The sequence below is a fragment of the Aquarana catesbeiana genome, linkage group LG13, assembly GCF_042186555.1.
Source record: "Aquarana catesbeiana isolate 2022-GZ linkage group LG13, ASM4218655v1, whole genome shotgun sequence".
Lineage (NCBI taxonomy): Eukaryota > Metazoa > Chordata > Amphibia > Anura > Ranidae > Aquarana > Aquarana catesbeiana.
Window position 1 is genome coordinate 192,065,376 of NC_133336.1, and position 72,089 is coordinate 192,137,464.

The 72,089-nt window shown below is 42.8% G+C and overlaps 1 protein-coding gene across 1 annotated transcript; it reads right to left on the minus strand.

Moving 5' to 3' along the window:
• Positions 1 to 7,707: 7,707 nt before the first annotated feature.
• Positions 7,708 to 37,848, minus strand: LOC141116637 (Fc receptor-like protein 3). The gene is made up of 7 exons (XM_073609029.1): positions 37,842 to 37,848; positions 35,250 to 35,525; positions 25,277 to 25,534; positions 20,744 to 21,004; positions 16,570 to 16,860; positions 9,066 to 9,347; positions 7,708 to 8,021 (listed from the first exon to the last, which is right to left on the minus strand). The coding sequence occupies exons 1-7, from the start codon at positions 37,846 to 37,848 to the stop codon at positions 7,708 to 7,710; spliced, it is 1,689 nt and encodes a 562-aa protein (XP_073465130.1).
• Positions 37,849 to 72,089: the final 34,241 nt, after the last annotated feature.

Sequence of the window (72,089 nt, forward strand, 5' to 3'; positions counted from 1 at the left end):
GGTGAAATGTACAGTGGGGCAAAAAAGTATTTAGTCAGCCAGCAATTGTGCAAGTTCTCCCACTTAAAAAGATGAGAGAGGCCTGTAATTGTCATCATAGGTATACCTCAACTATGAGAGACAAAATGTGGAAACAAATCCAGACAATCACATTGTCTGATTTTTGAAAGAATTTATTGGCAAATTATGGTGGAAAATAAGTATTTGGTCCCCTACAAACAAGCAAGATTTCTGGCTCTCACAGACCTGTATCTTCTTCTTTAAGAGGCTCCTCTGTCCTCCACTCATTACCTGTATTAATGGCACCTGTTTGAACTTGTTATCAGTATAAAAGACACCTGTCCACAACCTAAAACAGTCACACTCCAAACTCCACTATGGGGAAGACCAAAGAGCTGTCGAAGGACACCAGAAACAAAATTGTAGACCTGCACCAGGCTGGGAAGACTGAATCTGCAATAGGCAAGCAGCTTGGTGTGAAGAAATCAACTGTGGGAGCAATAATTAGAAAATGGAAGACCACTGATAATCTCCCTCGATCTGGGGCTCCACGCAAGATCTCACCCCGTGGGGTCAAAATGATCTCAAGAACGGTGAGCAAAAATCCCAGAACCACACGGGGGGACCTAGTGAATGACCTGCAGAGAGCTGGGACCAGCCTAACAAAGGCTACCATCAGTAACACACTACATAGACAGGGACTCAGATCCTGCAGTGCCAGACGTGCCCCCCTGCTTAAGCCAGTACATGTCCGGGCCCATCTGAGGTTTGCTAGAGAGCATTTGGATGATCCAGAAGAGGATTGGGAGAATGTCATATGGTCAGATGAAACCAAAGTAGAACTGTTTGGTAGAAACACAACTCGTCATGTTTAGAGGAGAGAGAATGTTGAGTTGAAACCAAAGAACACCATACCTACTGTGAAGCATGGGGGTGGCAGCATCATGCTTTGGGGCTGTTTCTCTGCAAAGGGAACAGGGGACATCTATCTGAGTACATCCGTACATCCGTGTACATGAAAGAATGAATGGGGCCATGTATCGTGAGATTTTGAGTGCAAACCTCCTCCCATCACCAAGGGCATTGAAGATGAAACGTGGCTGGGTCTTTCAGCATGACATTGATCTCAAACACACTGCCCGGGCAATGAAGGAGTGGCTTCGTAAGAAGCTTTTCAAGGTCCTGGAGTGGCCTAGCCAGTCTCCAGGTCTCAACCCCATAGAAAACCTTTGGAGGGAGTTGAAAGTCCGTGTTGACCAGCAACAGCCCCAAAACATCACTGCTCTAGAGGAGATCTGCATGCAGGAGTGGGCCAACATACCAGCAAGTGTTTGACAACCTTGTGAAGACTTACAGAAAACGTTTCATCTCTGTCATTGCCAACAAAGGATATATAACAAAGTATTGAGATGTACTTTTAATATTGACAAAATAAAAAAATACTTATTTTCCACCATAATTTGCAAATAAATTCTTTCCAAATCAGACAATGTGATTGTATTTGTTTCCACATTTTGTCTCTCATAGTTGAGGTATACCTATGATGACAATTACAGGCCTCTCTCATCTTTTTAAGTGGGAGAACTTGCACAATTGGTGGCTGACTAAATACTTTTTTGCCCCACTGTATCTGTAGCTAAGTATTCTTGTTACATTTTTAAATATATTTCATTTAATATCTTTATCTGTTATTACTTAATTACTGTCAATGTTATAAGTGTTTGTGTGATCTCTCTTTACACATCTTGACAATACCTAAAAAATTTAAACTATCATGTTGCCGTGGTAAAACAGCTAGTTTCTGGGTCCCATAGTGGGTGGTTGTCGTGTTGCATTGTGAATCCAGGAAGTGGCTCACTGGGCACAGGCATCATTCAGAGAACACTGCATTTTCTCAATTAATGCAAATCATTCTCTAATTGGATGAGGTGGAGATCCTAATGTTACTACCCCACCTCTCTACCTTGTCCAACCAGAGAATGCTGTGCATCCATTGGGAAAATGCAAAGTATTCTGGTGCCCATGCTGAGCAAGTGACCTCCTCTGCTTAATAAGGAGGCAGATCAGTTGATCAGCATGTTCCCAGAAAGTTAGGCAGCTTCCAGGGAGTTCCCTCGGGTTTGGGTCATGCATAGTTACAATGGTCCAAGCTGGACCAATGTGACTATGCAGAAATATGCATACCTGGAATTCAGCTTAAATACTTGATATTTGCCTGAACCCAACTTATTAGTTGCATACTTCTCCATCCTATTGTGCTGAAACAAGAGACTGTCAGAGCTACAAATGAGATATATTGCAAGCCATCAGACACAATGATATTCACACAAAGATTGCCATAACTTTTGTCATTTGTTCATGCTTTCACCCTTCTCCTCTTATTTTATTTTAAGTACAGACAATGCCCATAGCACAGTTTCAAGAGTAGCTCAACATTGTTCTTTAATTAGACTGGTGATCCAAGAGGATGTCATTATTGTATGTAGATGATATCTTACAGTTCAGTAGGTGGTAAGCCGTCATTGGTTTCACATTGGTGTCTTGGAGGCGTGGACCCTTTTTTTACAGGTTCAAGAGATTTGATAAATTTTATGTGAAAAAAGATGAAAAGAAAAGCAACTATCAACAGAAATGCAGACAGTATTATGCGGATCATGTTCTGTATCACTGCTGGATTATATTCACCTAAGAATTAAAAAAAAAAGAAAACAATTTTAAGCTCTCCAAAGTTTTCAAATAAAGAATACCAATTAGTAACTCACAGTTCATCTGAATGCGTTGTTGTTTATGTGTGACAGGAAGTGAGGGGAAAATCTCCCAAATAGGCAACAAATCAGAAACTGTAATACTTGCTGACTGAAAAATAAAAGTATTGTATGTAGGTTGGCCTTAGACTTATATCGACCATTGCTCTACCCTTTATGACCAAATCTGGAATAATAATTTCTGGCCACAACAGTATAAGCATAAAAAAATAATGTAAGCTAATGTACATAGGGTGAATTTCACAAATGGCTCTTATAGAGCTTTTTCCTCTCTTATGATAACATGTACACTCTGTAGCAACCATGTATTGGGCATACTACATACAATTATTTCCCCTAAAATTGGAATTATTGGCAAAATAAAAAATCACATACATGGCACAGTGTAAAGGAATTGCAGTACAGCGACTGGCACATAGACATGCGCATATTATTGCTCATATGAATGCGCATGTGCGCACACGCCAGTGTGCCCACAGTTTCTGGGACCAGATGGGCTATTTAAGGAATGCTCTTGCTCATTGTCAGTGCTGCCTGGTTTTCAGCTTTTCCTGTGTCCTGAGTGTATCCTGTATATGACTTCCGTTGATGACCTGGCTTGTTACTGATCCTGGATTCTGTTTGTACCTCTGCCCACATGTCTCTGACCTTAGCTTCATCCCTGACCACGCTTCCACCTATGCTTCTGTACTTCGTTGTCTGCCTGCTGCTGACCTTGGCTACTTCTGTGACCTCGCTCCTGCTTCTGACTTGGCTTGATACTGCTTCTGACTGTGTGCTTTGGCTGTCCTTCATCACTGGTCCAGTCATCGCAGTGTGCTTCTGCAAAAAGCTTGCTGAGAACTTCAATACGTCACACTTTCAGAACCCGCAGTACATGCGGGGTGCCCCTTTAGCCTCGGCTGTTCCAGCATGCTTCACATCTGCTCATGGCTTCATGTCCTGCCTGATTTCTCAAGCCTGCATCTCCACCTGCAAGTTCTAGTATCAACACCTGCCGGCACTCTTGTTCCTCCTGACTCCCGGCAGCATCTGTTCCACCTCCAGTGGGGCCTGGGCTGGAGATACAAGGGAGGCCAACCTCGTCAAATCAGTCTCCTACCAGGTACATGATACACAGTCTGTCAATAGCATTAGTACGTAATGTTTTTTTTCTGAGTCCCCCCGTAACAGTTTTATTACCTGATCCTGCCAGTAAGACTAAGCCCTTTGGGTGGGGTGAAATGCATCAAAGGTGTTTCCTGGATGGGGTCGGGCTGTAGCCACTTTCATTTGTCTGACACAGGCTTTCTTGGAGTGTGGCAGTTTGTAGTTTCTTTGCCTCCTGTGTGTGCACAGAGCTGGGACAGGCATTCCCCACCTGGCACGCTCTCTTGTGTGAGTCACCAGAGTTTGGGATGGAGACCTGGAGCAGCACCTGAAATGTTCTTGGTCAATGGTCACGGCCAGTAGGTCTGTTATTTTTCAACTTCCTTCAACAAGCCAAGCTGTCTTGTAAAAGGGGCAGTTGGGGTAAAGCTATTACCACTTGCAGAGGTGCTTACAGTGGTCAATGTTTACTTATTTAGTTTAAACCTTTATCCCAAAAAAGGAAAAAAAAAAAAACTTTTTCTGTAACTGTATAAAAAGTATTAGCTGGCATTTGAATTTAATTTGTTAATCACATATGCAGATTTCATTGCAATCAACTAGTTCATCTAACACTACCATCACTACAGGTTGACAATGCTGCTTTCCAAGGGTGTCTATGTTCTTCTCCATAGATGCATTGATAGTAGATTGAACGTGGGCGCTCTGAGACAGGAAATATGTTACCGGTCAGATCAACAGGTGATACCCAGTAACCCACTGGAATGAATTCTTCAATACAGCCTTGCTATACCTGCCTGTGTTTGCTTGACCAGGGAAGGGACAGGCTTATAAGGAAAAAATAATAAATACAACAAAAAGTAAAAAAAAAAAAAATGAAAAGCATAAACAATGGAAAACTGTAAAAAGTGTTTACAAAAAAAAACTGCCTTGTTTCTTCTATTGGTTGCTCATGTACTGATGCTAGAAAACTTCTATCAAACACATGCCTGAAGTCCGGTCAATTAAGGCATATCATTGCTTGATAAAAAAAGAAATGGTGTGTTGCAGCCAAAACTATCTAAAAGCCTCTTTCAAGTTGAAATAGACTAGACTGGAGTGTAGCTGTATGCTGTATTTAAGTCAAGCCTATGTGATGCCAAAATATGGTGTCAGTAATGCCAAGTGTGAAAATCGTAGTGTTCCAAAACATCACATACTGCTTAAAGGCATCTCCCAAGCATGTAATAGGAAGGCTTGGTGTTTTTTCTGTGTCACTCTTGAAGTCACTTTAAAAGGACCCTTCCCCTGCTCTACAGTATATTTACATTACTTTTTTTTGGTTGGTTTTTTAAGTTGCCCCTATGGCAATGTCCAACTCTCCATGTCCTTTTTTTGACAATAGGTTGCCTATTCACCTTAAAATTTAACACAATTTACCTAGATGCACCCCTTGTGCACTTCAATAGGGTTTCACAGTTTCACAGATTTCAAGCAGGATCCCCCCCATGGCTTAAACTTAGGCAGATTTTCTTGCAAATACAGTGCCTTGCAAAAGTATTCAACCCCCTTGGCTTTTTTTTAACCTATTTTGTTACATTACAGCCTTTAGTTCAATGTTTTTTTAATCTGAATTATATGTGATGGATCAGAACACAATAGTCTAAGTTGGGGAAGTAACATTAGAAAAATATATACATAAAACTATTTTTCAGAAATAAAAAATTGATAATTGGCATGTGCGTATTTATTCACCCCCTTTGTTATGAAGCCCTTAAAAAGCTCTGGTGCAACCAATTACCTTCAGAAGTCACATAATTAGTGAAATGATGTCCACCTGTGTGCAAAATTAAGTGTCACATGATCTGTCATTACATATACACACCTTTTTGAAAGGCCCCAGAGGCTGCAACACCTAAGCAAGAGGCACCACTAACCAAACACTGCCATGAAGACCAAGGAACTCTCCAAACAAGTAAGGGACAATGTTGTTGAGAAGTACAAGTCAGGGTTAGGTTATAAAAAAAATCCAAATCTTTTATGATCCCTAGGAGCACCATCAAATCTGTCATAACCAAATTGAAAGAACATGGCACAACAGCAAACCTGCCAAGAGATGGCCGCACACCAAAACTCATGGACCGGGCAAGGAGGGCATTAATCAGAGAAGCAGCACAGAGACCTAAGGTAACCCTGGAGGAGCTGCAGATCTTCACAGCAGACACTGGAGTATCTGTACATAGGATGACAATAAGCCGTACGCTCCATAGAGTTGGGGTTTTTGGCAGAGTGTCCAGAAGAAAGCCATTACTTTCAGCAAAAAACAAAATGGCACGTTTTGAGTTTTGCGAAAAGGCACGTGGGAGACTCCCAAAATGTATGGAGGAAGGTAATCTGGTCTGATGAGACTAAAATTGAACTTTTTGGCCATCAAAGCAAACGCTATGTCTGGCGCAAACCCAACACATCACATCACGCGAAGAACACCATCCCCACAGTGAAACATGGTGGTGGCAGCATCATGCTGTGGGGATGTTTTTCAGCAGTTGGGACTGGGAAACTGGTCAGAGTTGAGCGAAAGATGCTAAATACAGGGATATTCTTGAGCAAAACCTGTACCACTCTGTGTGAAATTTGAGACTAGGACAGAGGTTCACCTTCCAGCAGGACAATGACCCCAAACCCACTGCTAAAGCAACAATTGAGTGATTTAGGGCAAACATGTAAATATGTTGGAATGGCCTAGTCAAAGCCCAGACCTCAATCCAATAGAAAATCTGTGGTTAGACTTAAAGATTGCTGTTCACAAGCGCAAACCATCCAACTTGAAGGAGCTGGAGCAGTTTTGCAAGGAGGAATGGGCAAAAATCCCAGTGGTAAGATGTGGCAAGCTCATAGAGACTTATCCAAATCGACTTGTAGCTGTGATAGCCGCAAAAGGTGGCTCTACAAAGTATTGACTTTAGTGGGGTGAATAGTTATGCACATGGACTTTTTCTGTTATTTTGTCCTATTTGTTGTTTGCTTCACAATAATAATAATAAAAAAAAATCTTCAAAGTTGTGGGAATGTTCTGTAAATTAAATGATGCAAATCCTCAAACAATTCTTGTTAATTTCAGGTTGTGAGGCAACAAAACATGAAAAATGCCAAGGGGGGTGGGGGTGAATACTTTTGCAAGGAACTGTATGTAATATTATATATATATTCTGTAAATTCTATATATTGTAGTGTATATATTATATATACAGTATATATATATATATATATATATACCCCAAATTTACCAATATACCCCAGCAAGGGATGAGCCTTAAAGGCTAATTTCACCTTTGTTGACCTTTTTTTTCCCCCTAAATTTCAGCTCCCCTATGTACCAATATACCATGTATTCTACACATGCTTATCTCACTGTTTTCATAGCTATTTAAAAACACTGCTCAATTACTTCTACCTTACTTCCTGGTCAGACTTTAGGTCATGACACAGGAAGGAGTTGACCAGCTGATCTCATTAGCACACACCTGGCATCATCTTCCCTCAGCTGGTCAACTCCTTCCTGTGTCATGACCTAAAGTCATGAGAGGTAAGCGTGTGTAGAATAAATGGAAAGCTGTTTTATTTTTGCAAATAAGTACATTAATGCTATATTGGTACATATGGGAGCTGGAATTTAGGAAAAAAAAAGAGAAAAAAAAAGGTCAACAAAGGTGAACTTAGCCTTTAACAGAAATTCAGCTTGTTGTGCTGCTTCAAATAACAGTTCATAGCTTCTTCTCCCCCCTAAAAGAATTGGCCAATCAGATAATTTATGAGTGTTAGCACCTCTAAGCATGTTTTTGCTTTTTGGATGGATAGCACAGCATGTATATAGTCAGCTGTTATTGAGTCCCCTGTTTATAAATAAGTTATGATGATCACCTTGTTTGTCCATAGTAAATTCCTCACTCTTCTTTTTCACACTGTTGGTTAAAGTTCTTACTTCACAATAATACTTCCCAGAATTGTCCACCTGAGCTGATGGGACTAGATACCGTTGAGATGAATTGAATTCTTGAATATTCTGTCCATTCTTGTAGAAAGCAAACTGCAGTTCCTCGTCATCTCTCAAAACATTTGTACTACATGTTAGGATCGTTTGATTACTAACGTCAAGGATCATCTCAATTTCCGGCTTAGAGAAGCGCTCTGTATAGGAAAGTAATATATCTGTAAGCATATCAGACAAGCTCAGTATACAGAAGTGTAGCGCACCCCCAGAAGGGATGCTGGTAATAACTGATTCCTTTCCCATGATGCCAGGCATGCAGCATTTTCTCCATTTCACTGGCTTGAACAGAACAGTCTAGGGGTGTCTTTTTATGCTTTATTGCATAAACATGGATTCACCCCACCCAATAAACATGGATGGGGTGAAGGCAGCATGGGATATCCCAGAACTGGCTGAACTGACTTCCTTGAGGACTCTTCTCTTCTTATCACTCTGTACAAATGTTCCACACAACTCTTTACTGGGTGAGAGGTGCCTATGACTTCCTATAGAGAACTGAGAACTGTGCACTTAGGTCATTTACTCACAATGCCACCGGATCATCTGTTGCCTCCTTCTGGTATCCACCGGGCACTCCTCAGTGAGGGAGACACAGACTCACTCTACCACAGGACAGCTGGACACCATTTCCCCGGCTTCCACCAGGTACTCTTCAGTGAGCTCTCCAGAACCAGAATAAGACCCAGATGACTTTGCGAATAGGTGCCTCAGCTTAACATCCAGCTGGGACCTTAATGGCACCTGAACAAAGCCTCCAGCAGCCTGCCCTCAGGGGCGAGCCCCAGAGAGGTGTTTCCTCTCTGCAGAACTGGACCCAGGATCCACACTCTGCCCCTGGTCTCAAACTATTTTAATGACCACCTACCGGACATACCTCCTCGGGGATTAGCTGGATCCCAATAAATATTCAAGCTGCCTATCTGTTCTTCCTCCAACTATAATTCTAGAATCCTTCATAATGCAGGGGGAAAGTAATCAGATCAGCAGCCTGTGAGACACTTAGCAGACTAGAGCAATTAACCCCTGCTCCACTGACTACAGAGGAGCTAAACTAAGTTTACCTAGCCACCTGCACTAGCTAGGAGGGAGTATGTAAGGTACATTTTACAAATAGATAGTATAGTAAATAGTAAATCTATTTTTCTCTTTTATGACAAGACAATGGGACATGTTTTGCTCACCTTGCATCTGGATATAGAACTCCTCACTGCTCCTGCTTAGTTTGTTGGTTGAAGACCTCACTTTACAGGAATAATTCCCAGAATGCTTTGGCTCAGCACACTGGACTCCATACTGATTAGATAAACTGAATTCCTGAATTTTTTGTCCATCTCTGTAAAACGCAAATTCCAGACCCGTTTTGGGAATGAGCAGACCACATACTGTGTGACAGGTCAGGGTAATATTGTCTCCTTCTGTCATTTGATTTGGGGTCATTATGACCTCTGGTTGAGTGAAGGACTCTGAAAATAAAAGTAACAAAAATACATTAGTCGTAAAATATGACCTGTTAATTTCACCTACATATGTGTTAAGGTTTTAAGAATTTTATTTTATTTTTTTGTGTAAATGACTTATGTGCACGGGGTAAGCATATTTACTTATTATTTGGGCATGCTGTGCATCTTGCCTAGGAAAATGCATAGAGAATGGGATAAATGGCTCAATCTCAGTGTTTGCTGATGACACAGAAATAAGCAGGGCAATAACTTCAGAGCAGGATATCGAAACTTTACAAGAGGACCTGAATAAATTAATGGGGTGGACAACTACATGGCAAAGGAGGTTTAATACTGAAAAATGTAAAGTAATGCACTTGGGACTTAAAAATATAAATGCAAGTTACTTACTAGGGGGAGAATCTCTGGGGGATTTCAGGATGGAGAAAGATCTAGGGGTCCTAGTAGAAGACAGACTGAGCAATAGCATGCAGTTTCAAGCTGCAGCAAGCAAAGCCAGCAGAATATTAGCATGCATAAAAAAGGGAATTTACTCCAGAGATAAAACGATAATCCTGCCACTATAAAATTCTGGTTTGGCCACATCTGGAGTATTCTGTCCAGTTCCGGTCACCATCTCTTTAGAAAGGATGTGCTGGAACTGGAGAGAGTCCAGAAAAGGGCAACAAAATGAATTAAAATAAACAAAATTAATAAGGGGACTGGAGGACCTCAATTACGAAGAACGACTACAAGCACTAAATTTATTCTCCCTGTAAAAGAGACACTTGAGAGGAGATATGATAGTGATATACAAATATCTCAATGGTGATCCCAGCGTAGGAAGAAAAAGATTCAGTCTCAGGAAGTGTAACGGGGGCCACACAATGAGATTGGAGGAGAAGCGATTTAACTTTAGGCTGCGTAGGGGGTTTTTCACTGTCAGGGCGGTAAGGATGTAGAATTCTCTTCTACAATTGGTGGTGTCAACAGGAAGCATTTGTAGTTTTAAAAGACTCTTGAACGTGCATCTTAGCGAACACATTGCATTAAAGTGTATCTAAGCCAACACTTTATTTGTTCCCTCTAAGGAGAGTCAGCCACTTTATTTGCCTAGGTGACCATTGTAACAGGAACAGAAAGCAAAACGTTACAGTGGTCAACAGAACAGCAGATGAAGGAAGTCTTCCAATGAGGACACCTGTTTCGGTAACAACTATCAAACAGGATTTCCCCTCACTTTGGAGTGATTTCCTCTGCCTGCCATGTTTCCCAACAGGAAATAAATCTCCCCAACAGCACACAGCAAAAAATAACTTTCCAGTCTCAGGAAACCCTAAAATGACTAAAAGTGACCTCCAGAACTAGGGACAGCTGACATCCTTCTGTGTAGAGTGTATTACGAGGCATGGTGGGTGTAATGAAGGGTAGATTCATGGGCACCAGACACTTCTTGAATGCAAAGAGATTTAAAAAGAACTGTGGGAGAGAGGGTTAGGGCCAGGGCACCCTTTAGTTGTTGCAATGTTAATTAGCAGACTCCAAGACTTCTATAAGTAGACAGCCATGCAGGGAAAGGAAACCAGCCGGGCACCACATCTGCATGTGTAGACATTCTGTCTCCTATGGCAATGATCTTGAACAGTTTCTAACAAAGGTTACAATTAACTTTTTACTTTCTCTACAATCTTCTATTGCAGATCATCACTCAACTGAGTTCCCAGTCTATCTCACTAGACTTGCTGATCCACTGCCACTGGATCTCCTGAGCTCTTCCAATCTTCTTTCTCTCTCAGTATCTTCCTCAAGCGTCACCCTCGCTTCACTGCTGGGTCCTTAGCTTGGCATCCAAGATACTCCTCAAGCGTCACCTCCGCTGGCTGGGTCCCTGGTTTGACACCTGCTGAAGTTTACCAATTCTTCACCATCCCTGGTTGGCGAGAATGCTGCTCTGGTACTTGCTTCAGCTACTCACTGTGGTCCCTGGTAATAAGGTGGATGGTCCCTTAGTGACAGCAGCTTCCCCTCTACCTCTGACCATGACAGGTTCTCCTCCGGGCTCTGTCCTAGCAGCCCAGGGCAGCACAACACACGTCCAAGGGAACAAAGAAGATCCCTGCCCATTGGCTTAGATACCCCATCTATTCCTAATCTGTCCTTGCAATGTCCTTGTCTTATCTAATGTCACCAGATACGCGGCCATCTAGTGAGAGAAGTGCAGCAATTCCAGAATTAGGGTGGAACCCTACAGGTACATTTGCTATCAGCCCTGCCTAAATATCAGGGTGCTATATCTGCAACTCATGATACATTAGTGTGATGGTCAGTAGGAAGAATGCTCCCTACACTTGGGAAGAATTATCCCTTTACAAATAACTGAAAAGATCAATGGTGTCAATGAAATTTATCTGAGAATAAGAAGTTGCTTGTTGCTCAAGGAAACCCTAGCAACCTCTAAAGTGGGCATCACTAAATGGCGGACTGCGGGCCACGCCTGGACCAAGGCACTTTTCCACCCGGCCCGCCGTGATCCTGGCATTTAGGAGCCAGCTTTCCCCCATTAGCTGTCGCCACTGTTGACATCCCCACAGGCTGCTTTCATCATCGGGAGGCAAGACAGTTCTGGACGAGGGCGGAGCTGCAAAGTTAACTTTTCAAATTAAGCAGCAGGTGATTGGTTGCTAAGCATTCCTAGTAGCCAGTCACAACCGGATTGACAGAAAAAGTTGTGCAGCCCCTTTGCTCCATTCAGAACTGTCCTGCCTCCTGATGTCAGCTCTAGACCTGCTGTGTCTGCTGTGCTCAGCCCTGTGTAAGGTAGGACAGGGGGGACGACTATGCCACTGCTGAGCTTGTCGGTCATCCAGCCCTGTACTTACCCCATCTAGGTCACGGACGGGCAGTGCTCCTACGGGCGGTTGGCGGTGGCTTCCATCGCATCTTCTCCTCCTTTGCATCAAGGTGGCTTCAAACGTGCGTCTCCTCCTCTTAGGTGTCCAATAGGATAGCCTGTCCTTTCAGCCAATTGGGTGACGGGTCTCAAGACCCGCTTCCTGATTGGCTGGGAGGAGGATCCGTGTGACAATAGCAAATATTAATTCACTATTTTCACACAACGGGGTGGGCTCAGGGCACAGTGCACTGTGCCCCAAGCCCACCCTTTTTTGAAACCTATTAGAGCCTCTGGCCTTAATCACATGCTACAGAAAAAAAACATCGGAATCCATGTGGCTGGCGTTCCACATGTAGATTAGGGGGTCGCATGCCTGGATAGGGGGGCAGTGCCCCTAATGGACGGGCCACCAGTGATGGGGACTGGGAGTGATATGAAGGTGGGGCTGAAGGCAGAATTGTGAGGGGGGTTGTTACTGTATTAAAGAGGACTGGAATGTAAAAGGAATACAGGGGTGATATGAAGAGGAGCCAGGACAGGAATGTGAAGGAGGAGAGGGATGATATAAATGGGGACTGAGAATGCTGATGTATTAATGGGATTGTGATGTGAAGGGATCTGGGATTACGTTTACATCATTGCAATCTGCGCTGTGCCTGTAGGCAGCCCATTCATTTCAATGGGCTGCCTTACATACAGAAACACAGAAAAATGAAGTCCCTGACCCTATTTTAAATGGTGCCGCAACTGCAGCAACATGCAGTTTGGCACTCATGAAAACATGCTGCATTTGCCAATGCGTGGAGGGGCTATTATAAATCAAATATGCTATTCGGACCACTGCAGGAAAAAATTTTTACTGACTGGACCTCCATGGATTTTAATTCAATACCCCTGCTCTAGAGGGAGCCTAGAGTTCCATAGAACCTTGGTTGAGAAACCCTGCTCTACAGACATTGGTATTTTTGCTGTCAGTCTGTACACAAAGGGGGAGATTTACTAAAACCAGCGCACAAAAAATCTGGTGCAGTTGTGCATAGTAACCAATCAGCTTCTAACTTCAGCTTGCTCAGTTAAGCTTTGACAATAAAACCTGGAAGCTGATTGGTTACAATGCACAACTGCACCAGATTCTGTGTGCACCAGCTTTAGTAAATCTCCCCCAAAGTATACTTTAATGTACAACAAAGCTATTCCATACATATATCCGGTTCTAATTTGAGATGATGGAAAATGCCTGATGTCCCCCCATCCTTGTGAGAAAGTTTGGCCCACCTTAGATTGGTTCAAGAATTTGTGATCAGAATTTCTTTTTTGTGAGAATACACATGTGAATAACCACCATTATTGTTAGACTGGTTAAAATATTGTAAGACAAATTATTACATTACTCTCTTGTTCCCAATGAGTAGATGATATAAATAACTGCTATAAGCATCTTTGAAAGAAATACTTGGTGGTTATGTTTTGTTATGGGTCACATAACATAAGGCCTACTTTTCTACTGGGAAAAAATATAAGGTGCTTTTATAGTTTTACATGGTGTCTATTACACTTTAGATGGTGGTATGGTATTCTACATTGTGATTTTCAGGTTTTCATGTGGATCCTCTTCCTTTAACCACTTGCCTACTGGGCACTTTTACCCCCTTCCTGTCCTGACATTTGTATCATTTTTTTCACTCAAATAGAGCTTTCTTTTGGTGGTATTTTATTTTAATTGTTTTATATAATCTTTATTTATAACAACAAACATAACAAATTATGAGGATGCATACAATGAACTTTGCCCTCAACATACTTTGAAAGCAGAAATCAATTACACAGATCCATGTAAGCAGAGGTAGGTCAAGAACATCTTTCTAATGCTATGATGACCTTTCCCAGACGGGGATAGACTACCTGCCTGGTATTAAGGCTACCTAGGTTTGTGGTGGGATTTAGGTTCCCGAATCCAAAGGAGTGCCCACTCCTGCATGTCCTTGAAGGAGAGGGGGGGCTTGGGGACCTCCATCTGACCCTCTCCGGCTGCCATCCAGGACATGGACAAGCAGGAGAGAGGCTTTGCACCCTTATGTGCCCTGTCTCCACTGTAATAAGGAGAGGGGCGTCAGCCATTAGAAAAAGTGGACCTAGTTGTGGGAAGGTGCCTTATTTCCATTAGGTAACCTGGTCTAGGAAAACCTGATCTGTAAATGCATTAACATAACAGAGAGACCAGAAATCTAGAGGAGACAGAGAAAATAAGAGAAAGAGGGAAGGTAGGAGAAGGAGGAGTCTTCTCCTCCTGGCACGTACCCTGTTCCTACTGGGAACTTTTAAATACTTGCTCACAACCTGTGGTCCGCTGTTCAAAGGAGATTAAAGTGTATTTAGAGTGGCGGTCCTGTCGGTTCTGGGGGCTCTATCTAAAAGGGTTGAACTGTGCTGACCATTACGTCCCCTGAGGGAGGGCTCTGCAAGTTCCAGTGGGGCGGTATCTAGGCTAGAGGGGATAAACCCCATGTCAGAGGTATGTTTCAGCCAGGGGGCCCAGGTAATGTTAAAACGCTCCCTGGTGCCGTTGCAAGTTGCTACCCATTCTTCCGCTTCCCTAATCTCCTTCACCTTCCTGGCCCACTCCTCTCGACTAGACACATGGGTCTGCTTCCAATAAATGGGGAGCAGGCGTTTAGCAGCATTCAGGAGGTGTGGCAATGTGCTCTTCCTACTTTTAGTGGTATTTAATTACCACTGAGTTTTTTATTTGTTGCTAAACAAATTAAGAAAGACCGAAAAATTTAACAAAAATAAACATTTTTCATAGTTTGTTTTAAAATTTTGCAAACAGGTAATTTTTCTCCTTTACTAATATGTGCTGATGAGGCTGCACTGATGGGCACTGATAGGCAGCACTAATGAGGTGGCACTGAGAGGTCGCACTGTTAGGGAGCACTAAAAGGCGGCACTGATGGACACCGATAGGCACTAGTAGGAGGCACTGATGGGCACTGATAAGCAGCACTGATAGGTGACACTGATAAGCAGGCACCGATGGGCACTGATTGGCAGCACTGATGGGCATTGATAGATAACACTGATGAGGAGGCACTGATTGGCAGCACTGATGGGCACTGCTGAGAGGTGGCACTGGTGTACACTGATTGGCAGCACTGGTGGGCACTGTTGGGACTGCACTGATAATCAGGACACTGAAAATCAGTGCCCCGATAATCAGTCCTTTGATTATTAGTGCACTTGTCCCTGACACAAGTCGGTTTTCGGCTCTCTTTTTCTTTCCTCACACTGTCAGCGTGAAGAAAAAGAGAAAATCCAATAACAGGCTTGTGTTTACACAAGGCTGACAGCTGATCATGTAGTAAAGGGCCGCTGTGGGGGGCCGGGGTAAAGGGCCGCGGTGGGGGGGTGGGGTAAAGGGCCGGAGTAAAGGGCCGCTGTGGGTCCTTTACCCCGACCTGTGATCAGCTGAGTCTGAAAGGACTCGGCAATCACAGAGTGCATCACCCACGCACCGCAGGGGTTACGCGGGCAGCACAACGCGGGAGAATGTCCATGTATGCCCTCCTGGCATTAGAAACCTGTGCTGTAGTCGTCTTTTAGCAAGTAGTTAATTAGCCCTGAGTCACTGACTCAGAGCAAATATAATGATTGGGAGTTCTGACTTGACTTGGTGCATACTTAATATGAAGGTGACTAGCATCATCAAGAGGTCCGCAATAGAAACGCACATATATACTTTTAGATAGATTTCCTTTTATTAAACCCTAAGTTTTAAAAATACAAAATAAGCAGAAGGCAAAACGAGCTGTGCTACAGCTTTTCTGAAGGAAACACAATCTACGAATAGAGGGGACAAACATTTCAATTATTCACCAGTCCTTTGTAGATCGTGTTTCATTCATAGAAGCTAAATTCTGTTTTTAAGAATGGAGGAGCTTCAAATGTTAAAAAAAGAATGGCAGGCGTAGTTGGGCACAATTGATGGTGAGAGCCCTTTGACAGCTCACTCAGTTCCATTAACGCCCACTGCCCCTGAAAACTATGGGTAGGAGGTGTTGGAGGATAAAGAGGAAAGCTGGAGCCAGCAGCACAAGAGACACATGGCACTGTAGTTAGGCAATTTCATTTGTGCTTATTTTGTATTTCTGTATTTTTTTTTCAATGTAAACTAAATGAAAGTTTCTACAAAAAAAGTTTGCTTTCATTTCCATAACATGCATTTCTTCTTTGAATCCTGCCCAGTGGTCAGTTTTCTAAATACTTACCACATACTTCCAAGTTGTCTATCTGCCACTCACCCTTACCAAATGTCTGATATTTCACCATATCTATCAATTATTGATTTATACTTACCATTTAAGTCAATGTTCAACTCTTTACTCCTCTTCTCAATCATTCTGCCTGGAACTGTTTCTGTTTTCACTTCACAGTAATATTTCCCAGAATCCTCCAGTTTAGCGGATTGGAATCCATATTGGTCGGATGAACTGAAACTCTGAACATTCCGTCCATCTTTGTGGAAAGCAAACTGCAGTTCTGTCTCTGACCTGTACAGAGACACTTTTGTACGACATGTCACAGTTACATTATCTCCTTCCATTACTGGAAGTGGGGTCACTTTTATTTCTGGATTTGTAAACAGTTCTGTAAAATACAAATATCAAATAGTAAGACTCCATAATTTCACCAGGACTTGAAGGAAATACTGGGTTTTACAAGATTCATCTGCGACTGATACTATAAAGCAGGGGTCTCAAACTAGTGGCCCTCCAGCTGTTGCGAAACTCCATTGAAAGTCCCATCATGCCTCTGCCTGTGGGAGTCATGCTTGTAACTGTCAGCCTTGCAATGCCTCATGGGACTTGTAGTTTCACAACAGCTTGAGGGCCACTAATTTGAGACCCCTGCTATAAAGAGTGTCTTATTTTATTTATTTAACTTGAATGTAACTTTCTCTGCATTATTTGCTGAGGGGAAGTAAAATCAGTTCTTAAAACCCAATTTCATCTAACTTTACCCCCTAGTCCAGTCCAGCATTGTTTCACAGCCAGATGAGATGTCTTTACCTTAAGGCAGATAGACCTACTGATACTTGGATGCTCCTAGGACTTATGACCAATGCTTTATTTGCAGGATCAAGACACTAACCAGCAACCCTTGAAGATAGAGAGAGTCTACATATCATGTCAGAAGGCTTCAAGGGGTTGAAGAGGAATTAAGGGCAACCTTTTTTTCATGTTGGATAGAATAAGAGAGGATTATAACTCCTGTTAGGTTTTTTTTTTTCTTTCCTTCTGTGTCCCATTGGGGAGATTTCTCTTTACTTCCTGACCCATAGGCAAAACAGGAAAAGTCCTCCAAAGTAAGGAAATCCCTGATTGTCACCAGAACTAGTGCCTCTATTGGAAGATAACCCCAATATTGCTGTTCTAGTATAAACTCAAAATTTGGGATTTTCTTTTACTTTTACTTTAAATGATAACGGTAAATGTAACAAATAGAGAGAGAGGGACTCTCCCAAATGGGGACTTACTCACCAGAGACATATTTTATCCATGGTCCCCATGATTTTTTTTAAATAAATGCATTTTATTTTTCGAGGTGGCAGATAGCTTTTCATTAACCATAATCCACAATAACTTTACCAGTGTGAACAAGACTTTCAAGCAGTGTTGGCTGGTGCTCAATAATTTGGGGGGGGGGGGGGATGTGCGGCAAACCAAAGCCACCCCCCCATGGGAGACGGATGGGAAGGCGGCAATCCCCCCCCGTGCGGGAGATGGATGGGAAGACCCAGATCCCAAACCTTGAAACTTTTGGGCTTAACCATCATATATGGTGTACCGTGCCCTCTTGCTCACATCCTCCGAAACAAATAGGAGAAGCACCTGAAACATTTGAAGCTATTCTTGTAGGTACTATGTACCACTTTAACAACAGTTTATAATTTGTTTCAATAATTAAGGCATCAATGTATGACCTAGAAGCATTTGAAGCCAATTTTTAACACTCAGTAGAGCCCAAAGCCGACCATAAATGGATCAAAATTTGCCTAGTTCAGCAGGGACTGGTTGAATTTTGATCTAAGTATGAGCAAGGTGGTTGTAGAAAAGTCAACCTACCAACCGGCTTCTGTACAACTGCCCTTTTGAATTTTTGCTGCATAATCTCCCCACTGTCAGAATACAATAGCACAGGGGAGCATCCCCTCATCTTGAATGTGTGGATGGGGAAATCAATAATTTTTTTCATTCAACCAGCTGAAAACATTAATCACCTATAGGCTGCTTAAGTCTTCAGCTAAGTCTCGTTCCTGCTTGTTCATGTAAGGAAGTTTGTCAGAGTTTGCATTATCTCGTTTTTGCAATATCCTGGCAACCTTTTTTGCAGAGATATTCCACTAGAGAAATGCTTGTTAAATCTGAATGTTGTTTTAATGCTTGCAAGAACTGCTATATTTGAGTGTAATGATGGTTCTCTGTGGTAGGTAGTTAATGTTTCGCTTGTAAAATTTGTCTCAACAAGATACCTCTGTCATCACGGACGTGTGCTATTGGCATGAATTCATTGCTAGGCCACCATATGACATTTTTGGGGGTGATATGCGGATTGAAGTTTGGGTTGTTAAGTATAAGGATCATCACATTATAAGGAAATTTTAAGTTGTGGGCCATGCAAACTCTGTCCTACATGCTCAGTGAGAGACAAAGACAAAGATGGGCATAGGATAGGAGTTCTGATTCATTGGCCTCTGAACACATGAATAAGATTCAGTCTGCATCCATGTCAGGTTCCATTGTTGCAAATGATATTTGATAAGGTGCAATAGTTTTGCTGCGTGAAGATATATTAGTAATTCTGATACTGCCAGTTCCTCTCTGTTTTGAGGTAGGTAGGGTTCTTTTGTTTACCCTTGGGTCTTTTACTGTATATCCCCAAATATCTTTTAACAGTTTATTTTGAAATTCTTCTAGGTCATGGCCAGAGATCCCTTTGGGTGAAGTCCTAAACAGGTATAGGATCCTGGGGAGGATATTCATTTTCACAAAGTATATTTTGCCAAACCATGGTGGGAGATGTGTCTTTCCACCTGTCCATAACTTCTGCTACATTTTTGTATACTGAAAGCTAATTTTTGTGGTATAAAGTGTGGAATGAGGGTGTTAGACGGATTCCTAGGTAAGGAAGAGCAGTTGAATTCCATTTATATTGAAAAATGTTCTTCACATTTTGAAGAGTTTGTTTATCTAGGTATATTTTTAGCACTAAGGATTTAGATTGATTATCTTTGAGGCCTGAAATGGTGGAAAATTGTTGTAGACTGTTGTGTACATTAGGTATGAAGATGATAGGAAAAGAGATCATCTGCAAAAAAGGTGCACTATGCTCCTGTCCTCTTCATGCAATACCTCTAATATCTGGGTTTTCCCTGACTTTCAAAGCCAAGGGCTTTAACTCCAAAGAAATAGTACTGAGACATGGAACACCCTTGGTGTGTGCCTCAGAGGATCCTAACACTGTGATTTATAGCCCTTGATCATCGGGGATGCCGTGCGTTCTATATATAATGATTGTAAATTAGACAAAAAGTTGGGGCCAAACCAATATTTCTCCAAGGTGTAAAACAAATATTTCCACAATGCAGAATCAAATGCCCTCTGCAGGTCTAAAGAGAGGAGCATTCCCTTTCTTTCCCCACCTTTACCCCAGTTGGCAAATGCTGTTTTTTAAAGTGGTTGTAAACTCTGTTACGCCACTTTTACCTACAGGTAAGCCTTGTTATAGGCTTACCTGTAGGTATAACAAGGCTTACCTGTAGGTACCGTGAATATCTCCTAAACTTGCACAGTTTAGGAGATATTCCATATATGCGCTGCTGCCAATGTCATCAGCACATGTGCACTGGTGCCGTTTCTTCAGTAGCCGTGACTGGCAGGTCCCGCGCGCATGCGCGGGAGTAACATTATTGTGGATCCGGCCAATCAGAGCGCAGGACTCGCCAACCCGGAAGTAACTCTGGTGGAGGATGTCGTCCCTGTACTGGGAGTGCCGACTCCGATTCAGGTCATCGTTCTGAGGTAAGTATTTCATAAGGAGCTAGTATGCAATGGATTCTAGCTCATTATGCCTTTTTATTTTTGTTTCCGAGGCTTACAACCTCTTTAACGTTGTCCTGGCAAAAGTTATTGGGTATTCTTTGCAAAGTGAAATGTCACCAAATTCACTAAACTCTGGGGAAAATTCCAATGCAAAGAGTTTTCTCTTATTTCTATATTAAAGAGGCCTATATGGCTTTAGAAAATCAACTCGCCTGTCTCTAGGTGCTGCAATATCAAATTTTAAATATATACTGTTTGTTAAACATGGCTGTGTCACCTTCATGTTTCTCCCTTTTCCTCAGGACTATGTCAAATTGAAGCACTAAACAGATGGAAAGCTATAAGAGTAGGGGAGATCTCTGAGAATAATGAACACCTGAAGAGATCAAATCTGCTCCATTCCACCAAAATACATTTTCAGGACTTACCTTTCATAGGTATGGAAGTTCCTCCACTGTGCTTATAATGCAGAAAGTAGTGATAAACCTCTTTCGTACATTTATATCCATGGGATTCTCTTAGATTTATGTTATTAATACGTAACTCAGGGTCAGATCCCCAATTCCTTATGACAACATTATCCTTGTAAAATATAGTTTCTCTTCCAGAATATGTAGGATAATGGTGACATCTCAAAGTCACGTTGTCACCTTCATGAACATAGAGAGGAGCCTGCAGGATCACCCAGTCTGAAAAACAGAACCACAGACAACCTATAAGAGCAAAGATAACTAAAGAGTGTTCTACCCCTTCATGCAGCTCCCACCCTTTATATAAACTACTACCTCCCAGGGGATTCTTGTGCCAAACCCTCAGACCATCATATTGTACCAGTGTTGTCCATGACAGTATAATGCTGTACATAGGCATTGCTAGACCAAGAGTAAAATCTTCAGATGTAGTGCTCCTCAGTTGAACTTAAGCAGACTGCTCTTTCTTGTAAGCTCCATGTATATCCAAAGGCATAAATAACTGGAAGTAGAAGTTAAACAAAACAGAGTCCACTATACGGTACAGATATAACACCTTTTAATGGATAAAATAAATATAAATTGCACTTACAAATTGCAACTTGATCAGAGCTTGTATTCAGGTTATTTAACCTCCATTGAATGTCAGGTCACCACTAGTCGGGGCTATCAGGAGATGGCAGTGGTGGGAGATTGTGAACTTCTTCCCTGGTGCTGCTTTCATCTTCCAACAGTGTTTCCCGGTCCAGCTTCATTATTGCCCAGGCTTATTCTCAGCCAATTCCTCCCCGAGCTCCATTTTTGGTGGTCAGCTACAACCATATGTAGCAGTTATTCTCCTCTTTGATGAAGGGGTAGGGCTCCAAAACATGTGAGTGGGGATAATTCATTCCAGGCTGCAAACTCGGTATTCACCGTTCTGGAGGAGTTTCAGCAGTTTTACCCCCTGGTGTGCTCAGTGTTATTTGCTGCGATTCTCCATCTGCATTAGGGTTGCCATCTGTCCGGGATTCACCTGGACAGTCTGAGTTTTGAATCATGTGTCTGGGTTTCAGTACGCCTGAAACCCAGACACATTACTCAGACAGGAATGTGTCGCGGAACAGGGCCTGACAGGAGGGTGACAGGGCACCATGCGTTCTGCATTACTATTCTCTTTGGAGCACCCAAAAGTGTCCCGAGGTTCTTACAATCCTATAGTGTATACTAGAAAAAATGTTTAGTTTGAAGAAAAAGTGGCAATTGTTGCATCTACATGATGACCAGACATCCAATAGAGATTAAGGTAGAACTATTGGCAAAACTTTTTGTTTTTCATTTTAAATAGAGTAAGGGAGGGTCATAACCCCTGTCAGTTTATTTTGGGCCATCTGTGTCCCATTGGGGAGATTCGCCTTCACTTCCTGTCCCATAGCCAAACAGGTAGTGAGAGGAAATCCCTGCAAATTAGGGGAAAACCTTAGGGACCCCCAGGTCACCAGACCTAGTGTCCCCATTGGAAGATTTCCCCTCTATTATTTTTCTGGGGCAACCCAAAATTTGGGGTTTTCTTTACTTTTACTTTCAACGATAATGGTAAACAGAACAAATTGAGAGGGAGGATCTCCCTAACAGGGGCACAGACTGCAGTAAAGACCTAAAAGGCGTTCTAATTTATCTCCAATATGTCAAAAACTAAGAAAAAGTCTTGCCTTTACCTATAATTTAAGTTTCCTGGTTCATGCTCTGATCAGGTTGCACCAAGTGCAACTAATCGCTATTTTATCAATTAAAAGATGTCCTACCTGCTATAACCCGTATGCTCTGTTTTGTTCTATTGCTGGACTTAGACAGCTGAGGCCCATGAATTTTTCCTGGTGTCGCTCGTCTAGCAAGACCTTTAGCAGTGCATGCCATTAGGAATGTCAGTGAATGACATGCGCTGCACTTTACCACCATTGTTGGGTAGAACAATTTCAAGCCTGACGTTGCCTGCATAATTCCAGCCTGATGGCGCTCAGAAGTCCCCTGATCTTAGAGAAAGCATCATAGGACCTCTGAAGTTCTCTCTGGTAAGTAAACATGAAGCTCCCACTAACCACCAACACAAAGGGCACAGACTGCCAGCCACCAGTGCAAATGCCACACACCACCAACCACTAATGCAAGGGGTTCTGACCTGTAACAAAAGGGGCATAAACCACTGGTCACCAAAGAGAGGGGTAAAGACCACCAAGCACCAATGTAATAAGGGGCAAGAAATACTAAACAGCAGTGTAAGGGAGCACTTATTTCTCAGCATTGCATCCCATAGTCCTTACCCCTGCACTGTATATGATATGCTGGGTGTTAAATTGTCTGAGCCACAGCATTCTATACTCTATATTGTATGTTACGTAGCAGTGACCCATTAGGGCTGATTTACCAAAGGCAAAAAGACGGTTGACTTTGCAAAGGAAGTTGCACTTTGTAAGATAATCTTCTTTAGATCTTAGTGCATGTGGTGAAGTTTCACTTTTCAAAGAAATCCCAATCAAGTGCAAGGAGAATGAAAAAACAGCATTTCAGCTTGCATATGATTAGATGATGGAAGTCAACGGGGGGGCCCCAGATCCCACCCCCCCATGTGAATGAGTATTGGGTACATCATACACCTACCCATTCAATAAAAAAGTGTACAAAAAGTAATAAAAACAAGAGCCAAGTTTTTGACCAGTCCTTTATTAAAAACAAAATAGCGTCCTTCGATGTAAATCCATCGTCAATCACGCCGCCCCGGAAAAAAAATAAGCCTTTTTGGACGGCCTCCCACCGAATGCCTCCTCTGCACTTTGCCTGTTCTTATATAAGTAAGGGGCTGGGCCACCTCGCTACGTCACTTGGTGGCCCCACCCCTTGTGACATCACAGGCCCGGCAATCACCAGTTCATGATGTCAGAAGGGGCGGTGCCACCGGGTGACGTAACCAGATGGTCCCGACCCATACCTATATAAGAAATGTCAAAGGGCAGAGAAGGTAGTTGCTGGGAGGCCGACCCAGAAGGTGGAGCATTTTTAAAATTTTTTTTTTTTTCGGGGCGGCTTGATTGACACTGGTTTTACATCAAGAGATATATATATATATTTTTTAAATACAGGATTTGTCAAAAACTTGTCTCTTGTTTTTATTGCTTTTTGTACACTTTTTTTGGTGAGTGGGTAGGGGTACTCATTCACATAGAGGGGCTGGGATCTGGGGCCCCCCTTGTTAAAGGGGGCTTCCAGACTCCAATAAGCCCATGTCTGCAGACCTCCACAACCACTGGCCACGTTGTGGGGATGAGGCCCTTGTCCCCATCAACATGGGAACAAGGTGCTGTGGGGTGGAGGGGGCAGAGCCCCCCTCTGCCGCAAAGAAACCACCCCCCCATATTGAGGGCATGTGGCCTGGTATAGTTCAGGAGGTGGGGTGCTCACTTGTCCCCCGCTTTCCTGACCTGCCAGGCTGCATGTCCGTATAAGGGTCTGGTATGGATTTTAAGGGGGACCCCATGCTATTTTTTTACATTTTGGCGTGGGGTTTTGGGGTTTCCCTCCAAATCCATACCAGACCCGAAGGGCCTGCTATGGACTTGGCGGGGGGGGGGTCATGCCATTTTTTTCTTTATTTTTTCAAAAGCCGGTTGCCAGCAATTGTAACCATGAGTCATTTAAATGGGGTTTGACTCTATGTTCTAGAGTCAAATGCTGTTCTATGCAGCCGCTCTTCATACACTGGGTCGTACGTTAAATAGTTCTGACTTTTGCCCTGTAAATGCTATGGTGTATGTTACATAGTCCCGATCACTGCACTGGATATGCTATGTTGTACATCTCACAGACCTGACCACTACACTGCTTACACTCTTCTGTAGGTTACACAACTCAGACCACCGTACTGTATATGCTTTGTTGTTTTACTTGCTGCACTGTAAATGCTGTGCTATACATTACATACCCTTGACCCCTGTAGTCTATATGCTGTGTTTTACTTTACATATTCCTGACCCTTGCATTCTATACAAGTTTTATACATAATTCTGACTAATTCGGTTTCTAAGTAGTTACCAATTGTTCTAATGAAGTTCATCTTTAACTTTGGCTTAGCCAAAGTAAGAGGTCAGACTAATTGTCTTATTCATTTTTTAAATTCTCTCGAATATGTGAGTGACAAATTGTACTGTATGCAGAGAATCAAAGATTTCCCAATTTTATGACTAATTGGATATGTATATGGTGTAATTCTCTGAAGATAAGCCAGATCTACAGGCAAATATTAGGATCAATTCTGATTTCACCTTGGCTACAAGATAGTTGAGCAATAAACTCATCTAAGGAAGACTGTGGTTGGAGAATTCGAGAGGTATAAGAGCCTTCTCATTACAGGCATTGGCCTCCCCTAAGAGAACCTTCAGCAATAAATGGAAGGACTTTATTAATAATTTAACTTCCTAAAGGGAATCCTATGGAGGGTAAAGCTCTGTATTTACTTACCATTACTGACATCCAGTCTGACAGGGTCACTTATGCCAGTATTGGTGCCTTTACACTGGTATTTTCCACTGTTACCTGTATTTGCATCATGGATTGCAAAACTTTGTCCTGTGTGTATTTGGTTATAATCCTTGTACCAGGTGTAGGTTATATTTGCTGAAATAGGTGACCTCATATCACAAGTCATTGTCAGAGACTCAGTTGTGAAGATCTTGTCCCAGTTTGGGTTGAAGGTCACCACAGGTCTCACTGAAGAGCCTACAAGATAGCACATTATACATGACAATTATTAGTCAGAACTGGAAAATAGAATTATTTTTCAGCGGATAAACTTAAAGTGATTGTAAAGGATCGTTTTTTAATTTTTTTAAAATAACAAACATATCATACTTACCTCAACTGTGCAGCTCGTTTTGCAAAGAGAGGCCCCCGAACATCCTCTTCTGGGGACCCCCGGTGGCTCTTGCGGCTCCTCCCCGCATCAGATAACGCCCTAGGGGAGTCGATCTCCCGAGGGGGTTACCTTGCGGGTGCGCTCCCGAGTCCAGCATTTGCGTCCACAGACACGAATGCCAGACTTGGCCCAACCCCCCCGGCACCCATGTCATTGGATTTGATTGACAGCAGCGGGAGCCAATGGCTGCGCTGCTATCAATCTATCCAATCAAGAGCCGGGACCCTGTGGAGAGAGGGACAGCATGTCCCCCCCACAAAGAGATGAAGGGGCTCAGGTAAGTAAAATGAGGGGGCTGGGGGGGCAGTGACTGCCAGGTGTTTTTTCATCTTAATGCACAGGATGCATTAAGGTGAAAAAACACAAGGGTTTACAATCCCTTTAAGTCTATTTGCCTATGAATTGTTAAAATTTTCTGCATGAGTACCCCTTGCTTCTGTTTCCCCACATGCTACATAACTGCTTTAAAGAGGTTTGAATAGAGTGCACCTAGAGGTGCACATACCTGCAGTTCCCTCCTGTCAGCCGGTTCTGACTTGCAAAGCTCCCACACTTCTGAATAGTGCTTCAGCTTGTCACCAAGCCGTGCCCCCACACATTGCTATTGGCTCACCAATGTGAAAGGCAACCTCACCAGACACCAGCCAATAGGAATATGCTGAATTCAGGACAGAATGTATAAACTTCAGTAAAAAGATGAATCATTGCCTATCACAACGGCATGAGATTTGAGTGTGAAAAATAAAATGTGGCCACTTGTACACCTTTTTTCGTCATTTGTGTTTACCCCTCTCGTCTTTGTTAAAAAAAAAACCTCTCTGGGAGAGAGACTTTGACTGAGCTGAGGACCTGGAGTCTTGGTGTTCCAGACTTCAAATTCCCTACAAAGGCACCCTGAACATTTCTTTGATAGAAGCCAGTCTGAAGTACTGACCAGATGGTATTTAGTCCCTACACGCCTGGCCAAGATGAATGACACGGCCAGAATGTTTCTGGGGCTGTAATTTGCGAGGTTCCATGCTTCACATTTGATGGGAGTGTCCAAAAATCAGGACCTTCTGAAATAGGGTGTTTTCGATGCTCCGGAAAGTACCGGGGCTCTCTACTGAGCAACAACCTAACCTAGCTTTACTTAATGACTTATCTTTGGGTTGGCCACGTCCACTGAAATGCCAAATTTTCTTTATTGTGCTAGCAACTAAGATTGTTATAGCAGGAACATGGAAGACACCCTCAGTATCATTTAGACGATTGAATCATAAAATCTCTTGGATCATGGTACATGAAAAGATTGCAGGGATTGTTAACGATCGCAGTAAGCTGTTTGACTAGACCTAGGAGCCTTGGGCGACCTATATACATGTACCCTTGTCCATAAATCCAGGGGTGGTACAAATGCGGGACCCATCTCCTATTACACTGACCTCCTCTCCAACCTAGGTCTCTTTGTGTCTACCGGATTCTTATTTCTTCCAATTTTCATTTTCCATCCTTTTTCTTTCTCTTCTTTCTATGGACATCTTGTTGTCCCTTTCGATGCTCATTATACTGTCTTTGTTGCTGTGATATTAACCACTTGCTGACTGGCTCATGCCGATTTATGTCGGCAAAGTGGTTGGTTATCGCGAATTGACATATGGGTTCGTCAATAGCAGGTGCACACGCGCCGCCGGAGGGGCGCGCGCACACCCGCTGCACGGCGGGGTACTCGATGCACGTGGCTGGCAGGCGAGATCGCTTCCGGCCACCCGCAATCGTGTGTACGAGAACAGGAACAGGGATTTGCGTGTGTAAACACATAAATCCCTGTTCTGTCAGGGAAGAGGAGACATATCGTTTGTTCCTACTAAGTAGGAACAACGATATGTCTCCTCCCCCAGTCAGTCGTATACCCATACAGTTAGAAACACTAACTAGGGAACACATTTAACCCCTTGATCGCCCCCTAGTGTTAACCCCTTCCCTGCCAGTGACATTTACACAGTAATCAGTGCATTTTTATAGCACTGATTGCTGTATAAATGTCAGTGGTCCCAAAAATGTGTCAAAAGTGTCCGATCTGTCCGCTGCAATGTCTCAGTGCCACAAAAAATCGCAGATCACTGCCATTACTAGTAAAACAACAAAAAATAATAATAAAAATGCCATAAATATTTCCCATAGTTTTTAGACTCTATAACTTTTGCGCAAACCAATCAATATACGCTTATTGCGTTTTTTTTTTTTTTTACCAAAAATATGTAGAAGAATATATAATGGTCTAAACTGAGGAAGAATTTTGTTTTTTAATGCGCCCTGTGGATCCTCCCCCTCCTCCCCTTACACTCATTGTTTTCGGGAGGTTCGGGTGGATGTCCCTTTACGTATCGGCGCCACGGTCTCTACGTCATACGCAGGACGTCGGTTCTGACGTCACTGCGTCAACATTTGGAGCACAATCTGCATGACTCACCATTGGGAGGGGGTCTTTGGCGCCAATCACTGAGCGATCACCTAGCTCAGGTGCGGACGCCTTTCTCCCCCCCCGTAGGCTCACGCACGTGGCGTTGGCGGCGTACACTTATATGTCTCCCAGTTGCAGCGGACTGTCCAGATGGCCAGTCTCTCCTCCTGGGGTTCCTGCACACTAGCTGGTTTTCCCGCTGGTATTGCATGGTATGCAGCATTAGGTAAGATGTTCTGGGTTTAGGCTCACTCTGGTTGTCATGTTTTTGTTTTTCTTTCTATTGCACACCCTGGTCCTTTTTCATTAGCTTCACTCATTCTCTCACTCTCCATCAGTTTAATGCTTGCACATATTCAGGTTCACTGTCAGTTACTTTTTATTTAGATGAGTTCACTACACATCTCTCATTATAACATCTGTTACCATTTTACATGTGGATATTCCTGGGTACATTATCTGTATACTTTTTAAAAACTCACTCTATTTCAAACTACATACATATATATCCAATATTTGTTCCTAGATTCCCTTGTTTGACAAGCTATACACCATCATTGTTCCTATATGGAGACCACCCTACTACCACCTTTTCCATCACCCGATGCTGCCAGGACATATCATGCCGCCTCTGCTCCTGCGGTGGGGTTTACGCCTCTGGCCCACTCCGTGCCATCTACCACATGCCACACTCTATGCCAGGGTTGGTAAGTGTGTTCGGCCAACTATTTCAAGTATTTTTTTACTCTACTCCCCTCTATATAGAGTGTGGTTTACTATATGTGTATATTTCACAGGAATCTGTCGCATCTGCTCCTGATGAGTGGAGAAACATCCACGAAACGCGTTGAGCTACACTTGATGCTACAGCTACATCCATTACGCCCTGATGATGTCATCTTTATAATTTCTAGCATTATTATACCTATATACCATGCGATTATAGATACAGTCACCGGGCATGCCACTTTTGGCACTTGTAGGCCACATTGCTGTCTCGTATAACACTACTTTGATTATCATGTATTCATTATGATTATGTGGTCATTTGTATATATTTTTTTATCTATCATGCCCATACTCTGTGCCAATTATATGTGTATGTATATATATATATATATATATATATATATATATATATATATATATATATATATTTATATATATGAAATCTTTTTCTATTATACTTATTATGAACAATAAATATATATTTTTACTTCATCCTACACATTTCAACTGCTTCATTTAAAAGTCCCAAACTCCTTTTGCATATACCTGATCCCGGGATGGAGGCGCCTCACCGTGCCTCATTTAAAGTCCCCCCCCCCTTTTTACTATAGAGAAAATACTGTATTAATGTAATGTGGCCAATAACAACGTACAATACATAAACCATAGACTTCAGGTTCACATTACAATTTGTCTTTTAAAAGCTGATCTTCTTTCAGCTGTCAGTTTGTAAAAACTTTTGGTACAACCTACATATGTGTAATGTACAGTAGTGATGGTCATCTCCATCCAGTGTTTCACTATGCACACTACTTAGCTCAATGTTATCCCAATACAGCTTGCACACGAGAAACCTCCAGAAACCTGCGAGGGGGCTCCCAAGGTTTCAACGGCCTAGGGGCCTCCACGGAGTTTCATCCGGCACTGAACCCCACTATATGTTTGTTATGTGTTCCAATTTACACAGTGTGCATTTTTTAAATACAATTTAGCTTACCTATTAGATGTTTCTTAGGAGAAGGAGCCATAGCTGACTGCAAGCATTTCTCAACAAGCCCATTGTGATCTGCCCTAATAGAAAGCCCCAGGCCTCACCCACACTTGCGAATGGGCCCATGTGCGCTTTCATATGTGTACTCCAATGGTGGTTCCCATCAAAAGCAATGGGAGGCTGACCGCTCTCACAGCTAATTGCAGTCACTTCCATGTAATTGCTCATGGAGTGATTACCTTCAAGTGATTGGCCCTGGAAACAGTCTCTTTCAAAATCAAAGCAGCAATAGCCAATTTGTCTTTCATACTTGGTATGATAGCCAGGTGACTTGCATTTTTAGAAGGAGGCCATCAATAGATACCCACATATGCTTGTTTGGGTAAGTTTCCTTTCAGTAAATGAAATTCCTTAAAAAAAAACATTTTCTTTTATGTCTAGTGTAGCAGAATCTCTGACCTCTTCCAGTCTAATGGGAACCTTCAAGGCCAAAGATAGCTGACATCCTTCAATACGTGGTGGGTTGTGAGGCATAATGGGTGCAAAGGTGGTAAAAGTAATTGGGCCCCAGACACTTCTTGGATGCAAAAAAGGTTTTATTTCTTTGACAGTCCTTTTTATATTTTGCAAGGGAAAGAGGGTTAGGGCCAGGGCACCTTTATATAGTTGAAATTTCAAATGGCAGACTCTGAGACTTCAACAGGAGGACAGCCGTACAGAGAAAGGCCCCAGCAAGGTGCCACTTCTGCACGTGCAGGTTTGCTGTCTCCTATGGCAATAGCACTTAAATAGTTCCTAACTCAAAGTAACAGTTCTCTCAGCTGTACTACAACTTCTCATTTGCGTTCTTCAGCCCCTTGAGTTCCTGGTCTCTCACTGGACCCTCTGATTCACTGACCCTAAATCCCAGGAGCTTCTCAAGGCTTTTGCAGTGGTATCTCCCTCAAGCATCACCCAATCTTTCCTGCTGGGTCCCTAGCTTGGCAATTCGGATACCTTCAAGCTTCACCCCTGCTGACCGGCTCGGTCCCTAGCTTGGCACACAAGGCTGCTTTGCAAGTGTCACCTCCGCTGGTTGGAACCCTGACTTGATCCCTGCCTGAAGTTTCCTGATTCTCCACCGTGCCCGTTCCGTGAGAATACTGCTCCTGTACTTGCTTCAGTCAGTTACTCACTGTGATCCCTGGTAAAGGTGATTGGTCCCTTAGTGGCAACAGCTTTCCTTGTACCTCTGACCACGTCAGGTTCTCTGGCCGGCAGAACCGTCACTTTTGGTTGGACTGCAAGCCACAATCCCAACCCTGCGCTACCCTCTTACTTCCCTCACACAGCCTGGCAGCCTGATGCCCCCAGGATAGGCCCAATCTCCGGCCTAGCAGCCGGGGCAGATGACACACGTCCACCCAGATGGTGGTCTGGAGGGCACACAAGAGCCTGGATCACCTGACCTCATCAAATATATAGGCTCTCCCAGCAGGCCAAGGTATTCAACAAAATCCCTGCCCATTGGCTGAGATACCCCATATACCCATAACCTGACCTTGAGTTGTCCTTTTCAATCTAATATCTCCAAGTGCCCGGCCGCTTGGTGGTAGAAGAGGAAGGCACAACCAGGCCAAACTTAGGGAGAAGTCAATGGATCCCTAGTAATTAACTATAGTAGCTACTACTGGCAATTTGGTGAGGAGCTCCATAGGCGTGCGCAGCCTATTGCATTAGGGTGTGCACCGAAAAGCTCAAACAGACAAAAGTATTAGGACACCTGCCTTTACACACACATGACCTTTATTGACATCCCAGTCTTAGTCCGTAGGGTTCAATATTGAGTTGGTCCACCCTTTGCAGCTATAACAGCTTCAACTCTTCTGGGAAGGCTGTCCACAAGTTTTAGGAGAGTGTCTATGGGAATGTTTGACCATTCTTCCAGAAGCGCATTTGTGAGGTCAGGTACTGATGTTGGATGATAAGGTCTGGCTCACAGTCTCCGCTCTAATTCATCCCAAAGGTGTTCTATCGAGTTGAGGTCAGGACTCTGTGCAGGCCAGTCAAGTTCCTCCACCCCAAACTCGCTCATCCATGTCTTTATGGACCTTGCTCTGTGCACTGGTCCAAATCATCGGTGGAGGGGGGATTATGGTGTGGGGTTGTTTTTCAGGGATTGGGCTTGGCCCCTTAGTTCCAGTGAAGGGAACGCTTAAGGTATCAGCATAACAAGACAATTTGGACAATTTTATGCTCCCAACTTTGTGGGAACAGTTTGAGGATGGCCCCTTCCTGTTCCAACATGACTGCACACCAGAGCACAAAGCAAGGTCCATAAAGACATGGACTTAGCAAGGGTATTGGAAAATTACCTTCAAGTGCAAAAATTCACATTATAATAGTAACTAAAACATCTAAAATTAAGTGTAACAATCTAAAAAATAAAAATTCAAAAGTGCTATAATGGTGGGAACCTCCCAACTAAAAAGTTGTTTCACTTGAGATTAATCTGTATGGTAAATATCTATAGGAGGGGTTTCCACCATCCCTGCTAAGTTTATTTTTATACAGTATGTCTTATTTTCAGCTTGATGTGTATTATATGTGAAGTTGCATATCACAGAGACCGGTATTGTGATAATATTGAAGTTTATTGAGATTTCCATATATTAGAGGATTCCACCATTATTTTTAAGTTATTGATCAGTAAGTTAGCACTGCACTTTTTTTTTTTTTTGTGTGGTGTGGGAACACATAACAGTGCTTAGTGGCCGGCCTTTCAATTACACTTTTTTATTTTACCTCCAGTAGTTTATTGTAAATAGTAGTGTAGTGATTACCTATTATACTAAAATCAGCATGCGGCATTAATAAACATCAACAGATTTCAGTTGTGGCCCACCAGGCCGGCACACCCTTGGACAATGTGCCTGGCTGCTGAGTTCATCACCCCCATCCCTGCTGCACTCAGTGCACTGATGGGCACTGATTAACAGCACTGATAAGCGGCACTGATTGTCACTGACAGGTGACACTCATTTGCACTGGTGTGTAACTGACTGGCACTGACAGGTGGCACTGATTGGCACTGACAGGTGGCATTGGCACTGATTGGCACTGACAGGCAGCACTGGCACTGATTGGCACTGACAGGTAACACTGATTGGAAGTACTGATTGGCACTAACAGGTGGCACTGATTGGAAGCACTAATTAGCACTGACAGTCCGCACTGGCACTGATTGGCACTGCCAGGTGGCACTGATTGACACTGACAGGCAGCACTGATACTGATTGGCACCGACAGGTGGCACTGATTGGAAGCACTGATTGGCACTGACATTGATTGGCACTGACAGGTGGCACTGATTGGAAGCACTGATAGGTGGCATTCATTGACACTGACAGGTGGCACTGATTGGAAGCACTAATTGGCACTGGCAGGTGGCACTGGCTGGCACTGACAGGTGGCACTGATTGGAAGCACTGACTGGCACTCATTGGCACTGACAGGTGGCACTGATTGGAAGCACTAATTGGCACTGACAGGCGGTGCTGGCACTGTTTGGCACTGACAGGTGGCGCTGGCACTCATTGGCACTAACAGGTGGCACTGATTGGAAGCACTAATTGGCACTCACAAACTGACAGGCGGCACTGACTGGCATAGACAGGTGGCATTAGTCGGAAGCATTGACAGAGGAGAGGGGGGGTTTCCAGGGGCGTACCTAGAGCATTTGGCACCCGGGCAGATCATATATCTGGCACCCCCCACGTTAAAATGTAAAAACACCCCACTGTGCACCACTGGACCCCAATACATTATTCAGCCCCCCTCAGCACAGACCCCCCCTTCAGCACAGACGGACCTCCCCCTTCAGCATAGACCCCCCCCTTCAGCACAGACCCCCCTTAGCACAGACGGACCCCCCCTTCAGCACAGATGGACCCCCTTCAGCACAGACGGACCCCTCCCTTCAGCACAGATGGACCCCCATTAAGCACACCCCCCCTTCAGCACAGATGGAGCCCCCCATTCAGCATAAACCCCCCCCTTCAGCACAGACAGACCCCCCCTCCTCCCATCCCATTCAGTACCTCTGATCAGCGTGGCACAGGCACAGCAGGTCCCCTCCCCCTGTGTACACATAAACACTGGAGGGGGAGGCGGCTTCACTCTGCTCGCTGTGCCTGTGTGACATCCGAGCAGGACCGAGCAGCTTAAGAAAGGGGGCGGGGCTACATACACGTGGCAGCCCCGCCAGACTCATCCCATTGGCTGGTATTCGGTACCTGCTCGGTCCCGCCCACCCCGACATCATACATGAATTCTGACAGGTCCTCTCTCTCTCTGCATGCAGTTATTATACAGGAGGACAGTGTCACACTAAGCGGATCTTACGAGCCCCAATATCGGCAATGTTATACTGCCTCACAGGCGGTGCGGGGTACACATTGCACATCAGCCCAGGGAGATCTCAGGATACAGAGGGCATGGGACTAAACACTGCTCGGGGGATTAGGGTGTGCCCAGGCACACCCAGCACACCCCGTGGGCATGCCTATGAGGAGCTCCCTGACTAAACCTCAAGGCGCTACACTAGAATTTCTGTTCCTGCTCAGTGGTCGGTTTCCTACATATTAACCATATACTTCCATGTTGCTCTCAGAATGTATTTCTCTCTGGTCATCCTTACCAAATGTCTGATATTTCAGCATGTCTATCAATTCTTGACTTATACTTACCATGTATTTAGTTTCCAATCTTTTTTTTAATGTTTTGACAGGTTTAACAGAGAAAATATAAAATGTACACGCATCATTGATTCTACACACTCTAGTGACTAGCGAGTATGCCATAATAAGTGAAGTACAGAAACAGTAACAGTCCCTGAGTTCTGCTTTGAATTTCACAACAGAGAGTCATCAATGCATTGGTTGACCCATGCAGGAGGCCTGTTATTGCTGGGGTAACATTAACAAGTATCTAACAGCAGTCCCAGAAGGCCTCCAAACCTTGTATATAACCTAATATGGCTGTCAGTTTGCCATGGAAATATCTCAGGAACTCTATGAGTCAAGGCTAAGACAGGAAGGAGAGCAAGAAAGAAAGAAAGGAAGAAGGGTACCAGCAGCGAGAGCCTCCACTGGTCTAAACAAACTTCTGCACCAGGTTATCTAGTAGTGCCCATCAGGTATTTGATTAACGGGTCCCATGTTTTCAAATGAACATGTTGTTCAAATAAAGGCATCTTATCTTGTAATAAAGCAGAGAGGCGTTCATTGATCATGATCCAAGATATCTTAGCCTTTAATAGGTCAAATTGGATCATGAGGGACATCCACAATTTTGCGTTAGTGATTCTGGCACTTACCATGTATTTCAATGTTCAACTCTTTACTCCTCTTCCTAATCTTTCTGCCAGAAACTTCACAGGAATATTTCCCAGAATTATTTTGCTTAGCAGACTGGAATCCATATTGGTCAGAGGAACCAAAACTCTGAAGATGCTGACCATCTTGGTAGAACGCAAACTGCAGTTCTGCCTCTGGTCTGTATGGAGACAAATTTGTTTGACATGCCACAGTTACAGCATCTCCTTCCTTTACCGGGAATGGGGTCACTTTTATTTCTGGAATTGTGAAGAGTTCTGTAAAGTACAAATAACAAACAGTAAACTTCCATTATTTTACCAGCACATGAAGGAACCATTTGGTTTGGCAAGATATATTTGTGAATGAGACTACTATGCGTGTATGTACAGTACCTTGAAAAATTATTCACACCCCTTGAAATTTTCCACATTTTGTCATGTTACAACCAAAAACGTAAATGTATAAAATTGGGATTTTATGTGATAGACCAACACAAAGTGGCACATAATTGTGAGGTGGAAGGAAAATGATAAATGGTTTTCACAATTTTTACAAATACATATGTAAAAAATGTGGCGTGCATTTGTATTCAGCCCCCCTGAGTCAATGCTTTGTAGAACCACCTTTCGCTGCAATTACACCTGCAAGTATTTTTGGGGATGTCTCTACCAGCTTTGCACATCTAGAGAGTGACATTTTTGCCCATTCTTCTTTGCAAAATAGCTGAAGCTCTGTGCAATTGGATGGAGAGTGTCTGTGAACAGCAATTTTCAAGTCTTGCCACAGATTCTCAATTGGATTTAAGTCTGGACTTTGACTGGGCCACTCTTACACATGATAATGCTTTGATCTAAACCATTCCATTGTAGCTCTGGCTGTATGTTTAGGGTCGTTGTTCTGCTGGAAGGTGAACCTCCACCCCAGTCTCAAGTCTTTTGCAGACTCTAACAGGTTTTCTTCTAAGATTGCCCTGTATTTGGCTCCATTAATCTTCCCATCAATTCTGACCAGCTTCCCAGTCCCTGCTGAAGAAAAGCATCCCCACAACATGATGCTGTCACCACCATGTTTCATGGTGGGGATGGTGTGTTCAGAGTGACGTGCAGTGTTAGTTTTCTGGCCACACATAGCTTTTTGCTTTTAGGTCAAAAAGTAAAATTTTGGTCTCATCTGACCAGAGCATCTTCTTCCACGTGTTTGCTGTGTCCCCCACATGGCTTCTTGCAAAATGGAAACAGGACTTCTTGTGGCTTTCTTTCAACAATGGCTTTCTTCTTGCCACTCTTCCATAAAGGCCAGATTTGTGGAGTGCACAACTAATAGTTGTCCTGTGGACAGAGTCTCTCACCTGAGCTGTGGATCTCTACAGCTCCTCCAGAGTTACCATGAGCATCTTGGCTGCTTCTTTGATGAATACTCTCCTTGCCCGGCCTGTCAGTTTAGGTGGACGGACATGTTTTGGTAGATTTGCAGTTGTGCCATACTCTTCCTATTTTTGGATGATGGATTGAACAGTGCTCCGTAAGATGTTCAAAGCTTGGGATATTTTAATATAGCCTAACCCTGCTTTATACTTCTCCACAACTTTATCCCTGACCTGTTTGGTGTGTTCCTTGGGCTTCATGATGCTGTTTGTTCCCTAAGGTTCTCTAACAAACCTCTGAGGGCTTCACAGAACAACTGTATTTATACTGAGACTACATTACACACAGGTGGACTCTATTTATTAATTAGGTGACTTCTGAAGGCAATTGGTTCCACTAGATTTTAGTTAGGGGTATCAGAGTAAAGGGGGCTGAATACAAATGCGCACCACACTTTTCACATATTTATATGTAAAAAAAATTGAAAACCATTTATAATTTTCCTTTCACTTCACAATTATGTGGCACTTTGTGTTGGTCTGTCACATGAAATCCCAATAAAATATATTTAAGTTTTTGGTTGTAACATGACAAAATGTGGAAAGTTTCAAGGGGTATGGATACTTTTTCAAAGCACTGTAGGTATTTAATTTAACTTCCTCTACATTTTTAAAATTTGATGTTGCTTTGAAGGTGGTGAACACATTTTTGCCCATAGCCACCTTACCTATCAACCACATTATGCAGTTCCTTACAACAACAGGTCTGGAGTGCTAACATGTTCTTCATAAGAACAACCGTTATTTCCCCACAGTCTTCAGATTCATTATTTGCTGAGGGGAAGTAAAATTAGTTCTTAAGCCCCCCCAGTCCCTGCCCCCCATCCTGGATAACCTACCCTCCAACATTTTTTATATATACTTTTTCCAGGGGGTCATTACTCTAATTGCCTGTGGTCACGGTGTAAGGTTTACTAGTTTGCGTTTTGTTCTGTGAAAACAGTAAGAATTTAGAGCTGTCTAACCTACAGCAGCCACTTTCCTCTTAAGGCAAGTATATTGGTCCTTGGATACCCCTCATGATGCTTTATTAAGAGAACCAAGACACTCCTCAGCAGCTCTTGAAGGTAGGGAGAGTGGATGTCATGTGTCAGATGGCTTCAAGGGGTTGAGGTTCAAGGCTCAACAAATATGTCGCACTACACCCAAAACAATTGGTTGGACTTACCTTTCATAAGTATAGATGTTCCTCCACTGTGCTCTTGATACTGGACTTGTTTTGCACATTTATATCCACTGGCTTCGCTCATATTTATGTTATTAATATGTAAATTAGGATCAGATCCCCAATCTCTTATGACAGCGTTGTCCTTGTAAAATATAGTCTGTCTTCCGTCATATCCAGGATAATGGTGACATCTCAGAGTCACATTGTCACCTTCGTAAACATTGAGAGGAGCCTGCAGGATCACCCAGTCTTAAAAACAGAACCACAGACAAAGTGTTTTAGAGCAAAGATAACTAAAAAGTGTTCTACCCCTTCATGCAGTTCCCACCTTTATATATATAGTGCTACGCTCCACATTGTACCAGTCTTGCCTATGACATGACATAATGCAACGCATAAGCATTGCTAGACCAAGGGTAGTGCGCAGACATCGCTTCCTTGCAAGCAACATGTATATCTAAAGGCATATACTGTATAATTGTGAATAGAAGTAGAACAAAACAGAGCACACTGGATAATGCACATAAAACGCCCTTTAGGTAATAAAATGAAGATAAATTGCACTTACAAGTTGCAACTTGATTAGAGCATGTAACCAGGCAAAATAACCTCCATCTGATGTAAGGTCATGAGTGGTCAGTGCTATCAGAAGATGACAGTGGTGGAAGATTGTGAGTGGCCTTGCCAGTGCTGCTTTCATCTTCCAAAAGTGCTTCTCAATCCAGCCTCACTTTCGTCCAGCCTCGTTCTCAGCCTCCACCTTCCTGAGCTCCATTTTTGGCTGCTAGCCCCCAGTCCCTAACTCTTAAATAAGCACCATTTATACCTCTTACCCCCATTTTTATAAAGAGGTGGGACCCCAAAACATATAAGTGGGAATGCTTCAGTCCAGGCTGCAAACTTGGTTCCTTGGCAGTATCCACCATTTTGGAGGTTACATAGTTACATAGCTAGTTCAACCTATAAAGGAGGTGTTTCAGATTTACCCCCCCCCCCCTCGATGTGTTTAGTGTCATTTGATGAGATTGTCCATCTGCATGCTACCTCTTCTTTTTTTCCAGCCTTCCAGAAGTGGCAGTTGTTGCGTCTGCACAGTGGTCTGACGTCCAATGGAGGTTACGTTTGTTGGTCACATGCTCTGATCAAGTTACAACTTTGTAAGTGTAATATATCACTAGTTTATAGATTAAAGACTGTTTTGTCTGCAATATCTTGTGTGTTCTGATTTATTCTATTGCTAGACCCAGGCAGCTGAGTCATATACTCTGACACCTTTGCTCATTGATTTATTGTCTACCAAGACTTCTAGTTGCGTAGGTCATCTGACTGACTCTTGCTGGCCATATATTAAATGCTTGTACCACTGGATAACATTTTAGTGAATTGTTCTCACATTCAATATTTTTTTTATTCATTTCTTGGCATTTTATTATTGCATTCAATCATTTGTGCAAATAGGTCATGTGATACTAATATTGCATGCGATAAGCATTAAGGAATTAACCCACGTATCCCCAGCCACTGGTTTGCCAAGGCTTTTGCTTACATTATCAACCTCAGTATCTGGTGAATCCAGGCTCTCTATTGCTTATGATATTTAATTGCTAGCAAAAAGCCATCTATGCGGTCTGTGAGGTCAAACTCTCAACTATCTTCCTGACTATAAAATTAAAGTCGAACCATAGGCAAAACTTTTTTTTTTTTTTCATTTTGGATAAAGCAAGGAAGGGTTATAACCCCTGTCTGATTTTTTTTTTATTTTTCCGCCATCTGTGTCCCATTGCGGAGATTTCCCTTCACTTCCTGTCCAATAGCCAAACAGGAAGTGAGAAGAAATCTCTGCAAATTAAGGGTATTCCTTTGGGACCCCCAGGTCACCAGAACTAGTATCCCCATTGGAAGATTTCCCCACTATTACTTTTCTGGGGACAACCCAAAATTTGGAATTTTCTTTTACATTTACTTTCGATGATAGTAAACGGGACAGTGCAGACAGCAATAAAAACTGGCAAGGGTTTTAACCCCTCGGCACTCTATCCAAAACAAAAGAAAAACTTTGATTTTAGTTATACTTTAAGCTTCTTTAGTTACTTGGTAAAGATTTTGATTCCTTTTTAAATATAAGCATCACATTGGCCTTACACTAGTCCATTGGTACTAAGTTAGTTGTTATTGATGGGTGTTATTTGTGAAAATAGCGGCGCTAACTTAAAGAGGTAATATAGAAACGTGAAAATTTGGGAATTTGAGTGAGACATGCGGGAAAACATGTCTCCATCCCTATATCTGTTGCAAAAAGGAAGGTATTTTGGGACTTTTTCTGACACTTCTCTCCTACATGTAAAAATCATTGTGTTTTTGCTAGAAAATTACACAGAACCACCAAACATTATATATGTTTTTTTAGCAAAGACCCTAGAGAATACAGTGGCGGTCGTTGCAACTTATCTCGCGTGGTATTTGCGCAGCAATTTTTCAAACACTTTTTTTTTGGAAAAAAAACAGTTTTGTGCTTTAAACAAAAACAAAACATTAACATTAGCCAAATTTTTTTGCATAATGTGAAAGATGAAATTACGCAGAGTAAATAGATACCTAACATGTCACGCTTCAAAATTGCACACACTCGTGGAATGGCGCCAAACTTTGGTACTTAATAATCCCCATAGGCGACGCTTTAAACATTTTTACTGGTTACATGTTTTGAGTTACAGAGGAGGTCTAAGGCTAGAATTATTGCTCTCCCTCCAACGTTTGTGGCAAAACCTCACATGTGTGGTTTGAACACCATTTTCATATGTGGGTGGGACTTACGTATGCGTTCGTTTCTGCGTGCAAGCACACGGAGACAGGGGCGCTTTAATTTTTTTTTTTTTTATTATTAATTTTACTTTTTTTTTTTAGTTTGACACTTTTAAAAAAAAAAAAAAAATTTTTGATCACTTTTATTCTTATTACAAGGAATGAAAACATGATCGGTCCTCTTTACAGTGAGATATGGGGTCAATAAGACCCCACATCTCACCTCTAGGCTGGGAAGCCTGAAATTTAAAAAAAAACGATTATAGAGACTCCGGCGACCATCTGGTCCGCCGGAAATCTCTATGGTCACCATCCGGGGCCCGGCAGATCCGTACTCCAACTCACCGATGGAAGCAGTGAGCTTGTAGAAGCACCGGAGGGTGGCGGGAGATGGGGGACGTCCCCTCTTGCCGCCCGTAAGAACAATCAAGCGATGGGACAGCCGCTATGATCATTCTTATGGTACAGGGAATCGCCGGCTGAAAAAGCCGATATCTGGATGATGCCTGTAGCTGCACCCATCATTCAGATATACCCCCGCAAAGTCAAGGATGTCCTAGGACGTCCGGCGGTTGGTAAGTGGTTAAATCAGGTGGATGTTTGTGGCTGAAAAATAAGTCAATGTTTGAAAAAACACCTTTATTGTCAAAAAGCATCACAACATAACAATGTATGCACAGATAGGTAAAATATTAGTCACATATTGTGAACCATGTATGCATGGAAACAGTATTAGCAGTATAACAGGCCCATAGTATAGTGAGAAGCATGAATCTTCCATGTGAAATATACTTTAAGATCACAAAACTGTGATAAACTCAGAATATTAAAATCAATGAACCATCTAAAGGAGAAGTTGGGTGCATCCAGTTGGACCGTCGCGTTTCATCTATATTACACTCTTCAGGGGCAGGTGCACTTAGGTCTACAAGAAAACGTGAATGAATAAATATGGTCCATAGTTATACCCAACTTAAGGGAAAGTCTATACATGAAGGGAGATAGATGTAAACTCATCCCTATAGGTACTTACAAGCCTGTTGAGTCTGAAACCTGTGAAACCAGAAAAGGAGTTTTCATGCATACATGGTTCGCAATATATGACTGATATTTTACCTATCTGTGCATACATTATTTTATGTTGTGATGCGGGTTCAAGTCTGGGCTCTGGCTGGGCCACTCAAGGACATCTATAGAGTTGTCACATAGCCACTCCTTTGTTATCCTGGCTGTGTGCTTAGGGTAATTGTCCTGTTGGAAGATGAACCTTCGCCCCAGTCTGAGGTCCAGAGCGCTCTGGAGTAGGTTTTCATCGAGGAGGTCTCTGTACATTGCTGCATTAATCTTTCCTTCGACCCTGACTAGTCTCCCAGTTCCTGCCGCTGAAAAACATCCCCACAGCATGATGCTGCCACCACGATGCTTCACTGTAGGTATGGTAGTGGCAAGATGATGAGCGGTGCCTGGTTTCCTTCAGACATGACGCTTGCCATTCAGGCCAAAGAGTTAAGTCTTTGTTTCATCAGACCAGAGAATTTTGTTTCTCATGGTCTGAGAGTCCTTCAGGCAAAATCCAGGTGGGCTGTCATGTGCCTTTTATTGAGGAGTGGCTTCCTTCTGGCCACTCTACCATACAGGCCTGATTGGTGGAGTGCTGCAGAGATGGTTGTTCTTCTGAAAGGTTCTCCTTTCTCCACAGAGAAACGCTGGAGCTCTGTCTGAGTGACCATCAGGTTTTGGTCACCTCCCTGACTAAGGCCCTTCTCCCCTTTGGCTGGGCAGCCTGCTCTAGGAAGAGTCCTGGTGTTTTCAAACCTTTTCCATTTACGGATGATGGAGGCTGCTGTGTTCATTGGGCCCTTCAATGCTGCAGAAAATTTTCTGTACCCTTCCCCAGATCTGTCCCTCCATACAATCCTGTCTCGGAGGTCTACAGACAATTCCTTGGACTTCATGGCTTGGTTTGTGCTCTGACATGCACTGTTAACTGTGGGATCTTATATAGAAAGGTGTGTGCTTTTCCTAATCATGTCCAATCAACAGAATTTACCACGGGTGGGCTCCAATCAAGTTATAGAAACATCCCAAGGATGATCAGTGGAAACAAGATGCACATGATCTCAATTTCGAGTGTCATGGCAAAGGCTGTGAATACTTATGTACATGGGATTTTTTTGGTTTTTTATTTTTAATAAATTTGCAAAGATTTCAAATAAACTTCTTTCACGTTATCATTATGGGATATTGTTTGTAGAATTTTCAGGAAATAATGAATTTAATGCATTTTGGAAAAAGGCTGTAACACAACAAAATGTGGAAAAAGTGAAGCGCTGTGAATACTTTCCTGGATGCATTGTATGCCTATCTGGATTCCTATATTGTGTAATCATCTGAAGATATGCCAGCTCTACAGGCGGATATTGGAACCATTTGTCAATTCTCCTGATTCTACCATCACTAAAGGAGCTTTCTTTAGGATTACTTATAATGGCTATATGATGGTTAAGCAATGAACTCACCTAAAAGACTGTGGATGGGGAATCCAAAAGGGAAGAGAACCCAACATGGACAATGCCCACTTCTAAGTAAAACATCAACACCAAATAGACTTTTATTAATATCTATGTTCCTATAACTAATACTACATAGGGTAAAGGTCTGTATGTACTTACCATGACTAACAACCAGTCTGACCGGGTCACTTATGTCAGTGTTGGTGCCTTTACACTGGTATTTCCCACTGTTATCTCTACTTGCATCTCTGATTACAAAGCTTCGTCCTGTGTGTGTCTTGTTATTATCCTTGTACCAGGAGTAGCTATCTGCTGGAATAGGTGACCTCACATTACAGGCCATTGTTAGAGACTCAGTTGTGAAGATCTTGTCCCAGTTTGGGTTGAAAGTCACCACAGGTCTCACTGAAGATCCTAAAAGATAGCACATTGTAAATGACAACTAGTCACAACTGAAAAAAATAATTAATTTTCAGAGGATAAAATGAAGCCCCCTGCCTATAAAATCATCAAATTTTCTGCAAAGGTAACTCTTGGAGCTATTAGTTCCCCCCATGCTACATCCTTTCTTTAAAGTGGTTTAAACAGAGATTTAAACAGTAAGTACCTAGGGGTGCACATACCTGCAGTACCCTCCCCATTCTGCTTCCACAGCTGTTTTTTCTTTATCGTACATCACGGGACACAGAGTGCCATAGTAATAACTATGTGGTATATAGGCCACCTTTAGGTGATGGACACTGGCACACCCTAAGACAGGAAGTTCACTCCCTATATAACCCCTCCCATTACTGGGAGTAACTCAGTTTTTTTGCCAGTGTCTAAGGTGTTGGTCACGAGTAAAGATGTGCTATGCAGAAGCTCCGCTGGAGTAATCCTTGCTGGAGCAAACTATGCAACTGGATCCATTCAAAGTGCCATTGAGGCCAAAGTGGATGGTACCCGGGGCTTGTGGCAGAAGAAACAAGGTTTTGCCTGCAACGCTTCTCTTTGAGAGCTGGACCCTGGGATCCATTGCTTTGGTCATACTGCAATACCATAAAGCTTTCTAGCAGGGTGCTATACAGGTCCAAGGGAGTGGAAACCCGATAAAAAGGGACCACGGTCCTTGAAGGTTTTTTTAACGGAGCCTGCTGTGATGGGGATTGGATCTGTTTGGTTGTACCACAGAATCCTGCGTCAGGATAAGGTAAGTGGAGATTCCTAAGGAATTTAAAACGTTCTTATGGATTTCTCCTTGTAGTAAATGTTGTCATGCCTAAAGTCGCCACCGGTGGCTGTAAAGAGCATATACCTGTTCCATGCTTCCAGATCTCGCTCTGTGTCAGACTTCCTCCCTCTATCTAGTCCTAGCCTCCAGTAAGATGTTGGAGGGGGGGATTTTTACAGAACTACCCCCACCTTGGCAGTGTTTCCTCTTCCCCTCTCCAGGAGCAGGCAGAGGGACTCTAATGTGCTTGGCTGTTTGCTTATCCGCTCCCTCTTCCACCGCCCTTAGCAGTGGTGGATCTCCTTCTCTTCCTCCTTGTTCTCCTTCCTCCCCTGCCCCCCCCATCAGATCGGATGCCCACATGCGTGCGTGCGCAGGAATCAGCTTTTAAAAAAGGGGGACGTGGTAAGGTAATAGGGGGCGTGGCTTAGCGCGGCATTGGCATGGCTCAGCGTCACATCGCAGGACGGCATAGGCTATAAAGACTCCATTGCCAGGCTCATTTGGCTGATGGAGGGACACAAGAGCAGACAGGGGCATGTGAGTGTGGTGACACAGGCATTCCCCAAGGCACATTTACTCAGTATCAGGCTGAGCATTAATTGCAGTTGCTGGACTATTGCTCAGCAGTGGGTGCGTTTTTTTGGCAGTACCTCTGCGTTTGTGCTTAGAACTATGCCTTCCAGAAGGGGAGGTATAATTACCCCAAAAAGGGGACCAAAGATATCACCCTCAGGCTCTGAGGACCCTAATCTCACCTCAGCAATGCCATCCTCCCCTGAAGGACCAGGGGTGGCTGGTCAGGGTGAGCCATCAGGTCTGTCAAATGTTGCAACTGTTTCCAACACTTCAGCCCCTGTCTACATTACTGAGGATGTTTTCTCCTCAGCCTTGGTGGGGTTGGAGGAAAGATTGGTTGCTCTAATCGCATCTTCCCAGCATGGGAGAAAACCTGATAGGTCCCGTTCTACCGCCCAGGACCCTCAAGCAGAGGATCGGTGGGCGGGGAAGGATGAGTCCTCCTCAGGGGATCGTGAAGAGGCTGCCTCCTCTTCCGAGGAATCAATTGTGGAAGAACCTTTTTCAGCTTCACAATCTGAGAAATTGCTGGTACAATCGCTTACAGAAATGATCCGCTCCATATTTAAGCTACCCTTAACTGAGTCAGCTGGAAGGCCCATGTCATGAAGATCCTGCCAGTAATCGGCACTCCAGGCGCACTGGAACGCGGCCACGGGCACTACCGCGTTCACGGGTGCTGTTACGCACGGGCACGCGCGCGCACTCCCGCTGGCGTCAGATGGGCTATTTAAACCTGCTTGTCACACTCGATACCCGCTGTCTGCTCTACAGCGTTCTGTGTGCCAAACCCGATCTGATCTGAATCCTTCTGTTATCTGACCCGGCTTCCTGTTGTGACTATCCAGCTATCTGCCTGCACCTGACCCCCTTGGCTTGCTTGATTATTCTCCTGTGTTATCCCTGGTACCTCTGCTGTCCGCCCAATACCGACCACCAGCCTGTTTGACCATTCCTTTGCCTGATACCAGTATCCAGTCTGTTACCTGCTGCTTGTTCCTGGTTCCAGTCCAGCACTCCAGTATCCAGTCTGTTACCTGCTGCTTGTTCCTGGTTCCAGTCCAGCATTCCAGTATCCAGTCTGTTACCTGCTGCTTGTTCCTGGTTCCAGTCCAGCGCTCCAGTATCCAGTCTGTTACCTGCTGCTTGTTCCTGGTTCCAGTCCAGCGCTCCAGTATCCAGTCTGTTACCTGCTGCTTGTTCCTGGTTCCAGTCCAGCGCTCCAGTATCCAGTCTGTTACCTGCTGCTTGTTCCTGGTTCCAGTCCAGCACTCCAGTATCCAGTCTGTTACCTGCTGCTTGTTCCTGGTTCCAGTCCAGCGCTCCAGTGTCCAGTCTGTTACCTGCTGCTTGTTCCTGGGTCCAGTCCAGCGCTCCAGTATCCAGTCTGTTACCTGCTGCTTGTTCCTGGTTCCAGTCCAGCACTCCAGTTCCTGCCTACTTACCTGCTGTGGTTCCTGGTCCAGTCTGCATTCCAGTCTCCAGTCTCCTCTTCAGCTCCTGGTTCCAGAGGGTTCCACCACTCCTGAACTTCTGGTGACTGTTGATCCTGTCAGGCACCCATACCACTCCTCACTCCTGTGCCCTCTGTCTCCATTCCAGAGGAACGAGAGTGGGAGCTGTAGGGGAGGTCTCTCTCTGCACTTCAGGCTCAAAACCTACCAGTTACGTGACAGCCCACTTCTTCTTTGGGTTCTCTAAAGCCTTCTCAAGCTTTGCATGCTTTTCCTGTCCATCCATTGCTGGAACAGCTTATGTATTCTGAGTGGGATCACCCAGATAAGCATTTTCTCCCTCCTAAAAAGTTCCCAGCACTTTATCCTATGGAGAAAAAATTCACAAAAAAAGTGGAATATACCGGCAATTGATGCTGCTATATTCTATGTGAATAAAAATTTAACTTGTCCGTTAGACAACACTCAAATGCTTAGGGATCCAACTGATAAAAGATTGGAATTCCTGTTAAAACGTTTGTTTTCTTTGGCAGGAACAGTGACTCAACCCGCAGTAGTGGCAATAGGTGTATGTCAATCCCTGAAGGATCAGTTGAGGCAAGTACTCAAGGTCATCCCTGATCAGCAGGCCCAGGATTTAGCCGAGTTGTCTGGGGCATTATGCTTTGCAATTGACGTTATTAGAGATTTATTCTTCAGGCTTCACGCCTTACGCTTGTGCATATTCGTAGGTAGTTGAAAAATTGGTCAGCCGAAGCGCCATGCAAAAAACTCCTGGCTGGTTTTCCTTTCCACGTTGAACGGCTGTTTGGGGATGATTTGGACAAATACATCCAGAAAATTTCAAGTGGAAAAAGTACCCTTTTGCCAGTTAAGAAAAGGAGTGAACGTCCTTTGTTTAAATGGGCTCCTTCTCCAGGGCCAGGGGCATCAGCCTCTAGGCAGTCGTGATGGCCTCCGCCGTCAGGTAAACCTCAGGGTCAACCCAAGGAACAGAAGAAGTACTGGGGAAGGAAACCTACAAAACAGAATGCTAAGGCCTCCTTATGAAGGGGCGCCCCCCGCTCGCTCGAGTGGGGGGAAGACTTCTGCAGTTCTCAAGGGTCTGGCAGCAAGAGTTTCGTGACAGATGGGTGGTCTCCACAGTAGCTTTAGGTTACAAACTAGAGTTTCAGGAGTTCCCATCTCCTCGTTTTCTGAGGTCAAACGTCCCCAAAGATCCAGAGAAGAAGTTGCTTTCGAGCATTAGACCGGCTTTTGTCTCAAAAGGTGATCATAGAGGTCCCCATGGAAGAGCAGGGGTTGGGGTTTTATTCAAACCTCTTCACGGTGCCAAAACCAAATGGAGGTGTCAGACCCATTCTAGATCTCAAGGATCTGAACCGATTCCTGAATATCTGCTTTTTTCGCATGGAATAATCCGATCAGTAGTCTCCGTCCTACAAGGAGGAGAACTTCTGGCGTCAATCGACATCAAGGATGCATACCTGCATGTGCCTATTTTCCCCGCTCACCAGAAATATCTACGTTTCAGGGTAGAAAAGCTCCATTTTCAGTTTGTAGCCTTGCCTTTCGGTCCAGCTGCTGCAACCCGGGTGTTTACAAAACTTCTGGGCCCTTCTCTGGATACACTAAGGGCTCAAGGTATAACAGTTATAGCATACCTAGACAACCTGCTCTTGATAGACAGGTCGGTAGCCCGCTTAGACCAAAGCGTGGTCACCAGAGTCAACTACCTGGAAGACCTAGGTTGGATTCTCAACCTGGAGAAGTCTTCCTAAAAACCATTAAGAAGGCCAGAATGCTTAAGTCTGATCATAGATACAGACCAGAAAAGGGTATTTTTGCCCCAGGCAAAGATCAGCGCCATAAAGGAGCTGGTCCAGGTGGTCAGGGCGAAGAAGGATCCTCCTATTCGCCTTTGTATGAGGTTGTTAGGGAAGATGGTGGCTTCATTTGAAGCTGTTCCCTCTGCTCAGTTTCATTTGGGACTGCTGCAAAACAGTATCCTATGTGCTTGGAACAAAAAGGTCCAAGCTCTAGACTTCCCAATGGGCAGGTCTCCAAATGTGCAAATGTGCGCCAGAGCCTCAGTTGGTGGTGGATAACCAAGAATCTGCAGAAAGGGAAATCCTTCATACCAGTTACCTGGAAAATGGTAACAACAGATGCCAGCCTTTCAGGTTGGGAAGCAGTCCTGGAAGAGGCGACGGCCCAGGGGAAATGGTCCAGAACCGAAAGGACCTTTGTGTCAAGAACAAGGGATCCACTCGCATGCGGAACAGATGCCTTGGTGACCCCTTGGGATCAGTTTTCACTGATTTATGTATTCCCTCCTATTCTGCTGCTTCCACGACTTCTTTGCAGGATCAAGCAGGAAAGGAAGTCGGTGGTTCTTGTGGCCCCGGCGTGGCCCAGAAGATCTTGGTATGCAGAGATTGTAAAGATGGCGGTAGGGGACCCATGGACCCTACCACCATGTCCAGACCTGCTCTCGCAGGGACCAGTATTCCATCCTACCTTACAAACTAAATTTAACGGTTTGGCTATTGAAACCCACATTCTGTGGGGCTGTCAGGGTCAGTGGTATTTACCTTGGTTAATGCAAGGAAGACAGCTTCCAGAGTCATATATTATAGAGTCTGGAGGGCATATATTTCCTGGTGTGAATCCAGGGGTTGGCATCCTAGAAAGTATGTCATAGGAAAAATCCTTGCCTTTCTGCAAGTAGGGTTAGAGATGAAGCTGGCCTTGAGTACTATCAAAGGCCAAGTCTCGGCCTTATCGGTATTGTTTCAACGACCACTTGCTTCCCATTCCCTGGTCTTTAGTTTTATACAGGGGATAACACAGCTTCATCCTCCGGTTAGATCACCCCTGAATCCTTGGATTTAGTTTTGTCGGTATTACAAAAACAGCCTTTTGAGCCAATACGACATATTCCCTTGGTCCTTTTGACAAGGAAGTTAGTTTTTCTGGTTGCCATATCTTCTGCAAGAAGGGTATCAGAGTTGGCTGCTCTTTCTTGTAAAGAGCCATATTTATTATTTAATTATTCACAAGGATAGGGTGGTATTGTGTCCTCATCATAACTTTCTACCGAAAGTGGTGTCTGATTTCCATCTAAACCAGGATATTGTTCTACCTTCATTTTTTCCAGAACCCCCTTCTACGGAAGAAGAGTCACTACATTCTCTTGATGTAGTGAGAGCAGTCAAAGTCTACTTGAAAGCGACTGCTCAGATTTGAAAAAGGGATGTTTTGTTTGTGTTGCCTGAAGGTCCTAGAGAGGGTCAGGCAGCCTCGAAATCTACTATTTCTAAGTGGATTCAGCAAGTAATTGTTCAAGCTTATGGTTTGAACAGGAAGATTACACCTTTTCAAATCAAAGCGCACTCCACCAGGGCTGTTAGTGCTTCGTGGGCAGTGCATCACCAAGCCTCCATGGCTCGAATCTGAAAGGCTGCAACTTGGTCTTCAGTCCATACATTCACTAGATTCTATCAGGTGGTTGTAAAAAGGCATGAGGATATCGCCTTTGGGAACAGTGTGCTGCAGGCAGCAGTATAGGTCCTCAAGTCTGATAGCGCCCTGCTTTGTTTGTGTCTCCCTCCTCTCAGATAGCATTGCTCTGGGACATCCCACATAGTTATTACAATGCTGCTCTGTGTCCCGTGATGTACAATAAAGAAAATAGGATTTTTATAAAAACTAAAATCCTTTTCTTGGAGTACATCACAGGACACAGAGGTCCCTCCCCTCTTTCTGGGATATACGTATATTGCTTTGCTACAAAAACTGAGGTACTCCCGGTATGGGAGGGGTTATATAGGGAGTGAACTTCCTGTCTTTGTGTGTGCCAGTGTCCATCACCTAAAGGTGGCCTATATACCACATAGTTATTACTATGGCACTCTGTGTCCTGTGATGTACTCCAAGAAAAGGATTTACAGGTAAGCTGTTATAAAAATCCTATTTTTTTAAAAGGGCTGTTTTTTCAGGAGCTGTGATTTTTTTTAATGCTTAAAAGAGCCTGGTAATGGACTGGGGGGGGGGGGGGGGGACCCATGCCGTTTTTTTCAATGAGTTTTATCTATATTGCCAAGACCTTTTTCCTTTAGAAATGTCATTTTGCTGCAGTACTGTTCTAAACATGGGAAAATGCGCTACTTTACAGGCATACTTAGGACATCCCCATGCACTATATTTAAAGGAATATTTCCTTTTTATCATTTCACTTTAAGCATTAAAAAATTCACTGCTCCCAAAAAAGCGCCCATTTAAAAAAAAAAAAAAAAAATTGCAATGATACATGTCCCCTGGGGCAGGACCCGGGTCCCCAAATACCTTTTATGATAACAACTTGCATATAAGCCTTTAAAATGAGCACTTTTGGTTTTTTAAATTAGTGTCCCATAGACTTTAACAGTGTTCCGCGGCTTTCGAATTTGCTGCGAACACCAACCACCAATGTAATGAGAAGATTTACACCGACCACCAATGTAACTGAGACATTTAGCCTGCGTTCACATTTGTGTGTTGGGAATACATGCAAAATTGTTTTCCTGACACCACAGAAACGTTCTGCCCTTGTTAATGACACCCTCACGCATCTGCTGAGAGGTGCGTATTCACATTCACCACACTTCACTGTGCTGCGGCCCCATGTTATTTTGAAAAAGTGTTCCACCTCCAATTTGCTTACCTTTGCAGAACAGGCTGATGTTGGACTTAACGACCACAGTTGTAGGCAGGACTATCAAGCATGCTCCAGTGGGCAGCATTCAGCAGAAGTGATGGTGGATATGACCTCAGGGGGCATGATATACATATGAATGCCGCCTCTATTTACATATCAATGCCGGTCTGCGGCTATTTACATATTAATGCCACCACTATTTACATATCAATGCAGGTTATTTACATGTAAACACAGGGTCTGCAGGTGCGTTATCTGTACATAGTAATACACTGAGATATTAAGACGCAGTACAGGACTAAAACTTCAAGGGACAACAGAATTTGAACTGAGATAGTTGGCAAGTATGAGGCAGCTGCTTTGGGCCCCACAACCAGGGCCGGTACAAGGGGTGGGCGGAAGGGTCGGATGCCCTGGGCGGATCAATTTATTGCAGGAAGGGGGGCGCAGCAGTGGCGTACTAACTAGGGGGGGGGGCGTCAGGTGGCTCCCTCATCCTCCCCTGTATGAAACAGTGAGAGCGGGACAGGCTTGGTTGTGCAGCGGCGATGTGACATGCTGACAGCGCTGGGAGAGCTCAGGTGGACTGACCCATTGTCACAATGCTGTGTGTCTCACTCTCTGTTAAATTCTAATAGAGAAGTACTAGTACAACTCCCCCCCCCTCCACAGAGATGGAAGAGGCTGCATTGGCTCTGCCCCCTCCCTCCCCTCTGTTTCTGTGTCCCGTCCATGCTCCGTGCAGCCCGTGTGCTGCCTCTGAAAGGAATGTGGGGGCGGGAACATTTAAACAAGTAGCCGCCGACGGAACTAGTGTGAGCAACCTGGGAACATCCAAGTGAGTTATCAGCACTGTCATTGTGTCCAGACTCTGCTCTCTCTCTCCCAAATCTTTCACTCCCCCTCTTTCCTCTGTTGTCCTCTAGCAGAGTCTTTCATTAACTCTATGTTAATAGCATAGTTGCCAACATTGCAAAAAAAAAAAAAGTGGGACACTTTTTTTGGTTGTAGGCGGGGCCATATAATAATTAGGGGGCGGGGCATGCATTTGTAGGCGTGGCTTAGTAAAAAATAATACTGCGACGCGTGAAGCGGTGGCGAAAAATGGGCATGGTTTACGCGCAATAGTGGGCGTGGCTTAAATGTGCATGGCTCAAAGGGGGTGTGGTTAGAGTCTGAGATGAATAAGGGATGGAGAGGGAAAGGGGGGGGAGAGGAATGAAGGGACAGCAGCCCCAGATCCTATACAACAATAGAAATATGTGTATTCTAGGAAGTTTAACAATCAGCAGATAAAGATACTCCAACACCTGGTGTTAGCGCTTCAATCATCCCGACACCATGATTGTTATGCTGTCAGGATGATTGAAGTGCATTATTTCTACTATTACTATTGTAATATAAAATTAAATCATTCAACTCACCATAATGCGGAGTCAGTGGGATCCCTGAGCGTGTCACTAGCCACGTCGCCTGCCACCAGCAAAGTCCTTCCTTGCATCAGGGGTCCCCAGCAGAGTCTGTCCTTGCATCAGGTGCCCCCAGCAGAGTCTGTCCTCGTATCAGGTGCCCCCGGCAGAGTCCCTCCTTGCATCAGGTGCCCCCAGCAGAGTCAGTCTTTACACCAGGTGTTCCCAGCCTCAGTCCTTAAATCAGTGTCCCAGGCAGAGCCATAGTTACCCCCCTTGTACATAGTTACCCCCTCCCCCTGTACATAGTTTCCCCTCTCCCCCTAGTTACCCCCCTGTATATAATTACCCTCCTGTGCATAGTTATCCCCCCCTGTACATAGTAACCCCTCCTGTACATAGTTAACCCCCCTCCTGTAAATAGTTAACCCCCTCCTGTAAATAGCATGTATCCTTAGATGCAGACAAGCAAAGAAAGTGTTTTCACCGCTCAGGCTGACACTGACCCAGGTGTATGTAGAAGTTTCAGAGCAGAAGAGCTCCAGGTGCTGGCTGAATGCTAGGCAAAGCAGGCTTGAATGGAGGAGAAGAAGCTACTCATAGCTATGAGTAAGCACTCAGTCCTGAGTGCGAAACGCGTCAACTTATCTGTACTTTCTGCATGACAGTCTTGTTATTTTGATGATCCCATTTTTTCAATAAAGTGAAAATTTTTTGACTACATCCGGTGTGCGGCATCCGAATCTTCTCCTCCATTCAAGCCTGCTTCCCCTCCTGTAAATAGTTAACCCCCACCTGTAAATAGTTAACCCCCCCTCCTGTATATAGTTAACCCTCCCCCTTCCTGTATATAGTTACCCCCCCCCTGTATATTAAAGTTAAATTGCTGCAGAGACAAGAGCCAGTGGCATCACTACAGCTGGTGTCACCCGGTGCAAAAAAAAATTGGTGTCACCCCCCCTCCACCAACTATGGTCCCCCTTCAGTACAGACCCCCCTCACCTCAGTAAAGACCCCCCCAAGTACAGACCGCCCCTCCCAGCAGTATAGATCCTCCTCCCTCAGTACAGACCCCCCACTAAGTACAGACCCCCTCCATCAGTTTAGACCCCCCTCAGTATAGACCCCCCTCATCAGTATAGACCCATTCAGTACAGACCCCTCTCAGTGCGGTTCCCCCATCTATCAGTATAGAACCCCTCAGTGCAGACCCCCCTCCATCAGTGCAGACCCCCTCAGTGCAGATCCCCCCTCCATCATTGCAGACCCCCCTCAATGCAAATCCCCCTCCATCCGAGCAATGTAATGTAAAGGGGACCAGAGGTGCAGGGAGTTGTGTAATGTAAAGGAGTCCAGAGGTGCAGGGTGCTGTGTAATGTAAAGGGGTCCAGAGGTGCAGGGAGTTGTGTAATGTAAAGGAGTCCAGAGGTGCAGGGTGCTGTGTAATGTAAAGGGGTCCAGAGGTGCAGGGAGTTGTGTAATGTAAAGGAGTCCAGAGGTGCAGGGTGCTGTGTAATGTAAAGGAGTCCAGAGGTGCAAGGTGCTGTGTAATGTAAAGGGGTCCAGAGGTGCAGGGTGCTGTGTAATGTAAAGGGGTCCAGAGGTGCAGGGTGCTGTGTAATGTAAAGGGGTCCAGAATTGCAGGGTGCTGTGTAATGTAAAGGGGTCCAGAATTGCAGGGTGCTGTGTAATGTAAAGGGGACCAGAGGGACCAGAGGTGCAGGGAGTTGTGTAATGTAAAGGAGTCCAGAGGTGCAGGGTGCTGTGTAATGTAAAGGGATCCAGAGGTGTGGTGAACTTAAAATTTAACCATTTGCCGACCCGCCACAGTACATATACTGCGACGGGGCTGCAGCTACAGTATTGTATTGTTGTATTGTTTTAAGTGTTTTCTGGTTTTAAAAGTACACTGACTATTTCTTTATACCCGGGGGGGGGCACAGTTTGCCATCTTCGCCCAGGGAACCAGATGGCCTTGTCCCAGCACTGCCCACCACAATGATGGGGCCCAGGGCAGATGCCCCTTTTGCCTTGCCTTAAAGATGGCCCTGCAACCCTCCCTAATCTCTATAAGCGTTCTTGTTATGGTGAGATAGCAATAACTTACAAAACAATAATAGAAAACATGCTGGTCGGTACAAAAAAAGCAGCTGGCAAAAAATGAGTCAGGCAAACTATTTAGCAGTGGTAGTTGTGTAAATTGCAATCAGTGCCCATCACAGGGCCAATCAGTGGCCATCAGAGTGCACATCAGTAACACCTGTCAGTGCCCTTCACAGATGCCAATCAGTGCCCATCAGTAATGACTGTCAGTACCTCCTCATTAGTGCTGCCTATCAGTGCCATCTATTAGTGCCCATCAGTGCCATCTATTAGTGCCCATCAGTGCCATCCATCAGTGCTCATCAGTGCTGCCTATCAGTGACCATCAGTGCTGCCTATCAGTGCCCATCAGTGCCACCTATTAGTGCCCATCAGTGCTGCCTATTAGTGCCTATCAGTGCCCATCAGTGCTGCATATCACTGCCACCTATTAGTGCCCATCAGTGCTGCATATCAATGCCGCCTATCAGTGCCCATCAGTTCTACATATTAGTGCCTCCTCATCAGTGCTGCATATCAGTGCCGCCTATCAGTGCCCATCAGTGCTGCATATCAGTGCCACTTATCGGTGCCCATCAGTGCTGCATATTAGTGCCGCATATCAGTGCCCATCAATTCTACATATTAGTGCCTCCTCATCAGTGCCCATCAGTGCCAACTTATCGGTGCCGCCTCATCAGTGCCCATTAGTGCAGCCTCATCAGTGCCCATCAGTGAAGGAGAAAACAAAATGTTATAACAGAAACGAAGAAAAAAAATGTTTTCATTCAGAAAAATTTGTAAAATGGATTTTCATTGAAGCAGATATTTCCGAATGAACAAATTTGTCGAAATTCGTTAAAAAACGAATTCAGAATGAAAGGAATTGCACATGTCTACTGACCGGCACCAAGCTCTCAAAGTACATTACACATTATTATAAGTATACAAATCCCACTATCTTTCAATACCAAGGTACAGTAGTCACAATATTAATCACATGTTCAAGAAATGAGCAGACAGACAGAAACAATAGGTCTTAATTAACACAATTAACAATGGGACTGCACCCTAGGAGGCATACAATGGGGGAGACACATATTTGTGTATTCTTTCCACTAGACAAGTCATTAGAAAACAAACCTTGTCCCATTTGAAGTAATCCAAACCATGTTCTCAGCGTCCATCATTTTCTCTGTCATCCTTTGCCCCTACAGGGTAACTTACACATAAGAGAGGTCCAGGGAGCTGAAACAGGAGTTTCCCGACCTCTCTAAGGTAAGCTGGGTTCCACGTGCTGCCTGCCCAAAGCGACTCCCATCACAGCCGCACTAAGCTATGATAAGCAAAAATCAATCAAATGAAGTGAAACATAACTTATAAAATGAAATGTAAAAAAACACAAGAGCATATGTGAAAAAAGGTATAAAAAAGTCCAAATGGTCTTCAAAACACTGCAGTGACACTTTGCAAGAAGAGAGTGTTTAATCCATTTTGACAATCAGTACATGAACCATCACTAACCATAAGAAGTGGACTCTTACCAGAGCATAGGAATTCCACTACAGAGTCAAATCAGCATATACAGTTGTGCTCATAAGTTTACATCCCCTGGAAGAATTTATGATTTCTTAGCCATTTTTCAGAGAATATGAATGATAACACAAAAAATTTTCTTTCACTCATGATTAGTGTTTGGCTGAAGCCATTTATTATCAATCAACTGTGTTTACTCTTTTTAAATCATGATGGCAACAGAAACTACCCAAACTACCCTGATCAAAAGTTTACATACCCCAGTTCTTAAAACCGTGTATCCCCCACTGCAAAATCAATGACAGCGTGAAGTCTTTTGTGGTATTTGTGGATGAAGCTCTTTATCTTCTCAGATGGTAAAGCTGCCCATTCCTCTTGGCAAAATGCCTCCAGTTCCTGTAAATTCTTGGGCTGTCTTGCATGAACTGCACATTTGAGATCTCCCCAGAGTGGCTCAATGATATTGAGGTCAGGAGACTGAGATGGCCATTCCAGAACCTTCAATTTATTCTGCTGTAGCCAATGACAGGTCGACTTGGCCTTGTGTTTTGGATTATTGTCATGTAGGAATGTCCAAGTACATCCCATGCGCAGCTTCCTGGCTGATGAATGCAAATGTTCCTCCAGTATTTTTTGATAACCTACTGCATTCATCTTGCCATCAATTTTGACCAAATTTCCTGTGCCTTTGTAGCTCACACATCCCCAAAACATCAGCGATCCACCTCCGTGTTTCACAGTAGGAATGGTGCATCTTTCATCATAGGCCTTGTTGACTCCTCTCCAAATGAAGCGTTTATGGTTGTGGCCAAAAAGCTCAATTTTGGTCTCATCACTCCAAATGACTTTGTGCCAAAAGGTTTGAGGCTTGTCTCTGTACTGTTTGGTGTATTGTAAGCGGGATACTTTGGGGCATTTGCGTAGTAATGGCTTTCTTCTGGCGACTGGACCATGCAGCCCATGTTTCTTCAAGTGCCTCCTTGTTGAGCATCTTGAAACAGCCACACCACATGTTTTCAGAGTCCTGTATTTCACCTGAAGTTATTTGTGAGTTTTTCTTTGCTTCCAAAACAATTTTCCTGGCAGTTGTGGCTGAAATCTTAGTTGGTCTACCTGACCGTGGTTTGGTTTCAACAGAACCCCTCATTTTCCACTTCTTGATTAGAGTTTGAACACTGCTGATTGGCATTCTCAATTACGTGGATATCTTTTTAAATCCCTTTCCTGTTTTATACAGTTCAACTATCTTTTCCCACAGATCCTTTGACAATTCTTTTGCTTTTCCCCATGACTCAGAATCCAGAAATGTCAGTGCAGCACTGGATGAAAGATGCAAGGGTCTGTGGAGTCCAGAAACTCATTGACCTCTTATACACACACACTAATTACAAGCAAGCAGATCACAGGTGAGGATGGTTACCTTTAATAGCCATTCAAACCCCTTTGTGTCAACTTGTGTGCATGTTTAAAAACAAAATCACCAGGGTATGTAAACTTTTTATCAGAGTCATTTGGATAGTTTCTGTTTAAGAAGATAAAGAGCCTCATCCACAAATACCACAAAAGACTTCAAGCTGTCATTGATGTTGCAGGGGGCAATACACGGTATTAAGAACTGGGGTTTGTAAACTTTTGATCAGGGTAATTTGGGTAGTTTCTGTTGTCATTATTATTTAAAAAGAGTAAACACAGTTGATTGATAATAAATGGCTTCAGCCAAACACTAACCATGAGTGAAAGAAAAGTTTTTGTGTTATTCATATTCTCTGAAAAATGGCCAAGAAATCATCATTTCTGCCGGGGTATGTAAACTTATGAGCACAACTGTATGTGTCAATTCCATCAAGCAGAAATCTAGATCACATGGTATAGCTGGGGTTCAAACGTGTATCAGTGGTAACATCAATAGCAACCATGAATGCACAAAATTCCTCATGAAATCTGGAGATCATGTGGCTTTGTTGATAAAGCAAATTGATTAGGTTTTCTTTATCAACAAAGCCACATGATCTCTAGACCACTGATTGGAAAAACAAGATACACCTTCCATACCAATGAGGACATACCACTCTAGGGGGACCTCTTGTGTGCTCCTGGCCCTTCTTCCCCTATCCGAGCACTCCCCCCATAGCTCCCGGACCTGACTCAATCGGTGCCCTGCGACTATGGACCCCATGGAGCTGCACTCCTTTGGCATGTAAGTATACATCAAGGATTCGTGGCTTTTTGCTTTTCCTACATGCATATCTCCCTTCCTTAATGCACATTGCACTTTACTCATTTGGACCCTTTTTCTTTTTTCCTTCCCTCTTTTTCTCTTTTTTTCCTATTTAGACGTTGGTGCTTAACCGCCCCTGAAGAGTGTTTGATACATGAAACGCGTCGGGCGTATCACATGCACCACATCATCGTTCATTCCTCATTAGGTCCATACATCTACAGGCATTTACACACCGTGCTGTGATCTTGTGCATTTTAATGGATGTTTCAACTCTCAAGTAGTTGTGCCCTGCATTATTTGGGAATTTTGCCACCAGGTTTACCATGTATTTATGAGGATGCATTTTATGTAATTGTTTATACTTACTTGGACCATTATTGTGCCACCAGGCTATTGTCAATCAATAAATGGTTTGTTACATGGTGATTTATCCCTTGGCCTTTTTTGCTCACTTCATTCAAAGTCCCACCTCTTCCTGTTTCTGTATGCATAGGGATGGAGACGTATGTCTCATTTAAAGTTCCAACTTTTCGCTCCTCAAACTGATTGGAAAAACAAGATACACGGTTTAACTCCAGCTAGCTACACCATATGAGCTGGATGAACTTTAATGGCATCCCAGTCTTAGTCCATAGGGTTCAATATTGAGTTGGCCCATCCTTTGCAGCTATAACAGCTTCAACTCTTCTGGGAAGGCCGTCCACAAGGTTTAGGAGTGTCTATGGGAATGTTTGACCATTCTTCCAGAAGCGCATTTGTGAGGTCAGGCACTGATGTTGGACGAGAAGGCCTGACTCGCAGTCTCTACTCTAATTCATCCCAAAGGTGTTCTACCGGGTTGAGGTCAGGACTCTGTGCAGGCCAGTCAAGTTCCTCTACCCCAAACTTGCTCTTTCATGTCTTTATGGACCTTGCTTTGTGCACTGGTGCACAGTCATGTAGGAACTGGAAGGGGCCATCCCCAAACTGTCCCCACATAGTTGGGAGCATGAAATTGTCAAAAATGTCTTGGTATGCTGACGCCTTAAGATTTCCCTTCACTGGAACTAAGGGGCCAAACCCAACCCCTGAAAAACAACCCCACACCATAATCCTCCCTCCACCAAATGATTTGGACCAGTGCATGAAGCAAGGTCCATAAAGACATGGATGAGCGAGTTTGAGGTGGAGGAACTTGACTGGTCCGCACAGAGTGTTCCGGCCTTAACCCAATAGAAAACCTTTTGGTTGAATTAGAGACTGCGAGCCAGGGTTTCTCATCCAACATCAGTACCTGACCTCACAAATGCACTTCTGGAAGGATGGTCAAACATTCCCATAGACACCCTCCTAAACCTTGTGGACAGCCTTCCTAGAAGAGTTGAAGCTGTTATAGCTGCAAAGGGTGGGCCAACTCAATATTGAACCCTACGGACTAAGACTCTGATGCCATTAAATAGAGAACAGACAGTGACCCATTTAGACCCAAACAGAACATATACAGAGACATGCCTCCATCCCGATATATATATGGAAAAAAGAAAAAGTGGATTTTGGGACTTTGCATGAGGCATGTGTATGTGGATGAGGTTATATTAAAAAATTACCTACAGTAATTGTGAAATGGATGTCACAATCCCCATAGGGTGGTCCATATAACTATAATAAATTAATGAACTGATACATTTATTCAATCCAATAAATTACATTTAGTTAATAAATAAAATGATACATTTGATATATAATGTATGATGTAAATAATATATAATACATGATGTAAACAAGAAAAAAACATAATAAATATAATAATAATCATATTGATATATTTAATAGCAATGATAGACCTGATTGGTACAAACAATAACAATTGATAAACTGTATACACATGCGAATCAGATAGACATGATAATCATCATAATACATGTAGATAATGACAAATACATGATTTAAAGCAAGCTTGACTTGGCACCCTTGAGTAAGGACTCAACGCGTTTCATGGCACCCAGCGGTTCCCAAGATGGAATAAGAAGGTGGCCCTCAATGAGCTGTCTCCCCCGGGTTGAGGCGGTGACAACCCCCCCTCCCCAAAATCCAGTGGAGACCAGAGAGGGGGTCTCTCTGCCCCGGGGGGGTTGCGACGCTCCAAGGTTCTCTCCCCCCCGCCCATCTACTATTGTTTAACAGGGTTTATTATCTGAGATTCTATTTATCCATCTATTTATTTTATTTTATTTTATTTTGTAGCCAAAACCCATGCATCCTACTGCTGAAGATTGGCTGTAAACGCCATGAAACATGCAAGTCCTTACTCAAGGGTGCCAAGTCAAGCTTGCTTTAAATCATGAATTTGTCATTATCTACATGTATTATGATTATCATGTCTATCTGATTGGCATGTGTATACAATTTATCAATTGTTATTGTTTGTACCAATCAGGTCTATCATTGCTATTAAATATATCAATATGATTATTATTATATTTATCATGTTTTTAATCGTTTACATAATGTATTATGTATTATTTATATCATACATGATATATCATATTTATCAGTGTATTTATTAACTAGAAAAGGTACAATTTCTGGGGAAATTGTGAAAAGTGTTCTTGCCTCTACAACTGGAGTGGGCGGAGTAACTGGGTGGGGTGGAGTGGCTTGAGTAACTGTGAAAAGTGTTAAAAAGCTTAATATTGTAAAAAGTATAAATAGTAGTAAAAAAGTTCCATCATTCGCTGAAAGAGCTGAACATTTTTTTCAAAAGTAATTTTTTTTTTCAAAAATGAATTTTTTTTAATCAAAAATGATTTTTTTTTCTTCAAAAATGATTTTTTTTTTTTCAAAAGTAATTTTTTTTTTCAAAGGTAATTTTTTTTTTCAAAAATGAATTTTTTTATTTCAAAAATATTTTTTTTTTCGAAATTATTATTTTTTTTAAAGTAATTTTTTTTTCAAAAATAATTTTTTTTTTTCAAAAATATTTTTTTTTTTCAAATATATTTTTTTTTCAAAAATAATTTTTTTTTTAAAAGTAATTTTTTTTTCAAAAAATTTTTTTTTTTCAAAAATAATTTTTTTTTTTCAAAAATATTTTTTTTTTCAAAAATATTTTTTTTTTTTTCAAAAATGATTTTTTTTTTCAAAAATTATTTTTTTACTTTTTTCAAAAATAATTTTTTTTTTCAAAAATATTTTTTTTTTTACATGGGGCGGTCATAATGTTTTGGCTGATCATGGGGTGGTCATAATGTTTTGGCTGATCATGGGGTTGTCAGCTTTTGTCACTTCCCACTCTAGTTTTGAACATTTCGCCATTCATTCCTATGGGACCAATTTCGCCGCAAAAACGTCATTTCGTGGACCATTCGGCAAAACATTCCACAAAGTAATAACACACCAATCGGGAACAATCCGCTCGTTTCGGTATATTACTTGTCTCTGTAGTGTGAAAACTGTGGGAGGAGTCTACAAGCATTATCAAGTCTAGCAGATGAAGTCACATGCATTTGGAGTGTCTCAGCATCTTGTGTTTACAACCACTGTTTCCTAGCAACGCTCATGCCCTGTTTATGCTTCCCAAATACTGCTTCATCAAAACTGCCCCATCAGAATTACCCCATCAAAACTGCCCCATCATATTCCTCTATTATAAATCAGTACATGGTGTGTCTGTCCCCTCCCCCGGGCTCTGTAATCAGCTGAGATGCTCCAGCCACCTTCCCCCCTGTGTATAACAGAAGCTTTGGTAACCATGGCAACAAAACAAACACTAACAGTACACTCTGATTAATGGCTAAAATTTCCTGAAATGACCTCTAAACAAATGGCCGTATTTTAAAAACTATACATCCTACAGCGAAGATCTTTATATTGTGAGAATCACAAGACCCAGACCTAGATTTTGATGTATAGTATGTCTCTGAAATATTAAAAATGGAGGCACAGTCGCAGTTTAGAAATTGCCCTTCAAATTTGGAGGGGGCTAGAGTGTAGTTTCATTGAATGTCAATGGACGGCGTGAGTTGCAAACAAATGGTCATATTGTGAAAACTATCAGGACTATGGCTTAGCCGTGGACATGTTTAGTGGCAGCAGGGATAGCTGAACGTTTTGATATAAGATTTGTGTAGGTGGGCTTGAAAATGAGGGAGTGGCGGCAGTTTAGAAATCATGTTCTGATTTTCCAGCTTTTGTCATCTCCCACTCTAGTTTCCCCATTCATTCCTATGGGACCAATTTTGCCGCAAAAATGACGATATTTCGTGAACCATTCGGCAAAACGTTCCACAAAGTAATAGCACACCATTCGGGAACAATCCGCACGTTTCGGTATATTACTTGTCTATGTAGTGTAAAAACTGTGGGAGGAGTTAGGGTGGTAAATTTGGCTATAATAATAAGAATAATATATGTGTGGGATAACAGTAAGTGGTCTTGCTATGCAAGAACACTTAACTAAATGTAATTTATTGGATTTATTAAATTTATCAATTCATCAATTTATTACAGATATATGGACCTCCCTACGGGGATTGTGACATCCATTTCACAATTAAGTAATTTTTTTAATATAACATCATCCACATACACATCCCTCATACAAAGGCCCAAAACCCACTTTTTCTTTTTTCTGATGCCAATAACCATTTCAGCCCTGGAAGGATTTACCCCCTTCCTGACAGAGCACTTTTTGCGATTCGGCACTGCGTCGCTTTAACTGACAATTGCGCTGTCATGTGACGTGGCTCCCATACAAAATTGACGTCCTTTTTTTCCCACAAATAGAACTTTCTTTTGGTGGTATTTGATCACCTCTGCAGTTTTTATTGTTTGCGCTATAAACAAAAAAAGAGCGACAATTTTGAAAAAAACGCATTATTTTTTACATTTTGCTATAATAAATATCCCCCAAAAATATATAAAAAAAACAGTTTTTTTCCTCAGTTTAGGCCGATACGTATTCTTCTACATATTTTTGGTAAAAAAAATCGCATTAAGCGATTATTGATCTGTTCGCGCAAAAGTTATAGCATTTACAAAATAGGGGATAGTTTTATGGCATTTTTATTAATATATATATATATTTGTTTTAAATGGCGGCAATCAGCGATTTTTATTGTGACTGCGACATTATGGCGGACACATCGGACATTTTTGACACATTTTTGGGACCATTGTCATTTATACAGCAATCAGTGCTATACAAATGCACTGATTCCTGTGTAAATGACACTGGCAGTGAAGGCGTTAACCACTAGGTGGCAGTGTAGGGGTTAAGTGTGTCCTAGGGGCGTGTTTCTAACTGTGGGGGGGGATGTGCTGTGTGTGACACGTCAATGATCTCTGCTCCCATGACAGGGAGCTGGGATCAGTGACACTGTCACTAGGCAGAACGGGGAGAAGCTTGTTTACATTAGCATCCCCCCGTTCTTCCTCCCCGTGAGGCGATCGCGGGTATCCCCGCGGCGATCGAGTCCGCGAGACCCGTGACCCGACTCACGGAGCTTGCCGAGCGCGCGCCTGCTGGCCGCCTCTTAAAGGGGAACATACAGGTACGTGATTCTGCCTGTACGAGCCCTTCTGCTGCAGTATATCTGCGCGAGGCGGTCAGCAAGCGGTTAAAGTTCATGTGCGTGTAAAGGCAGGCGTCCCAATACTTTTGACAATATGGTGTATATATATATATATATATATATATATGTATATATATATACATATATATATATATATATATATACATATATATATATATATATATATATATATATATATATATATATATATATATATATATATATATATATACTGATTTGACTCTGTAGTGGAGGCCCCATGCTCTGGTAAGAGTCCACTTCCTGTGGTTCACCTGGTGATTGTCAAAGTGGATTGAACATTCTGTTCCTGCAAAGTGTCACTGCAGTGTTTCGAAGACCATTTGGACCTTTTTTTAATAATTCTTTTCACATATGCAGTTTTGTTTGTTTTATAATTCATATGTTCTGTTTCACTTCATTTGATTCATTTTTGCTTATTATTATAATTTAGCGCAGCTTTAACTTACAATCTCAGCAGTGTTGGCAGACAGTGACACATTCTTTGTATGATAAGTAAGGATCACTTACCTGCTTTTTCCAAAATAATCACTAAAAAAAGAGACAAAAGAGGATACGTATTAATGTAAAATGTTATTTTTATCGTACAAATTAATTTACCCCCCTTCATGACCAGGCCATTTTTTGCTATACCTCACTGCGTTACTTTAAGTGACCATTGTGCGGTCATACAACACTGTACATAAATTCAATTGATGTGCTTTTTTTCCCCACAAATAGAGCTTTATTTTGGTGGTATTTGATCACCACTAGATTTTTTATCTCTTGTGCAATAAACAAAAAAAGAAAAAAAACACCAATTCTGAAAATAAAACTTTTTTTTTTTACTTTCTGCTATAAAACATAGTCAATAAAACAATTAAAAAAATTTAAATTTCTTTATAAATTGAGGGCAGTTTGATTTCTGCTACATATTTTTGGTAAAAAAAAATGCAATAAGTGTATATTGATTGGTTTGCACAAAAGTTATAGTGTCTACAAGCCATGGGATATATATTCTGGATTTTTTTTTTTTCATATTAGTAATGGCGGGCAGCAACTTATAGCAGGACTGTGATATTGCAGCAGACAATGGGAAACTAACTGACACAGTTGATACTTTGTGGGAACCAGTGACACTAATACAGTGATCAGTGCTAAGCATATACACTGTCACTGTACTAATGACACTGGCTGAGAAGGGGGTTAAACATCTAGGGAGATCAAAGGGTTAAATGTGTGCCTAGCCAGTATTTGTGTATACTATGTGTGCTGCTTTACTAAGGGATGTGATGGATTTTATTCTATTCCCTGCTTTGCCAATTAATTCTGACACTTCTCTCATACAGTAAAAATCTGTTTTTTGTTTTTTTTTTTGCTAGGAAGTTACTTAGAGCCCCCAAACATTATATATATATATATATATATATATATATATATATATATATATATATATATATATTAGAGGCGCTAAAGATTAAAATAGCTGTCCTTGCATTTTTTTATGTCACACATTAATTGCCCAGCGATTTTTCAAATGCAATTTTTTGGGGACATAAATACACTTTATTTAATTTAATAAAACTATAACACAATATATAACCCGTTTTTGTGGTAAAATATGAAAGATGGTGATGCGCCAAGTAAAAAGATACCTAACATGTCTTGCTTTAAAATTGCACAGGCTCTTGGAATGGTGCCAAACTACGGTACTTAAAAATCTCTAGGTGACACTTTCTACACACACAAAATTTCTACAAGTTTCAAGGCTAGATTTACAGAGAGATTCTAGAATTATTGCTCTCACTCTGATGTTCGCGGCGATACCTCACATGTGTGGTTTGAACACAGTTGGCATGTGGACATGACCTAGGTTTGTGTTCACCACTGCATGCGAGAATGGGGAGGAGGGGGCGCTTTAAATTTTTTTTTTTATAAAACTGTTTATTTAATTGCATTTTTTTTACACTGTCCTTTTTTTTTTTTTTTTCACTTTTATTGCTATTGCAAGAAATGCAAACATCTCTTGCGATAGTAATACACCATGACAGATCCTCTTTATGAAGAGATCTGGGGTCCAGATTTCTCCTCTACCTATAAAAGCAAAAGATAGAAAAAAAAGGTTTTTGATCTTTTGCTTTAAAAAAAAAAAAAAGCCTTGATTACATGCCAGAGGAGCCGGAAGTAATGTCATGACGTCACTCCGGTCCTCCAAGACCATAGAGATGAGCAAAAAGCCATCTTGCCTTCACTCATCTTAATGCCAAGAAACCAGCAGCGTTGGATGGGTCCTGGGCTTCACAGATTGGTTAGGTAAGGAACCACCGGGAGGGGGCGGGGAGAGGGGCAGCCATTCCGCTGCTTCTAAAAGTGATTCAGTGGCGAATTCACCACTTTAATCTTGTAGAAAATCACCAGATAAAAAAACAATACTTGCCAAAAACAGACTTGTTTGACCACTTGCCAACCAGGCCATAGACAAATGACATCCTGGTCAGGAAGTAGAATACCAGAGTTATGGCTGCAGCAATATGCCATAACCCCGGTATTCCTCTTCCTGACCAGGACGTTATTTGTCTATGGCCCGGTCGGCAAGTGGTTAAACAAGCCTGCTTCTGTCATGCAGTGGCAGCGATGATACATAGTCAATAATAGTCCTTTGGTTTTGCCATTAATAATTAAATCATAACTGCTATAATGCCCCTTCCCTGCAGCAGTGGAAATCTCTGGTTAACTCCGTGCTTCCCCTGTACAAGGCTTCCTACAGCGGTAGAGGTTGTCCAACTAAATTTGACAAAGTCTTGAACCTGTGCTTGGAACACCCAGAAACTGTTACAAAAGCATCAGTGTGACCATCCCTCTAAGGTACTTTTACTGGTGTCCCGCTCCCCTTTTATTATAGTTTCTGGGGATCTTACCTCTTAACCGCTTCTTTCTTTGAGTTTAAACCAAGTATGGGCCTCAAAAATTCATATAGTTACAATTAGTTACAATAGTTATAAGGTATGGGGGGGGGGGGGGGTACCATCATTGTAATATATAGACAAAGAAGATAAAGGAGACAAGTAAGAATTTAGGAGCATCCCTCATATGCCCACCAATGAACTAAACAGATCTTGGTGCCCAAGGAACGTATACATGTTATTTAATAAAAGATACAAATTTATTATATCAAAATTAAAAACAATCAAGACATATGTCCTTAACTCTAAAAACATTAATTAGAGTAACATATTTAGTGTCCTTGCTATCCTGGGTTGAAATTGCTAGTGAGACACTGTCCTCAGATAGAGCTGACGATATCCATGCTCATAGTGATGCTTAGAGGAATATTGGGTCCTCTACATGTTTCGGGAGGGGTTACATACACTTCATCCAGGTGGAGCAGGCAAACAGGCAGAACCAGAAGTAGGGATGACCGAGGGCTCTCCCCCGCAGGGAGCATTGGGTCAAAAGACAGACACACATGGCTCAATGGTTACGGAAGAGGTTCAAAATATCCTAACTATGGGAAGAACTGGATTCATTACATTGGACATCCATATAGCTGGAATGAAAAACGAGGGGATGAGGGGAAAGGGGGCAAGATAATGTAATATATAGACAAAGAAGATACGGAAGACAAGGAAGTATTTAGGAGCATCCCTCATATGCCGACCAATGAACTAAATGGACTATTGTATAATGTATTGCCCCTTGGCATTAGGTTGCTGATGGCACTGGCAACATGGGATCAGAGGGTCCAAAATCCACCCTAATTAGGGTAGAAGGATCCCAGTAGATGTAACTCAGTAGTGTGTTCCTCCACAGGGGAGGGGGAGAAAGGACCACCGCGGGTGACAGTCCCCCTCAATTATTTACCCGAATTTCAGTGGAAGCGTGAAGATCTGTCGTTAACCATCCTGTCCTATGGTGTTAAATGCATGAATGCTTCCTAATCATATCTTACCACAGGGCCATCATGCGCCCCCTAAATGGTAGTTGAAGCACCATGCTTAGTTTATAATTGCAGAGCTATATCTATGTTATTGAGTGTCATTTTTTTGTTTTGATTGTTTTTAATATTTTTTGTCTGGCAATGGTTGCCTGCACTGCATTTTGCTGTAAACATGAATATTCAATAAAAATAGAATTTATAAAAAAAAAAAAAAAATCATTACCTGTATAAGATGATAGTTTTTCTCTGTTATAAGAAAAAAGATTAAAGTTTAATTTACTTACAGACCAATAGCACAGAAAACCTTCCACTCATGTTGACCCGAAGATGATGATACAAGTAATGATGAACATTTTAACAGGAGAAGATAGAAATCTTACGTTTTCCTGTATTTAACAAGAAGGGTGAGGCAAATATGTTGACAGATTTACCGTATATCTAAACTTGTGGGCTGATTATTAACAAATATCAAACCAGTCATCTGTTCTAGATGTCCGGTCACATTAAAACATTTTTTTTTTTTCACAGTGGTCTAATAAATTCAGAATACATTTTCTATTCTCAGTTCCTTTAACATTAAAAAAAATGTTTGCCGGTGTCTTGTCGAATACAGTCCCCTATCCAAAAGTGTCCGCCCTGTACTGCGCAGGCGCAGTACGGAGGACAAACGAGACGCCGAAAGTCTCCGAAGTTCAACAGCTGATCGTCAGCTGTACACGGCGCCTGCGCATTTATTCTTACCCTATGTCCAGGATCATTCCCTACTATCCAAGTGGACATAGAGTTAGAATAAATAGTTGCCGAGCGCAGCGAGGCCGTGCCCGAAGCGTGGCGAGCGAAGCGAGCCCGCGAGGGGCCCTCTTGCAAAGCCATCACTAACAAGTGCCGAGCGCCGTGTACAGCTGATGGTCAGCTGATCAACTTCGGACATTTTCGGCATCTCCTTCTCCTCCGTACTGCGCAGGCGCTGCGCCTGCGCAGTACGGGGCGGACACTATATGATAGGAGGACAGTATATGTCAGAACACCGGACAACAAACACAATGTTACTGCTATTTCAAAAATGAGCGAATGGCAAATTTTAAGCACGATTTTAAATGTTGATGTAAACCTAATTGCTAAAACCTCCTATAAGCTTAGCAATTAGCAATTTAATTTCCAAAGTCATTTTCAATATTTTTAAATCTGTAGCTTTCATTAAAGTGTTGCTAAACCCAGGACCCTGCATTCAATATACACTATATTGCTAAAAGTATTGGGACGCCTGTCTTTACACACACATGAACTTTAATGGCATCCCAGTCTTAGTCCGTAGGGTTCAATATTGAGTTGGCCCACCCTTTGCAACTATAAAAGCTGCAACTCTTCTGAGAAGGATGTCCACAAGGTTTAGGAGTGTGTCTATAGGAATGTTTGACCATTCTTCCAGAAGCGCATTTGTGAGGTCAGGCACTGATGTTGGACAAGAAGGCCTGGCTCGCAGTCTTCACTCTAATTCATCCCAAAGGTGTTCTATCGGGTTGAGGTCAGAACTCTGTGCAGGCCAGTCAAGTTTCTCCACCCCAAACTCGCTCATCCATGTCTTTATGGACCTTGCTTTGTGCACTGGTGTGCAGTTATGTTGGAACAGGAAGGGGTCATCCCGAAACTGTTCTCACAAAGTTGGGAGCATGATATTGTCCAAAATGTCTTGGTATGCTGACGCCTTAAGAGTTCCCTTCACTGGAACTAAGGGGCCAAGCCCAACCCCTGAAAAACAACCCCACACCATAGTCCCCCCTCCACCAAATGATTTGGACCAGTGCACAAAGCAAGGTCCATAAAGACATGGATGGACAAGTTTGGGGTGGAGGTACTTGACTGGCATGCACAGAGTCCTGATCTCAACCCTATGGAACACTTTTGGGATGATTTAGAGTGAAGACTGCGAGCCAGGCCTTCTCATCCAACATCAGTGCCTAACCTCACAAATGCGCTTCTGGAAGAATGATCAAACACTCCCATAGACACACTCCTAAACCTTGTGGACAGCCTTCCCAGAAGAGTTGAAGCTGTTATAGCTGCAAAGGGTGGGCCAACTCAATATTGAACCCTACAGACTAAGATTTGGATGCCATTACAGTTCATGGGCGTGTAACGGCAGGCGGCCCAATACTTTTGACTATATAGTGTTTGTGTGGTAATTGACAGCTTTAGTCACTTACTTCTGTTTGCAAACAACAAAGCCAGAGATTCCCTTCAATTATACCAGATCCTTATCTTAAATGAGGGTCTGGTATAGATGTCAATGAGGGGCCCTTGGCTAAAAAAAAAAAAAATATGACGTGAGGTTCACCCTTAAAAGCTGACTATTATGCCCCATACACACGATCGGACTTTCCGACAACAAAACCGTGGAATTTTGTTAGAAGGTTGTTGGCTCCAACTTGTCTTGCATACAGACAGTCACACAAATGTTGGCCAACAATTATGAACGTGGGAACGTGGTGACATACAAGACGTATGACTAACCGAGAAAAAGGAAGTTCAATAGCCAGTGTGGCTCCTTCTGCTTGGTTCCGAGCATGCGTGAACTTTTGTGCGTCGGACTTGTGTACACACGATTCCGACAGCAAAGTTTTGTTGCCAGAAAATTCGAGAACCTGCTAGCCAACATTTGTTGGCGGAAAGTCCAACAAGAAATGTTGGATGGAGCATACACACGGTTGGACTTTCAGCCAAGAAGCTCACATCCAACATTTGTTGTCGGAAAATCCGATCGTGTGTACGGGGTATTAGCCAATGTGAAGATTACTATTCAGCCAACAAAGGGGATACATACATGACTAGTAAGAGTGTCCAGTATGGGCAAAAGGATACCAGTAAACAGGCCAGCAGGGAGCATGGAGGACCATATCTCACCATTACCTGTCCCAGACAAGTACTAAGTGGGATATTCCAGGCTTCTACAGTAGTATAGTTGTATGTATTGGGTAACTTGTCTTGATGTTTCTGTAATAGTTTTTTTTACCAGTGCAGACGAGATGTTGAAATAGAATGGTTTAATTATAAAAAAGAGAAATACATAAAGACATTACCGCAGGAAACAATAACAGAGAAGTATTGTACATGGTTTTGATTCTTTATATTTTCTTATTTTTTTACCAGGCTTGGAGCAATTGCTTCTATTAGACTGAAACACTGCCGAAAAGATTATGTTTTGCAGTACAGGCTAATAATGCAGCTTTCATTTACAAATACTAATATATAAATATAAAGGCGTTCATTTTTACCCAACAACAGTTATAGGAATACAGTATCTTGTGCGTTTTTTTTTTCTCTTTTTGGTTTCATTCTTTTATTAGTAGTTGACCAGTTGGCGGTTTTACATTTAACTGAGACACCAAAGGGAAACTCATCTTTTGTGAGTGCAGCCTACCTGTGATATAGCTCCATGAAAAAGATACACCATGGTTAATATTTGTTAGCCAGCAAGCTCCACCCTGAGGAAGAGAGTCCAAATCCCCTGAAACGTGTTAGGTGTAAACATTTTACCAATTACAAATAACTACAAAAGATTCCTCCTGACACACACACAAAACTACCAGCCTAAAAAATCAGCACCCTGCCAAACATCTTAAGAGTAGAGCAGTCCAGGACGCACACAAGATCGATTAATATCCATCATGTTACTCTGCAATAGTTCAACTCGAACATCGACTGTTCGCCAGTTCGCTGAACAGCGAACAATTTGGGGTGTTCGCGGCAAATTTGAATGCCGCGGAACACCCTTTAAAAGTCTATGGGAGAAATCGAAAGTGCTAATTTTAAAGGCTTATATGCATGATATTGTCATAAAAAGTCTTTGGAAACCCGGGTCCTGCCCCAGGGGACATGGATCAATGCAAAAAAAAGTTTTAAAAACGGACGTTTTTCGGGAGCAGTGATTTTAATAATGCTTAAAGTGAAACAATAAAAGTGTAATATCCCTTTAAATTTCGTACCTGGGGGGTGTCTATAGTATGCCTGTAAAGGGGCGCATGTTTCCCGTGTTTAGAACAGTCTGACAGCAAAATGACATTTCAAAGGAAAAAAAGTCATTTAAAACTACTCGCTGCTATTAATGAATTGTCGGTCTGACAATACACATAAAAGTTCATTGATAAAAATGGCATTGGAATTCCCCACAGGGGAACCCCAAACCAAAATGTAAAAAAAAAACGACGTGGGGGGTCCCCCTAACTTCCATACCAGGCA

What these genes read in the sequence shown, in the direction of transcription:
- LOC141116637 (XM_073609029.1), bottom strand. An exon ending in CAGACTGGATGTCAGTAATG is followed by an intron (nt 21,005 to 25,276) that starts GTAAGTAAATAC and finishes TCTGTTTTTCAG; the next exon opens with ACTGGGTGATCCTGCAGGCT. An exon ending in AACTTCCATACCTATGAAAG is followed by an intron (nt 16,861 to 20,743) that starts GTAAGTCCTGAA and finishes TGTATTTTACAG; the next exon opens with AACTGTTTACAAATCCAGAA.